The 70,592-nt window shown below is 49.9% G+C and overlaps 4 protein-coding genes across 4 annotated transcripts in view; 3 read left to right on the top strand and 1 right to left on the bottom strand.

Moving 5' to 3' along the window:
• Nucleotides 1-1,999, top strand: part of Scrt2 (scratch family transcriptional repressor 2) — an 11,290-nt gene extending 9,291 nt beyond the window's left edge. Inside the window, exon 2 of the mRNA XM_045157759.1 lies at nucleotides 1,200-1,999. Within this exon, the coding sequence (XP_045013694.1) occupies nucleotides 1,200-1,999 (800 nt within the window). The remainder of the gene's footprint in view (nucleotides 1-1,199) is intronic.
• Nucleotides 2,000-16,340: 14,341 nt separating this feature from the next.
• Nucleotides 16,341-19,961, top strand: Srxn1 (sulfiredoxin 1). Its single transcript, XM_004668049.2, has 2 exons — nucleotides 16,341-16,559; nucleotides 19,375-19,961. The coding sequence occupies exons 1-2, from the start codon at nucleotides 16,341-16,343 to the stop codon at nucleotides 19,576-19,578; spliced, it is 423 nt and encodes a 140-aa protein (XP_004668106.2). The 3' UTR covers nucleotides 19,579-19,961.
• Nucleotides 19,962-35,186: 15,225 nt separating this feature from the next.
• Nucleotides 35,187-35,414, bottom strand: LOC123462954 (ubiquitin-fold modifier 1-like). The gene has a single exon (XM_045157521.1). It carries the CDS (start codon nucleotides 35,412-35,414, stop codon nucleotides 35,187-35,189), a length of 228 nt encoding a protein of 75 aa, XP_045013456.1.
• A 32,204-nt stretch (nucleotides 35,415-67,618) lies between these two features.
• Tcf15 (transcription factor 15) overlaps nucleotides 67,619-70,592 on the top strand; it is a 6,157-nt gene continuing 3,183 nt past the window's right edge. Inside the window, exon 1 of the mRNA XM_004668050.3 lies at nucleotides 67,619-68,140. Within this exon, the coding sequence (XP_004668107.1) occupies nucleotides 67,619-68,140 (522 nt within the window). The remainder of the gene's footprint in view (nucleotides 68,141-70,592) is intronic.

Here is a 70,592-nt window from a genome sequence, read left to right on the forward strand (position 1 = left end):
CGTGTGTGTTCGTTTGTTCTCATTGGGGCTCCGGAAGACATCTAGAGATCCCCATTCCGGAGCAGTATCATATGCCACACACTTGACCCTGTTAAGTCTTCCAGAAAGTAGGGCAGGTGGGTCTAGTTGGACCTTAATTCCTTTATGCAAAGTCTATTCATTGCACAGCTGCTGTGTGTGCCAGCCTGGGCTGGGCACACAGACTCAGCCCTGGGGAGTTCAAAATGTAGTAGGAGAGGCAGACAATTAAATAATCTTCACCGAAGTCACTTTTTCAAGCAAGAAAGAGCATAATTACAATACTAACATTTATATAGCAATTACCATGCACGCTCTCAATTTCCTTACATGTAAAATGGGGGACGATAATAGTACCTACTTCCTGAGACGATTAAATGAGTTAACGCGTGTAAAGTGCCGAAGCACAGCCTGGCATACAGTAAGAGCTGAATACAGTGCTCATCTGCCACCATCACTTCATTTGGTCTTTCCGAAGACCATGGGATGGATGGAGTGTTAAATTGCAAAGGTCAATTCAAAATACAACTTTTTTTGTTTGTTTATTTATTTGAAAGTGACAGACAGATAAAGAGGCAGAGAGAGAGAGAATGAGAATATGGGCACACCAGGGCCTCCAGCCACTGCAAACGACCTACAGATGCGTGCGCCCCCTTGTGCATCTGGCTAACGTGGGTCCTGGGGAATCAAGCCTCGAACCGGGGTCCTTAGGCTTCACAGGCAATCGCTTAAACGCCAAGCCATCTCTCCAGCCCTCAAAATACAACTTTTTAAAGACAGTCTGTTTTAGAGTGGTGAAGTTAGCCTCGAACTTCAAATGAGATCCCCGCCTCCGCCTCCTAAGTTAGTACAAGTGCACCACCTTTAAGTTCCATTCCGCAGATAAGAAAAACGGAGATTCGCACGAGGTCAAGAGTGGGAAGGGTAGAATGTTCTAGGGAGAGAGTGTGACAGGGAGAGAAAGAGAGAGAGAGACTGATTCTGGGTCAGAGGGCCAGAATTTGAATTCTAGCGGCCTCGGCGCTCCAAAGACAGAGGCGGTTTGTATCGGGTGGCCCGCGGAGGGAGGATCCGAACCCAGGGAGCCAGGCTGCAGGAGCCCGGGGATGGGGGGGGTGGGCCGGGGGCGCGCGCGCGTGCTCGCTCAGCAAGCCTCCCCCGCCTGTCGCCCCCCTCCTCAGGTTACGCCCCGCACTGCCTGCCGCCCAGCCGCTACGATGGCGACCAGAAGCCCGGCCTGGAGCTGGCGCCGGCCGAGCCCGCGTACCCGCCCGCGGCGCCGGAGGAGTACAGCGACCCGGAGAGCCCGCAGTCGAGCCTGTCGGCGCGCTACTTCCGCGGCGAGGCGGCCGTGACCGACAGCTACTCCATGGACGCCTTCTTCATCTCGGACGGGCGCTCGCGGCGGCGTCGGGGCGCGGGCGGCGCGGACGCCGCGGGCCCCGGAGACGCCGGCCACGCGGCCGGGGAACGCTCGGGGCGTCCCGGGCCGCCGGCGGGGGGCGGGCACCGGCACGCGTGCGCGGAGTGCGGCAAGACGTACGCCACGTCGTCGAACCTGAGCCGCCACAAGCAGACGCACCGCAGCCTGGACAGCCAGCTGGCGCGCAAGTGCCCGACGTGCGGCAAGGCGTACGTGTCCATGCCCGCGCTCGCCATGCACGTGCTCACGCACAACCTGCGCCACAAGTGCGGCGTGTGCGGCAAGGCCTTCTCGCGGCCCTGGCTGCTGCAGGGCCACATGCGCTCGCACACCGGCGAGAAGCCGTTCGGCTGCGCGCACTGCGGCAAGGCCTTCGCCGACCGCTCCAACCTGCGCGCGCACATGCAGACGCACTCGGCCTTCAAGCACTACCGCTGCCGCCAGTGCGACAAGAGCTTCGCGCTCAAGTCCTACCTCCACAAGCACTGCGAGGCCGCGTGCGTGAAGGGCGCCGAGCCGCCGCCCCCGCCGCCCGCCCCCGCCGGCCCCTCCAGCTGAGCCTCGCTCGCGCCACCGCGGCTTCCTCCAGCCACCGCGCGGCTCCCCCGACCCGTGTCCCCCTGCCATGCCCTCGTGGGGACGCCCTCCCCCCCCCCCCGTCCTGACCCAAAATTTTCTTTCCCAGCCCGCCTCCCCCACCATGCACCCCCACAACCCACACCTCACTTCCTGCACCGTCTCCCCTCACCCCCCACCCGCCCTCCACCCCATCAGCGCATTAAACTCACATGGTCCTCTCCGGCCGCCATTCAGACCTTGACACCCACACACACACACAAACACCCTTTGTCCAGCCTTCAAGGCTCCCAACTCAGGCACCAGGTCCGCACCTCTCTCGGACGCCCAGAGCCGGACATCTCTCTCCCATCCAGACCCCCGGGCTGCTCCCCCAGCTTGAGACCTTTTACTTCTCAGCGAAGTCTCTGACCGGTTCTCTAATGGACACCCCACCACCACCACCACCACACACTCACTCACTCAAATGTGCCCTTGAACACGTCTGCCTCGGTTTCCCTGTCCGCAGGCCATCCCTTGGGCCTCTCTGCTGAGTTTCCCTGTGTGTGGGCCTGCGGGAATCTCACCTTCATTCTTTTGACCCCTCCTCCATGCCTGGACCTTAGGTCCAACTGTTCGCAGTCCTCCTCCTGCCCCCTTCCCGCACCCATTTCCCACCTTGTCTTCTCGGAGCTCATCACCCGTCCCACCCTGCTCTTTCCTCTAGTAGCTCTCATCCTCAGAGTCTTCCTAACTAACCAGGAAAGGCATGAGAGGCAGCGTGCAAGGGTCCTTTCCCCTCAGGTGCCCCCCCCCCTTTCGCCCCAGCAAGCCCAGAGCTGCCGTCTCCCAGATTCTCTGAGCACTTTTCCCCACCCTAGGACTACAGGCTGTCGTCCTCTGCCCTTGCTGGGGCGTGGGCGGGCTGACCCCCGTCCCCTTGTCCAGCTGGGCCCCTCCAGTTATTTATGTGTGTATTTATTTATTTATTTATTTATTTATAATTCTATTTAATCTCTAGGGACAGTCTGGCTTCCCCAGCTGGACTGGGAGGTCAAGGAGTTGGGTCAGCAGAGGGGGCAGAAAGGCCATAGTGGGCTGTCCCCCCCTCCCCCCGCCATCCCCCTCCTGGATCCGGGTAGAAGGCTCATAGGAAGGAGCCTCGAGCAAGGGAGGAGGGAGTCCTGCTGACCCTAAGCTGTCGGGGAAGGGGACGGCACAACGGGAGGTCCTGTCTCGGGGCAGGTCCCCGGCCTCCAGAGCCTGCCCACCCCTGCTCCAGGGAGCCCGGAGAGAGGAGCCTGTTCCTTTGTTTCTTATTTATTCCTCTTCTTGAGGGACCCCAGGTTCCAGGGACCGACTGAGCCCCGGACCCCTCTGGGGCCTCTGGCCTGCTCCTCCGGGAGGAGCGCTCTCTCCCGGCCACGACTATGCAACTCTCCCGGGCAGAGGGGCCGGGGCTGGCAGCCACGTGCCCGTAGGCCACCACTACCTCCTCCACCGCGCTTTCGCATGCCCGGGCGAGGACCGAAGCACACACCTCCGCGCGCATGGGCCCAGGCCCCTCTGCTTTAAGCACACGCCTCTGTCCCCCTCACTCTGCCCACCACCCCCCGCTGGCGGCAGGCGCGAGTCCAGGACTCTCCCACCTCCTCCCCCTCCCCCTGGCCACAAAAGAGGGTGGAGACCGGAGGGAGGTTCCGGGAGCGGGGTGGGGCGGGGGGGGTCCTGCTCTAGGATTTCAGAGGTGGAAACGGAGCTTCGTCCCACCCCAAGCCCACTGGGAAGTGAGGCTGCAGGGATCCGTGGGAGAGAGAGGGGTCAACAGAGGCAATTATGGAGGGTGCTTGACCCTGTAAATAGGAACTTCTGACAGCAATAATTTCCCATGCATGCTAAGCCTTTTGGCCCCTCCTTCCTCCTCCCCCAGAGTCACGTCCCCAACTCCCGCCCCTTCTCCCACCTTCAGCAGTATTACTTGTAACGCAATTCAGGGATATTAAAGGGACTTTGGCCACTCACCAGTGCCTCCAGACCTTGTGATGGGGGAGTCTGTGCTCTTCTGCTTTTCCTTCCACACACCTCTGGACAGGCGGCTGAGTCCTCAGGCGTGCTAGGTGTTCCCAACAGTGACCAGCAGTTGTGGGATCCCTCCTCCAAGCCCCCTCCCCCCCCACACACAAAGCCTCCATTGGAATGTGAGGGGCACAGGCACCTGCTGTCTTCCTCTGTGGTTAACAATGTCCTGGCCTGCAGCTGTATCCCGCATACACACTTTAGGAACTGTACACAAGCAGATGCTTTATGAAATCCCTTCAAGCAGGAAGACGGTTAATGTAAGGAACTGGCTGCTGACAAAAATCTGTCAGGAGGAGTCCTCTTTAGGCCCATCACAAAAAGTCCGGTCCTCGGGACAGCTTCTTACTTACTGTTTCTTCCATTTCTTCCACAATTCAGGGGTAGAGTGGTCAGGAGCCCACATTGAAACTGAGTTGAAAAACACAGCACTAAAGGGCTGGTGAGATGGCTCAGAGGCTTAAGTGCTTACTTACAAAGTCTGCCAGCCCGGGTTCGATTCCCAGTACCCAAGTAAAACCAGATGCACAGGGGCTGGAGAGATGGCTTAGCAGTTAAAGTGTTTGCCTGCAAAGCCAAAGGACCTTGGTTCAGTTCCCCAGGACCCATGTAAGCCAGATGCACAAGGTGGCACATATATCTGTAGTTTGTTTGCAGTGGCTGAAGGCCCTGGCACGCCCATTCCCCCCCCCTCTTTCTCTCTCCCTTTCCCTTTCTTGCTCTCTCAAATAAATAAATTAGTTAAATTGTTTAAAAAACATTAAGAAAATAAACCAGATGCACAAAGTGGCTCATGCATCTGGAGTTCTTTGCAACAGCAAGAGGCCACAGCACAGTATGCTCATTCATATTCTCTCTCCCCCCTTCTTTCTCTCTCTCCCCATCCCAAATCAATAATAATAATAAAGAACACCGAACACTGCACTTTAGGGCTGGCAAGACAAGTCAGTCTATAAAATACTTGCTATGCATGCATGAAAACCTGACTTTGATTCCCAGAACCCATGTTTAAAAGTCTGGTGTGGAGGTTGTATGCATCTGTAATCCCAGAAACTAGGAGACAAAGACCAGAAGATCCCTGGGGCTCACTGGCCAGCCAGTCTAACCCAATTGGGAGTTTCACACCAATGAGAAGCCCTGTCTCAAAACAGGTGGATGGCACCCGAGGATGGTACCTGAGGTTGTTCTTTGACCTCTCCAGGCACACACTCTTAAACACAGAACACAGCTTTTCAAGTTCTACCCAGGACCAGAAGGTCCCAGCCCCTGCTGCTGACTCAGTCGCTATCGCTACATGGTGGTGGCCTGTGCTGTAAAGCTGCTGGAGGATGTAGCCTCTTCACCATCACCCTCTTGATATCAGCAAGAGCCAAGTACTAAGAAAGTGGCCCCTGCCCATGTTTTCCATCCAAATCCCTTGGAAGTGCATTTGCTTGGCACAATTTAATTCACCGTCAGCACTCTTTCTGCCAGGAAGTCTGAGAAAAGTTGTGACTCACCAACCACACACTAGGGCTGACACCCTAGAGGGAGGTGGTAATGGGTGCTCAATAACAATGGTCCAACACCCATGCCATTGCCTTCCTGGCATGATTTAGCAGCTTGAGGGATATCTTGGCCCATCTGAGAGTAGCACTATCACCCAGGAGTTCAGAAGCAGGCATGTGAACCAATTCTGGCTAAAGAGACTTAGAACGGAGAAGGCTCTGGAAGTTTGTGGGGCACTTTGCAGCCTCCCTCATCTTAAAAGAAAGGCCAGCCGCCTTCCTCCTTGAACATGAGCAGGGAAGCATATTGCCCTGTGACCATGAAGGGAGACAGCCTTAAGATGACAGACACATCATAGATGACAAAATGGGAACATGGAAAAGGCCTATGTCCTCAAGGACATCAGGAAGCCACTGTTAAGGCCACTCTGAAACTTCACAGTTGGTGACACTGTGCATTTTATTGTTTCAGTCAGCTGAAACAGGCCTCTTACCTGCAGCCCAGAGCTCCTTGGCTGGTGTATAGATGCAGTCTGCTGGTCCCTATGCCCTAGAGATTACATGATGTCACTGGTTCTCTTACCTACCTTGGGGCTGCTGGAACATCTTCCAACTGTTCCTGCAGTCTCTCACCTGTGTGGTTCAGTTTCCACCCACATGCACGTCATGCCCTGCTCCTCTCTGACCTGCAGGTCTGCATCAGCCTACTGGCCTCCTCAACCTGATCCCTAAGCCCCAGATTCCAGACCAGGTCTGGAGCCAGGACTCAGCTCTCCTCAGTTCCTGTCTCCATGAGTGGATGCACCAGCCATCCAGCCTCACAGACAGTTGCTTCTCCGCTCTGGTTCCATCCATGACCAGGTCCTGTCCCTTCTTCTTCTCCATCATCTCAGTCTCCAGCTTGGCTCACAGGACCATTATCTCCTACTAGAGCAACTAGACTAGCCTCTGATCAACCTCCTGGGATCCATTATGCCTCCTTCTCTTCCCTTCCTCTTTGCACAGCAGCCACAGCAACCTTTCCAAAAATGCTATTTTATGTCTAGCTTCATTTGCTTGGGCTTTACTATAGATTGGGTGGCTAGGAAGTAACAAAAATGTATGTCTGCAGGGTGGAGAGATGGCTTAGTGGTTAAGGCACTTGCCTGTGAAGCCTAAGGACCCATGTTCAACTCTCCAGATCCCACATAAGCCAGATGCACAAAGGTGAGGCAAGCGCAAGATTGCACGTGCCCACTAGGTGGCACAAGTGTCTGGAGTTCAATTGCAGTGGCTGATACCCTGGCATGCCAATTCTCTGTCCCTCGCTCACCCTCTCTAAAATAAAACATTTTAAAAAAGTATGTCTGGGGCTGGGGAAGATAGCTCAGCAGTTAAGAGTGCTTGCTGAGCAAGCTTGAGAGTCTGAAGGACCTATGACTGCCGGAGCTACAGGGTAAGACTGTATGTCCAAAAAATGCCCCTCCTTTTTTTTTTTTTTTTTTTTTTTTTTTTTTTATAATTCTGTCAGTCCTGGAGGTGGAGAAGTCCTCGAATGAAGTACAGCAAGATTCCTGGTCTGACAAGGATCTGCTTCTGGGTTCATAGAGGCCCGGTGTTGCAGTAAGGTTTGCATTGCTGGCAGAAATCACCCGACCAAGAAGACCCTGTGGGGAAAAAAAAATCTATTTTGGCTTACAGACTGTAGGGGAAGCTCCATAATGGCAGGGAGAAGTGATGGCATGAACAGAGGGTGGACAACACCTCCTAACCAACATCAAGTGGACAATAGCAATGGGAGTGTGTGCCAAACACTGGCAAAAGGAAACTGGCTATAATACCCATAAGCCCGCCCCCAACAATACACTGTCCCCAGGAGGTGTTAATTCCCAAATCACCAGCAGCTGGGAACCTAGCATTCAGATTGCCTAACTTTATGGGGGACACCTGAATCAAACCACCACACCAATCTTCTGGCTCAGTCCTCACACAGCGCAGGGGTGAAAACAGCTCTTCAGGACTCTGGGTGAGTGTGCATGCACACACTATGCACATACACAAACCTAGGGCCTCAAGCATACTTAAGTACAAGCTATATCATGAGCTACTTCCCTAGCCCCCAGGGGTCTTCTGTAAGAGCACTAATCCCAGGCTGCCCACATGGCTTAGAGGTTAAGGCACTTGCCTGCAAAGCCAAAGGACCCAGGTTCAATTCCCCAGGACCCACGTAGGCCAGATACACATGCCTCTGGAGTTTGTTTGCAGTGGCTGCGTGTGCATGTGGAGTCAAGAGAAGACTGTCATGTGTCCTCCTCTTATCCCTCATCCTCATGCTTCCTTTAGACAAAGTCTCTCCTCCTGGAGTTTTTCTGTCCATCAGCAATATTCTGATTTATGTCCCACCATGGACTGGGGTTACAGATGCCCACAGCCACACCCAGCTTTTTTAAAATAAATTTATTTTGTTTACTTTTTTATTTATTTGAGAGCAGCAGACAGAGAGAGAGAATAAGAGAGAGAGAGAGAGAGAGAGAGAGAGAGAGAGAATGGGCGCACCAGGGCTTCCAGCCACTGCAACGAACTCCAGATGCATGTGCCCCCTTGTGCATCTGGCTAATGTAGGTCCTGGGGAATCGAGCCTCAAACTGGGGTCCTTAGGCTTCACAGGCAAGCACTTAACCACTAAGCCATCTCTCCAACCCTACACCCAGCTTTTCATGTGGGTACTGGTGAGTTGAACTTGGCAGTCTCCAGCCTGAGAGGCCCTCATGCTTACGTGGTAAACACTCTTCTTAACGGCTGACCCATCTTCCCAGCAGATGAATTTCAAAGGGACACAAAATGGTCCCACTGAAGATAGCATTGTGCTTCTGCCCCTAAATTCACATTCTTCTCACTATGTAGCTTAGACTGCCTCAGGCTTTTGTTTGTTTGTTTGTTTGTTTGTTTGTTTGTTTGTTTGTTTGTTTGTTTTGGGGGGTAGGGTCTTGCTCCAGCCCAGGCTGATCACTATGTAGTCTCAGGGTGGCCTCGAACTCACAGCGATCCCTACCTCTGCCTCCCAAAAGAGTGCTGGGATGAAAGGTGTGCGCCACCATACCCGCTTGCTTCAGTCTTTGGAGTACTGAAATTGCAGGTGTGCACTACGACGCAGGTTATCACATCCTGCTCAAGTGTGAAACATATTCCTTATATCTCAATAGCCCCAAAAGTCCTTGTAGCAGTTACCTTCTCACTGCTGGAACAAACTGCTTGACCGACCAGAAGCAGTTATGGAAAGAAAGGGCGTATTTCAGTTTATGGTCTTCTGGGGGAAATTTCGTCGTGGTGAGGAAAGCATGGCAAAGCAGGCAGCTGGGGCATCACATCTTGTCACAGCAGAAAGAAGGAAGCAAGCTGAGTGAGTTCTGACCATCCAGTGGGCTGGATAATAATCCTCAAGATCCGCCTTCCTCCACATACTTCCTCCAGCAGGGCTCCACTCCCCACAATCTCCCCAAATTGCCACCAACTGGAGACCAAGTACTCAAAACACATGAGACTACAGAGAGCACTATAACGTGCAAACCACCACAGTCCCAACCTGCATACTGTCTACATCAGATCTGGGTGCAATTCGGCCTGACGCAAGTCTCCAGCTACAAGCTCAGGAACTCGAGTAAGTCGTGCTTCTATTGGGGGTTGATCAGATATCCCATTCCAGAAGGAAGACTGGGAACCAAGGGGCAGCAGATTTCTCAGTACAAGCTACAGGACGAAGTGCACAGATGGTAAACGAGAATATTCCTCTAAGGTACAATGCTCTGCCCTCAGGCCCAGAGGGACAGCCGTTCAGGCGCACCCTGTGCACAGGCTTGGGGTTGCAGTTCTGTCCCCACAGATCCACCCAGCAGGCTTTATGCCACCAGAGCTCTGGGGCAGCAGGGCTTGTGGAAAACAAAGGAATATTGCCCACGACTGAAAAAAGGTGAGGGGAGGTGGGGTTAGCCACGCTGACTTCCGAAATGGTTGTCCCCTTGTCTGGAAGACGAGCTCTGGGTCTCACCTAAGCAGAAGTTCTGTTGTACTGCCCTGTAAACCCCAAACCTAGCTGCTTTCTGTTCTTTACCCTCTTCTCTCCCTCCTCCTCCTGTTTGCTAAGCAGTTTTCAAATTGTTACTTAGTTTCCTTTTTTGCTAGAAATATTCCATCTTTGTCCCTTTTCTTTCTACCTGCATTTTACCATAAACAGTCTGAACACCCAAGCTGCAGCTTCAACTCTTTGCTAAGAAATGACCTCAGCTAAGCATCCAAGTTCCTTGCTGACAAGATGTACTGACCACAAAACCTCACTGAACCCAAGAAGCCAAGTTCTTTGCCACTTTATGACAAAAAATGCATCTTCACCATTGTCCAAAACATGTTCCGCATTTCTGCCCAAAGGTTGGGGAGCAATCTGAATGGCTTTTTCTTTCTTTCTTTTTTTTTTCTTAAGAAAATACCTAGTATGGATGCATCATGTGTTGGTACCATCTTTTTCCTTCTCCCTGTCCCCATTCTACAGGGGACCCTCCTTAGTGGGGTTGCTGGTATTTCCCATGGGGTTGTGGGTTATGCATTGTGAGAGCAGCTGTCAATTACTGAGGGGTTGGGCAGTGTCTCTGAGTATGATGTCCCAACCTGTGGCTCTTAAACTCTTTCTGCCCCCTCTTTCACAAAATTCCCTGAGCCTTGGTGGGTGAGTTTTAGGTCTACTTCAGTGATGAACCTCTGGATCTCTGCTTTGATCTGAATGGCTTTTTCTGCCCATATTTTACCATCATTCTGATTGGGACTCCTCAGACATCCTCCAAAAAGATTGAGGTCTCCTCTACAGCGCTCTTTTTTTTTCTTTCTGAGTCCTCACCAGAATTACCTTTTAAAAAATTTTTTTGTTCATTTTTATTTATGTGAGAGCGACACACAGAGAGAGAAAGAGGCAGAGAGAGAGAAAGAGAGAATGGGCGCGCCAGGGCCTCCAGCCACTGCAAATGAACTCCAGACGCATGCGGCCCCATGTGCATCTGGCTAACATGGGTCCTGGAGAATTGACTGCTAAGCCATCTCTCCAGCCCCAGAATTACCTTTAAAGAATGACCCTCAAGGGGCCTTGCCTGTGAAGCCTAAGGACCTGGGTTCGAGGCTCGATTCCCCAGGACCCATGTTAGCCAGATGCACAAGGGGCCGCATGCGTCTGGAGTTCATTTGCAGTGGCTGGAGGCCCTGGCGCGCCCATTCTCTCTTTCTCTCTCTCTGCCTCTTTCTCTCTCTGTGGCTCCCAGCAAAATAAAAATAAAAAACAACAACAAAAAAGAATGACCCTCAAGCCAGGTGCGGTTGCCCATGCCTTTAATCCCAGCACTCAGAGGCAGAGGTCGGAAGATTACCGTGCATTCAAGGCCACCCTGAGACTACATAGTGAATTCCAGGTCAGGCTGAGCTAGAGTGAGACCTTACCTCAAAAAAACAAAAACAACAATAACAAAAATAATGACCCTCAAAGAGGAGGGTATAAGGAGATGGCTCTGTGGATAATGAGTTTATGAGGATCCAAATTCAGATTCCCAGCTCTGATGTACATGCTGGGTGGGTGTGGCAGCCCATTTGCAATCCCAGCACTCAGGAAGTAGAAACAGGATCTCTGGGGCAAGCTGGCTAGCTAGCCTAGCCAAATTGGAGAGCTCTGGGTGTAAGTGAGAGATCCTGTTACAGCAAATAAATTGGCAAGCAATTAAAAAAAAAAAAAAGATACACAACATCAACCTCTGTCCTCCACATGCATGCACAACACACATACATACAAAAAAAAAAAAATGATGGACCAGGTGTGTGGTGGAACATGCCTTTAATCCCAGCACTCAGGAGGCAGAAGTAGGAGTTTGAGGTCAGCCTGGGCTAGAGTGAGACCCTACCTTGAACCTCCCCTACCCACCCCAGAAAAAAAGGTGGAATAGATCTCAGCATCATGGCACACACCTGTAATCCCGGCAGTCAGGAGACGAGAGGATCACACAAGTTCAAGGCCACCCTGGGATACAAAGTGAGTTCCAGACCAGCCAAGTTACAAAGAAAGGCTTTGTCTCAAAACCAGGGCTGAAGAGATGGCTTGGCAATTTAAGGCACTTGCATGCAAAGCTACAGGACGCAGGATTGATTCCCCAGTACCCATGTCAAGCCAGATGTACAAGAGGCACTCGCACCTGGAGTTCATTTGCACTAACTAGAGGCCTCAGCACAGTAAATAAATAAGTAAATAAAATGGGCTGGGGAGATGGCTCCATGGGTAATATGCTTACCAGGCAAGCGTGATTGGCCCCATGATGGTTCAGATCCCCAGGCCCCATGTGAAGGTAGGTGTGGTGGTGTGTACCTACAATTTCAGCACTGAGGAGGCAGAGACAAGAGAATCCCTGGGACTGGCTGGCCAGCACTCTAGCCGAATCAGAGAGTTCCAGGTTTAGTGACAGACTCTGTATCAAAAAAAAAGGGCTGGAGGGATGGCTTAGTGGTTAAGGCATTTGCCTGCAAAGCCAGGTTCGATTCCCTAGGACCCATGTTAGCCAGATGCACAAGGGGGTGCATGCATCTGGAACTCGTTTGAAGTGGCTGGATGCCCTGGCGCACCCATTCTACCTCTATCTCTCTCTTTCTCTCTCTCCCTCCCTCTTTCTCATAAATAAATAATTTTTTTTTTTTAACAAAAAGAGACTTATGCTGGGCATGGTGGAACACGCCTTTAATCCCAGCACTCGGGAGGCAGAGGTAGTGAGATCACCATTAGTTCAAGGCCACCCTGAGAGTACATAGTGAATTTCAGGTCAGAGTGAGACCCTACCTCAAAAAAACTTAAAAAAAACAAAAAAAATCCCCATCCCTGTTGGCAGCCATGTCCCTGTCATCTACTCTACACTGGGTAGAAAAGAATGTACCCTCTTCTTGGAGACTCAGTTCACCTCACGCAGGGGAGCAGCTGCATAGCCCTGGCTTCATGAAGTGAATTCTCTCTGGCAAACAAAAGTCTGGACTAAGCCCAATCCAGCGATCTCACACGTTATCACAGTACTCCGTTGGCTAAGGTGGGAGGTTCTCAAGTTCAAGGCCAGCCCAAGCTACATAATGAGTGGGGGAAATCTTGGGCTAAGACATGGAAAAATGGAGATAGTGTGGAAATGCAGAGGCAGATACAGAAAGACCTGCAAGAGATGTTGTTGGGCTGGAGAGATGGTTCAGCAGTTAAAGGTGCTTGCTTGCAAAACCTGGAAACCTGAGTTTAATTCCTCAATACCCACATAAAACCAGATGCATGAAATGGTGCATGCATTGAGTTTGTTTGCAGCAGCAAGAGGCCCTGGCATGCCCATTCTCTCTCTCAAAATAAATACAAATATAAATTAAGAGATGTTAGGGCTGGCGAGATGGCTCAGTAGTGAAGGCACTTGCCTGCAAAGCCTGACGACCTGAGTTCAATTCCTCAGGACCCACATAACACCAGATGTACAAGGTGTTACATGCGTCTGGAGTTCATTTGCAGTGGCTAGAGGCCCTGGTGTACCCGTTCTCTCTCTATCTGCTTCTATAAGTAAATACATACACACACACACACACATATATATTTAAAAAACAGATGCAGTTAATCTAAGATGTAACTAGGGGCTGGAGAGATGGCTCAGTGGATAAAGGTACTTGCTTAAAAAGCTTGCCAGCCTGGGTTTGATTCCCCAGTACTCATGTAAAGCCAGATGCACAATATGACACATTCATAGGGAGTGTGTTTGCCTGATGTACCCATACTCACTCTCAAATAAATAAATTGTGACTATTTCCTGAGACTTTCCATGATGCAGCACAGTGGTCTAAGAATATTATCTAACATCTTCCAGCAAGCCGGTGAATTCTGTCCATTTTGCAGATTAGAAAAGTGAGGCACTAATGGTGACTGCCCCCAGATCACACACCTCATACCAGACAGGGTGCAGACCCACAGGAGATGGCCCAGTGTCACTGACCCCCTAGCCTTAGTCTGGCTTCTCAATGGCAAAAGCCGAGGCTCAAACGCCAGTTGCCTGTACAGAAGGCTGCCAGAAGAAGAGAGTGCAGGAAGGGACAGGGGTACACTGGTAAGGCCCCTGCTGCATCAATAATAGACTAGCTACTACTGATCTCTGAGACGGGTCCAGAAAGATCCACATGGTCTGTAACACTTCTCCAAATCACCCACCGTGACAATGAAAGACTAGTGTGCTCCTGTCCGCCACAGGCGCTCCAGCAATGGCATGTGGTCTGTGTGAGCAGAGCTCTCCCAGGTCATAATATGTAGGAGACACAGGGCCCCTGGACTGTGAGCTGTCAGTGCTGGGTGCCTGAGCTTCTGCAGAACTTTCCAGCACAGCTACAGCCGACATTGAAGGATACTCACACCCAGGCCTCTGTTAGATCCTTCTCTTGACAACACTCATCTCTCATCCACAAACCTCATTTGCCCCGCATTTGCCCACCCACATAAGCCACGCACAGGAGGCTCAAGAAGGCTGACCCCCAGAAGGTGGCTGACTGTCCCTTTTAAGCCCATTGCAGTCATCCTGATGGATGACAGGATCCACACCCATTCTTTTTTTTTTTTAATTTTTTTGTTATTTTTATTTATTTGAGAGCGACAGAGAGAGAAAGATGCAGATAGAGAGAGGGAGAGAGAATGGGCACACCAGGGTCTCTAGCCACTGCAAACGAACTCCAGACACGTGTGCCCCCTTGTGCATCTCTCCAGCCCAGGACCCAGGTTTGATTCCCCAGGACCCACACAAGACAGATACACAAGGGGGTTCATGTGTCTGGAGTTCATTTGCAGTGGCTAGAGGCCCTGGAGCACTCATTCATTTTCTTTCTCTCTCTGTCTCTTTCTGTCTCTCAAATAAATATTTTTTAAAAGACTGACTGGAGAAAGGATTTAATGTCATCACCACTGGTATAAAGTCTTTCTCTCATTATGGACAAAGGATGGAGTTAGGTAGTCATCTGTAATTATGGAGAGAAGGAAATGGGCGTGCAAAGCTGCCTCAGGACCCCAAGGAAATGTTCAACGGGTACCAAAGATGGAAAAGAAAAATGAGAGGGCAACAGGAGTATGAGGAGTTGGGAAACGAACAGGGGCTTGGGGGTGTGAATCAACTCAACAGTGGCCTGCCACTCAAGCTGGAGGAACGGCAGAGACGATTAGGAAGAAAAGGACTTCAACATGAATGTCACTGTGTTAGACTGGAAAGTCCCTGCATATCTGAACACCTTATGTACAAGGTTCTCTGTCCAACAGAACGACAAGGGTCTGCACCACCCCCAGGCCCACCAGCAGGGGGAGGAACAACCGGGAGCAGGTTACTGGCAAGCTTCCAATATGGACTCCAGCCAGTTTGGCGAGGAAAGTAATTTATTGGTGTCCTGCACTTTGACCCCTCTCAGGTCACCATCAGCAGACGGCTGCATGCCTCTGGGTCCCCAGACACCTGCTCCATTCTAGAACAGGGCAGCCAGGAAAGGCCAAAGACTCAGACCACCTTCACCAGCGAGAGGCAGGAGGCAGGGCTCCTATCTCCAAATGGATAGTGGAGATGCGAGGATGGCTCTTCAGAGCCCCCAACAGGCACAAGCCCCAGTTGTTCAAGCTCACCTCCTCATCAGCGCCCCTTACTGGCATGTCTCCTTCCCCAGCACTTTTCAGGGTCACCTCCTAGTGTCACTGTCACCCAGCAGTGGTCACAACAGTATCTCCCAACCTATGAGCTGTTTTAGAAGCTTGCTGCCATTCCCACCAAGCGATGTCACCTATGTCCCCTTCCCTTGCACCTGGGCAGGCTTGTGTCAACTCCCCAACTAGAATAGGGTAGAAACGATGCCCTGTGACATGCAAACTGGCTTGGGAAAGTATCACGTCCCCAACCGGTTCTCTCAGAGCCCTCAGTTTTGGAAACCAGCCGGCATGCTAGGAAGAAGCTGAGACCACCACAGGGAGAGGCCCCGCGTGGTTGCTCCGGCTGTGCACATGCGGCGTGGTCAGAAGACGGTTCATTTTTAGTTGGCCTACTTAGGGAGGTCCTTCTGAAACCACACCCACTTCCTGGACCGGTGGCAATGATCCTGTGGGACTGTGTGGAACTTCAGGGCAGACCCACATATGGTCAGCAATTCCTGTCGCTGGGCCCAGGGAGTGAGAGTGGATGCAGACTCGAACCCCGGATCAACCCACTCACTAATTCTGCAACTTTGGGCAAGTCACCTAAACTTCCCTGTCCTTCCGTTTCCCCCTCTGCAAACTGAGAGACTGGTTGGGTCCAGCGTTCCCAGCAGCAGGATTGCACCGAGGTTTAATAAAGTCACCGCACACGCTCAGCGTTGCGCCCCGTGCCGCATTCCTACTTGACAGCAAGTGGGCACCGCTTTCCGCACACAGCCACGGGGGTCCCCCAGTTCCCACGGCTGGGTTTTGCCTACTCATCCTCGCTCGGCAGGTCATCTCCACCCCCGCGGGCCTGAGTCACCGCATACCGAGCGTCACCAGCTCCTCCCCGCCCGGCGACCTGCACACTCACCCTGAGTCAGTCTCCGGGCGCTTCCATTCGGCACGCCGATGGAGGGGGCAGCAGGGCGCCCCTAGCGGACGGGGGAGCCACGCGCGCCCGGCGAGCAGATGCGGAGGAGAAGCGCGCCGCCCGCCGCCCCCGCCGGCCTGCGCGGTGGTACAGCCCGGTCCAGGTTAAAGCCGGCGGGCGGCGCTCTGGCTCCCGGCGGGGGCGATGGGGTTACGCGCGGGCGGAGCGCTGGGCCGGGTGGGCGCGGGCCGAGGGGCGCACGAGGGGCCAGGGCCGAGCGGCGGCGGCGGCGGCGCTCAGGGCGGCAGCATTCACTCGGGCTGCATCGACGCGGTGCACAACGTACCAATGAGCGTGCTCATCCGGCCGCTGCCTTCGGTGCTGGACCCGGCCAAGGTGCAGAGTCTCGTAAACACGATCCAGGTGAGCTCCGGGAAGGCGGGCCGACCTGCTGCCGGAGTCGGAGGGGATGGGGTGCGTGCCAGACCGGTTCCAGGGCCTTCCGGAGCTCAGCCTCCGCCGCCGTGTGACCTTGAGCAAGTGGCCCGGCCTCCCTGGGCCTCGGGCTCTTCACTTGAGCGGGCAAGGGGATTGGAATAAACTAGGTCCCGAAAATGGTCATCTGTAATGCGCCATACAGGTGGCCTTTGCACCCCGAGCTGATTTAGGCCTCCTAGCTGTTGTCCCTCCTTTCTAGGTGGGGAAGCTGAGGTACAGGAAGGTTTAAGCAACTTGATCAAGACCAAGCACTTAGAAGGTGGCAGTGAGAATTCACACTCATGCAGCCTGGTCCCACCCGCCAGCTGCAAGGCCAGCACACCAAGATCCTTTCTTTGAACAGGAAGTGGGAGAGGACAAGAGTGAGTGCATCACTGGGGAGGGTCCTGGCAGGAACTGGAGATTGGGGGTCGATGACACTGAACATTTGTGTCAAGTTAGGTCCACATGACTTACTGCCCCTTCTCCCAGACCCTGAAGCTGTGGGTACCCAAGACCCGTTACAGCCCTTGGATGTCTGTCGCCACTTCCTGGAGCTACCGCCAGCTGTGCTCACCTAGGTCTCCACTTCCTGACCACCCTGCTCTGACGCCTGGGTTCTAGCTCTCCTTAGTTGAGGCGCGTCTCTGTGCTCCACTTATGTCCGCTAGAAATTATAGTGTGTGTTATTTATGTCATCGATGTCCGCTGTCTTCATGAGCTCCACAGGAACTGGAACCTTGTCATCTTCTTGACTGCTCTCTCCGCACAGGCATGGGCCCGGCCCTGTGGCACGGGGATCCGTCCTCGAATGCTAGTCTGTACCCTGGGCCTTTTCACACTGTGTGTGTGTGTGTGTGTGTGTGTGTGTGTGTGTGTGTGTGTGGTGTAGGACTAAACCCAGAGCCTTTTGCATGCTAGGCATGAAACTACCACTGAGCTTCACCCCAACCCTTTAATCTCTTTTTTTAAAAATATTTTTTATGTTCATTTTTATTTGAGAGTGACAGAGACAGAGAGAGAAAGAGGCAGAGAGAGAGAGAGAGAGAGAGAGAATGGGCGCGTCAGGGCCTCCAGCCACTGCAAACGAATTCCAGACACGTGCGCCCCCTTGTGCATCTGGCTTAACATAAGCCCTGGGGAATTGAGCCTCGAACCGGGGTTTTTAAGCTTCACAGGCAAGCGCTTAACTGCTAAGCCATCTCTCCAGCCCCCTTTCATCTCTTTATTGCCTCTTAACTCCTTCATCCTCCTGTGTTCCTGTTAAGTGTCTACACCCACTCTACAGGTTTAGGAACCTCCTGTGACTTCACAGCCACTCGGATGCCCACTTATGCAGCTCACAGGGTTTTAATGATTTGTTTGGACGACTGTCTCTTCCGTACTGGAACTATAGGCTCTGTGAGGGCAAAGGCCTGTCCATGTTTTCCAACTTGGACAGTGGATATTTGAATTGTTTGTTGTTTTTTTCTTACCACCACTGTGATACTACCATAAACTTTATGGCTGAAAAACCAGCACATGTGACACATGTATTGTTTGTTTGAGAAGTCCCACATTCCATGCCCCTACCCCCCTTTTGTGAGACAGGGTCTCACTCTATTGCCCAGGCTAGCTTGAAACTCACTATGTAGCCCAGGCTGCCCTCAGACTCACAGTCCTCTACTTCAGCTTCCTAGGTGCTGGGATTACAGATCGGTACCTTCATGCCAACTTCAAAAGTAGTCTTACTGGGGTAAAATAAGAGGCCAACAGGGCTGTTTTCCAGAGACCCCAGGAGAGAATGTACTTCCCTGTTCCTGCAGCCTCATCTCCCCTGGCTCAGGGTCTCTTCCTTATCTTGAAAGCACTGGCATCAGCTGGAGCCCTTGCCACGTCCAGTCACTCTCACCTTTTCTGCCACTTCCTTCCACTTTCCAGGACCCTGGTGCTTACATTCAACCTGCTGGGTATCCCCAATAGTCCCCCTTTAATGCTGTATGGCAGTAGATTCACTGGCCTTAAGGATTAGGAAGTGGGCATCCTTAGGGACCACTCTTCATGTCTCCAGCCTCCTGCCCAGGGCCTGCTGGGCATGACTGCCCCTGGCCATGTCTCCTTTGAAGCCACTGTCCTTCATGCCACCCTGCTGGCTAGGAACAGGAAGCACTCCTGCACACCCCTCTTTGCTCTGCAGAGAGCCACAATTCAAATTGGGAGTTACCAGGTCTTAGAGCCCTGCCTTGTCCCTGCTGGGCGTACTCATTTCTGGGACATCTGGACCCATGCATCTGTGGGGCAGCTACAGAGGCTCCTAGAATGGGTCCCACTCTGCAGTCTTTTTAGCTAGCTCAGCCGACACCCGGCCCAGATTCTCCCTTCTCAGAAGACATCCCTCTCTGTGCCTGGTTGCTCCACGACTTTCAGGAAATTGCTTCCCGTATTCCTTTTCTCTTGCCCTCAACCCACCCTTCACCAGACCCCTCAGATCTGCCTTCCGTGAAGGTGAGGCTGTCCCAGTCTCCTGGCTACATGGTATCCAGTGCAGGCAGGCAGGCGTTCTGTTCAGGAAGGTGTCCATAAATGCTCTGCACCTGTCTCGGGGGAGGCTCCTCATTGGCAGCCTCTGCCACTCTCCTGCTGCAGACACTCTAGGGCTGGTGTGCAAGCTTGCAGAACTTGTGGCTAACTCACAGCCGCCACTCCCTGGGGGCGCTCCACGTGGGTTGGCAAACTTTCAGGCACAATGCCGTGCTAACTCCCCCATGTCCCTCCCTTCCAGGAGGACCCAGACAGCGTGCCCCCCATTGACGTCCTCTGGATCAAAGGGGCCCAGGGCGGAGACTACTTCTACTCCTTTGGGGGTTGCCACCGCCACGCGGCCTACCAGCAGCTGCAACGAGAAACCATCCCTGCCAAGCTAGTCCGGTCCACCCTCTCAGACCTGAGGGTATACCTTGGCGCGTCCACACCGGATTTGCAGTAGCAGCTTCCTGGTCACCTGTTATTCCCCCCACCACTTTTCAGGGCCCAGAAGACACACCTGGCCCCCAGCGGACTGAACAGGACAAAAGGTGTAGCCAGGATGCATTCTCTTTACACCTGGGGATGGGATCTGACTCTTGATACCCCCTGCATTAGCCACCAGGCCCACAACTCATGCTGAACACTATTTAGCACAAGTCTTCCAATGTGTGTGAAAATGGGATCCTGGCCTCGTCACTGAAGGAGGAAATGAGGAAGGTGATGGGTTTGGAGAACCATGTCTTGCACATTCCAAGGTCCCAAGGACAGGCACTTGCTCCTTTTTGGCCTTTAGGCCATCCTATTGCTACACGGGCTAAGTAATAAGAAGAAGCTTAAACAAGAGGCTTATTTCCTGTGTGGCCTGAATTCTGGAAACAGATGGCTAACATGGTACAGCTCCCACCACTCAGCTAACATAGGGCTTCCTCTCTCAGATCCTTTAGACTTTTTTTTTTGAAAAAAAAATGTTTTTAATGTATTTCTTTGCACATGTATGCATTTGTGTGTGTGTGTGCACACGTGTGTGTGTGTGCACGCGTGCCAGAGCCTCTTGCCACTGCAAGCAAGTTCCCGACCCTGTGACTTCTGGCACTTTCTATGGCTGGCCTACTCGGGCGGTTTGGGAACTGAACCCCAGCAGTAGGTTCGCAAGCAAGTGCCTTTAACCACGAAGCCATCTTCCCAGCGCTTCCTTCCTTCCTTGCTTCTTACCTCATGGTCACAAGATGGCTGCTGTATCTCCGGGAGTCACGCCTGAAGAAAGCAGGCGGTGGGTGGAGCTGAGCCATTGGCCCTGTTAACCTCTACTGGACGGGAGAGCCGCTTTGAGAGGGCTGGATTCCATTCTCTGCATGTGTCCAGTTAGGTTTCACGTCTATGCTAGCCACCTTTGCCGCTCAGAGCAGCAAAGGCATTAGGAAACAGAATTGTCTCAGCTGAGCATCAGCGTCATATTCCATCCCCTGGCTAGCAACATCACCAGGAGAAAAGGGAAACTGTAGAAAGCACAATAAGCCATCCTTAAACATAAGCAGCTAAAACATTATTCATTTACTCACAATCCTGTGGACTGGCGCTTTGAGCTGGCATCTGGGCAGCCCTCCTGGTATTGCCTGGGCTCACTCACAGGGTCACAGTTATGCCACCTCAGCTGGGCCTGGCTGGCCTAGAATAGCTTTCCTCACTTAAATGGCAAATGTTAGTGGATACTCTTGGTTATCTTTTTTTTTTTTCTTTTTTTTTTGGTAGGGTCTCACTCTAACCCAGGCTGACCTGGACTTCACTATGTAGTATCAGGGTGATTCTCTTACCTCTGCCTTCTGAATTCTGGGATTAAAGACGTGTGCCACCATGCCCAGCTTATCTTTCTTTAAAAAAGTTTTTTTTTATTCATTTGCAAGCAAAAAGAGGCATGCCAGGGCCCCCAGCCACTGCAAACAAACTCCAGATTCATGTGTCCCCTTGTACATCTGGCTTATGTGGGTACTAGGGAATTGAACCTGGGACTTTAGGCTTTGAAGGCAAATGTCTTAACTACTAAGCCATCTCTCCAACCCCCCTTGGTTATCTTTCCTATGGCTCTTACTAGTTGGCTTGGGCTTCTTATGGTGTCCTAGGGTTTAAAGAGAGTAAGAATAGAAGTTACAGGACTTTTTTTGAACTCTGGGGCTAGGACATCATCACCACTGCTAAGTTCTATACCCAAATTCAAGGGATGAGAACCTGCAGCTTTTAGTGAGAGTAACTGCCAAGACCTCCATCACAAATAAGTTTCAGCGGGCAAATAACACTATTTATTTCATACTCCCAGGCATATGCACTCACACCCACAGGGCCTCATCTTGCTCAGTTTAGGAAAAGGGGCTGGTTGTCTTCAAGGGCCAGGTGGCCCCTCTGGCAAGGGCATCTCTATTTGCACTAGTGGGGTAGGGTGGGCAGGTGGGACATTCCAGAGGGGTTTCTGCAAGCCAAGAGTCCTGGGGGCCAGGCAGAGGCAGAGGCAGGAGCAGTGAAGTGAGCCTTGCTCCTGAGGCCCTCAGGAAGCTCAGACATTTGACATTTTCAAGCCTCAGTTTCCCCAGCTCTATAGCAAGGACAACAGCTTTCCCACCAAGTGTCCCAGGGAAGAAAGTTGAAAAGGGACAAAATCCAATGTGGTGTCTTGCATTGGATCTTGGAAGAAAAACAGGGACATTAGCACATCAGCAGGATTTTTAAAGATGGGATATTAGCTATTTTTAAATTGGTTTAGGCAGTTACACTATTTGGGTGGCCTGGGTGAAGAATGTAGGGGAACTGTTTGTACTATATAACTTTGTAAATCTAAAGTCATTCCAAGATAAGTTTATTTAATTTAAAAAAAAATGCTGTGGATTCTTGCCAGTGTCTCTGGTTCTTGGACCCACTTGCTGGGCTCCACCAACCATTTCAGCAGTTCTGGGCTCTGGGGATGCGCATTTCTAGAAGTTCTGGGGGCAGCTTCAGCTGCTCGGTGAGCATAGTTGGACCCCTTCTTCAGATCTCATCATGGGCCTTTAAAAGTGCTGGGTCCTCCATCTGAGCCAGGAAATCTGGAACCAGCTTGGGCAAGTCTCTAAGCTGCCAAATGGACTGTGCATTCCTAATTTTGTGGCAAGGGTCAGGAAAGAGAAAGAGGTGCTTGGAAAGTGCTGTTCTGTCTGTCTCCAGTAAGGAGTGTGCCCACTGCAATGAGTAGGTGTGGATAGTCACCCCCATCAGGAAGGGGATCCTTCTTTCAGAGAAGGTGGAGCAGGCGGTCTTAGGGAGGAGGAATAAGATCCTGGAGTGGAGGCATGGGCTGATTTGGTTAAGAAGAGGATCTAGGGGTTGGGAGGTGGCTTTGTGGAGAAAATTGGCCTCTGAAGCCTTAGTATGAAAAGCCCTAATGGGCTTCTGTAATCCCAGCCCACTGATAGGACGAGGAGACAGGAGAATTTCCCAGAAGCTCCTGGAACAGCTAGCCTGACAAATGGATCAGGAAAACAAGAGACCCTGCCTCAGAACTGGAGAGATAGCTTAGTGGATAAGGCATTTGCCTGCAAAAGCCAAAGGAACTGGGTTTGATTCCCCAGGACCCATGTCAGCCAGATGCACAAGATGGCACATGTGTCTGGAGTTTTTCTCTGCAGAGGCTGGAGGCCCTGGCACACACATTCTCTTTATCTGCTTCTCTTTCTCTCTGTGTCTCTCAAATAAATAGAAATAAAATATTTTCTTTCTTTTTTTAAATTTTATTTTATTTATTTGAGGGGGGGGGGAGAGAATGGGCACACCAGGGCTTCCAGCCACAGCAAATGAACTCCAGACACATGTGCCATCTTGTGCATCTGGCTCATGTGGGTCCTGGGGAATTGAACCATGGTCCTTTGGCTTTGCAGGCAAATGCCTTAACCACTAAGCCATCTCTCCAGCCCCAGAAATAAAATATTTTTTAAAAAAATTAACAAGAAAAAGATACCCTCACTCAAACAAAGTGAAAGGTAAGGACCAAGTCCCCAAAGTTGTCTGACCTCTTTCTGCACATGCACTGTGGTACTCATATGACCAACCCACCACCACCACACACACAAAACCAGGAGGTGAGAGCCAGGAGTAATGGTCCATGCCTGTAATCTCAGCGCTTAGAAGGCTGAGGCAAAAGGGTTCCAGTTTGAGGCCAGCTTGGGCAAGTTAGTAAAACATCATATCCAAATAGAAAAGGGGGCTGGAGAGATAGCTCAACAGTTAAAGGTGCTTGCTAGCAGAGCCAAAAGTCCCTGGTTCAATTCCCCAGTACCCTTGTAAAGCCAGATGCACAAAGTGGGCACATGCATCTGGAGTGAGTTTGCAGTGGCAAGAGGCCCTTGTGTGTTCATGCTTTCTCCCTCTCCCTCTTCCTCCTCTCCCTGTCTCTCTGTCACACAGACGTGAAAGTAAACAAAAATATTAAGAAATAGAAAGGGGGTGGTAGAGCAATTGCCTACATAGTTGGGGAAAAAGGAGGTTGTGAGGAAGAGAAGCAGAATGGGAGACAGAAAGATGATTTTGAAGGGTGTGACCTGCTGGTGGCTGTCAATGAGGACTGGGCTGCATCTCCTCTGTACCAGCAGGTGGCGCTGCTTACTTGTCTCCAGAGCAGAGCTGCTGATGAGAGAAGGATCTGGGTGGGAGGGCCAGGTTGAGGGAGGGATGACTCGCCAGAAGCCGAGAAGACCTGGCTAGAGTCGAGTTCAGGTTCTGCGTATCCTGTCTTGCTTTCTACTTTGCAGACATCAGGGCCTCTCTGGGCCTGTGTCTGCATCCAGGGAAGCTGGGCTCCTCCACAGGAGGCACCTCCAAGAAGATTCTGGATCTCTCCAAGCTGGGCCATGTACCTCTTCTGGATTCCTATGATCTATCTATCCTCTTCCCTGCTCCAAGAATATAGAGCCAATGAAAATGAGTGCGAAGGGACCTCTGAGATCCCTCAAAGTCCTGGAACCACACACACACATACACACACACACACTCACATACATAGTCCACATTAAAATTAACCATTAACCTGGGTGTGGTGGCACTGCGTGTAATGCCCTGTAATCACTCAGGAGGCTGAGGCAGGAGGATTGCAAGTTTAAGACTAGTCTGGGATACACAGTGAAACTGTCTAAAAAATGCTAAAATGTTTAATCATAAAGGCACTTGCCTGCAAAACCCAAGGACTCATGTTTGACTCTCCAGGTCCCACATAAGCCAGACACACAAAGTGCTACAAGCATGCACATGCACCCAAGATGGCACCCATGTCTGGTGTTCGATTGCAGTGGCTGAGGCCCTGGCACACCAGTTCTCTCTCTCTCTCTCAATTGCTCACTCTCCTCTGATTTAAAAAAAAAGGGGTGGGGCTGGAGAGATGGCTCATCAGTTAAGACACTTGCCTGTGAAGCTTGAGAACCCAGGTTTGAATCCCCAGTACCCACATAAGCCAGATGCATAAGGTGGTAAAAAAGAGATTAAAAAAATACTTCCCTTTTTTTCTTGCACTATTGCTGATTTTCTCTCTCTTATTTGTGAGACAAAACTGCATCCTGCATTGAGTTAAAACAAACAAACAAAAATACTCCAGCCAGGCATGGTGGCACACGCCTTTAATCCCAGCACTCAGGGGCAAAGGTAGGAAGATTGCTGTAAGTTCAAGGCCATCCTGACACTACATAGTGAGTTCCAGGTCAGCCTGGGCTAGTGTAAAACCCTACCTCAAAAACACAAAACAAACAAATAAACAAAAACCAAAAACATGGGCTGGAGAGATGGCTTAGCGGTTAAGCGCTTGCCTGTGAAGCCTAAGGACCCCGGTTCGAGGCTCGGCTCCCCAGGTCCCACGTTAGCCAGATGCACAAGGGGGCGCACGCGTCTGGAGTTCGTTTGCAGAGGCTGGAAGCCCTGGCGCGCCCATTCTCTCATTCTCCCTCTATCTGTCTTTCTCTCTGTGTCTGTCGCTCTCAAAAAAAAAAAAAAAAAAAAAAAAAAAGAATGGGAAAAAATCTTCACCAGCTATATATCTGATAGAGGATTAATATCTAGGATATACAAAGAACTCAAAAAGTTAAATAATAAGGAATCAAACAAGCCAGTCAAAAAATGGGCTATGGAGCATTCTCAGAGGAAGAAATACGAATGGCATATAAGCATCTAAAAAAAAAAAAAAAACAGCAGATAAACTGGGTGTGTTGGCGCATGTCTTTAATCCCAGCATTTGGGAGGCAGTGGTAGGAATATTGCCATGAGTTCAAGGCCACCTGGAGACTACATAGTGAATTCCAGGTCAGCTTGGGCTAGAGTGAGACCCTACCTTGAAAAACAAAATAAATAAATAGATAAATAAAAAATTTAAAATCACCAGATAAATCATTAAATATTTAAAATTAAAATACTGAGAGCTGGAGAGATGGCTTAGTGGTTAAGGTGCTTGCCTGCAAAGCCAAAGAACCCAGGTTCTATTCCCTAGTACCTACATAAGCCAGATGCACAAGGTGGTGCTTGTATCTGGAGTTCGTTTGCAGTGGCTGGAGGCCCTGGCACATCCATTTTTCTTTCTCTTTATCTGCCTCTCTCTCTCTCAAATAAATAAAATATTTTAAAAATACCAAGGACAAGTTGAAGCCCATCCTGAGTCCTCACTCTGGCTGTTGCTTTGCCCTTTGATAATAACCTTTGTGAATTTGTTATGTGCCAGAATTCTGCCTGACATTGTAACAGAGACAGCTCACAGTGTCTTCTTTTCCACACTACTAGTAGGTTGCTCTTCTCCCTTGGCACCTGCCGCTGACTTCTCTGGTAGCTGTGCTCTTCCCTCACCATCCTCACATGCTCGCTGCTCCCTGGACCACCATCTCTTCTTCGCAGGGTCTTCTCCTACCCCACTGTTCCCTAGTTTTATTTTCTTCATGGCCTCCCTCATGCTCGGACGTTCTCTTCTGCACCTGCCTTGCCCAGTGGGACTCAAAGCTCAGCAGGACTTGAACTGCCTTGCTTGTTACCCAGGGCTAAGTGCTGAGATGGGTGCCTGGCACATAGCGGGTGTTCCTTAAACAGCTCTTGAGTGAATAAATTCTGCCATTCTTTTTCATTGCTTCAGGATGTTCCAGGGCACGAAGGTAACATAACTGTATTAGCCATTGTCCCGCTCGGGGGTATTTGGGAGTCACCAGCCATTTGCTACTGTGCAGTCCTCCCAACCCCATGCTGTGCTCTCTGGGCTGCACACCAAGGAACAGAACAGCCTGGTGATATGACTTCTCAAACCTCCAGAGGGGCTGTTCCAAGTGCCGTCTCCAGCAGAGGAGCCTGCCCACGCTCCAGTCCATGCATCTTCACCCTTTGTGGGTCATGAATATGACTGAGAACCAAAGAAAGCTGTAAGCCCTTCCCCTAGAAAAATACACGTTGACATTTGGGGCACTTTCCGGGACTCCCTGAATCTTAGCAGCAGACAGGGACCCTATATCCATCCCTGACATCCTGCGCATGCTCAGAGTGGGGCGCAGAGCTGTGCAGACTCAATGTGACAGTGAATGAAGGACTGAATGGATTCGGGTTGTTTGTTTGTTTGTATAGGATCTCACTCTAGCCCGAGCTGACCTGGAATTCACTACGTAGTCTCTGGGTGGTCTCGAACTCATAGTGATCCTCCTACCTGTGCCTCCCAAGTGTTGGGGTTAAAGGCGTGTGTGCCACACCAAACTTGGCGGATTCTGGTTCTTTAGTGACTAGAGGGCTCTCAACCCTGACCAGCCTCCAGTCAGAAGTGTCTAGATGGCTTCAGCACTGCTACCCTCAACCCAAGGGCACCAAAACCAAGAGTCCCCAGTGGGGTTTTGGGCTCAGGTGTGGCCAGCACCACCTGCCAGCGCAGGTTGGATCTGGCATCCAGGTCAAAGGGGACCTTAGGAGAGGCCATGGCTGCCCTGGACTGGATGTGTGCTGTAAGACTTCATTCTGCCTTCCAAATTACATGCTGGATGTTCCACACCACATCCACTTCCTGTGGCCAGCGGACTCTCCCCTTCCACAGACAGGAAGGGAGGTTGCCAGCATCTCCGGGAGCAGCACCCCCAGCCCCCGCGGCATCCCACGCTAGTCCAGAGAGTTAGATAGGGAAGACATGATCTCCCCAGTTGTGCAGAGGATACCGTGAGTCCGGAAGCCGGCAGCAACCTGCTTTGGTACTCCCGCTGGCTCCGCCCCACATGGGGACTCCAGGGCCCATCAGCACATCCGAGCTGGAGGCCCCTTTCCCCGGCCTGACCCCAGGCCCTGCCTGACAGATGACCTCAGCTGCTGCCAATCCATTGGTTCCAGCTCCGGGGGGGAGCGCAGAACAAAGCGCGCTTTGTGGTCGACTGTCCCCTCGCCAGGCGCGGTCGCCTCCGGGACCCCCCTCCGGAACTCAGGGCGACGCCCCCCGGCCCCCGACAGCCGTGTAATGTCTTCCAGGCGCAGGCTCCGCGCACAGCCACGGGGCCAGCTTGGGGCCTCTTCGGGGTCCCTGCCTAGGCTGTTAGCCAGCATCTGCTTCAGGGGTGTATGCTGGGCAGGTGTGGCCACCTGACAAGCCCAGAGCTCTCTACCCTCGGGGTCACCACTTGGGTGGGAAGCACTGTTACAGTCGGTGATGTTACGGCGCTGTTTCTACAATACCCCTGCACGGTGGTTAACAGCTCAGGACTCTCAAGTCTGCGCCATTGACCAGCTAGTAGCCCTCGGTGAGAGCGTTTCCGCTCAGAACAATGTAAAGACCATCGATGAGCACCTACTGTGTGCATGCGTCGCTCAGCGTGCTAAGGCCCCTACTCCTTCAAGTCTCAGGAGCACCTTGACAGAAAAGGTTTTAAGCCTCGTTTTACAGAAGCGAGAACCCGGCCTCCAGCTGTCCTAGAGACAAATGCACCCCTGTAAGCCTCAGTTTCCTCGTCTAAGGCAAGGGCACAATGGAAAGTCCCCCCAGCTGAGTTATAGATGAGTAGAGAGAAGGTGTCTGGCCGACGTGGGTGTGTCTTGAAGGCACTCTGTTTTTCAGAACTGCCTGTGGGATGTGAGGACTGCAAGAACAGAAGACGGGTCTGCCCTACCCCGGGGACCTGGCCCCAGTGAACGGGCCTGCCACCCCCTTTGGGGCTGCGAGCCAAGGGAAAGCTCGGCCTGGCTCTGGCTGTTGAGAGTAGTGGGAAGGGAGCGAGGGCCAAGAGGAAGGCAGCTTTGACAGCAGAGTCCTAAGTGACTCTCGGCCCTTCCTTCGCACCAGAATGCCAAGTGATCAGAATCCAGACGCTTCTGAAGATGGAGCCCCAGCTCTTTGCCAGTGAACGGGACTCAGTCACTCAGTCGGGAATCCTAAGCTGCGGAGGAGGAGGGTTGGAATGGGAGAGGGGAGGCCACACAGAGGAACCCTAGCTCCTAGGAGCATAAAGAGCAGGGGAGGGGAGAACACAGTTCCGAAAACCCATCAAGAGAAACAATATGGCAGTAACCCATGTCACCCCAGTACTCAGTAAGCTGAGACAAGAGAGTCAGGAGTTCGAGGTTAGTCTGAGCTCTATAGAAATCCTGTCTAAAAATTCAAAGAGAAATATCAAGTGGTACCTCTGTGTGTGTGTGTGTGTGTGTGTGTGTGGCTACATATGTATGTGGGTGCATACTCACTGAGCCGGGTGTCACCTGTGCGCGTGTGGGGGTGCACACTCACTGCCTCAAGTGTCAGCTGTATATATGTGTGTGCGCATGCACACTCTTTGCTCAGTGTGCTAACAACTCCTTCCAGTCCTTTAAGGTAGATGTAGGGTAAATTCCTCAATCCACTTTCTTTTTTCTCAATTTTATTAAACGTTTTCCATGATTATAAAAAATATCCTATGGTAATATCCCTCTGCCCCCCTTTCCCCTTTGAAATTCCCTTCTCCATCACATCCACTCCCCATCTCAATAAGTCTCTCCTCTATTTGGGTGCCATGATCCTTCCCTCCTCTTATGATGGTCTTATGTATGTAGTGTCAGCCATTATGAGGTCATGGATATTGAGGCCAATTTTTTGTCTGGAGGGAGCACGTTGTAAGGAGTCCAACCTTTCCTTTGGCTCTTACATTCTTTCCGCCACCTCTTCTGCATTAGAACCTGAGCCTTGGAAGGTGTGATCGAGATGTTACTTGGTACTCTAGTTACTTCTTTCCAGCACCATGATGCCTTCTGAGTTGTCCCAAGGTCACTGCCATCTGAAAAGAGAAGATTCTCTATGAATCTATGAATATTAAGAGAAGTGCTTACTGGGAAGTTTGACAAGCATAGTATATACACTAATCCAGACATCAGCAGATGTTACAACCCTAGGGCTCATGACTACCCCTGTTTTAAGTTTTCAGTATCAGGGATGTATTCCCTCCCTTGGAGTGGGCCTCCTGTCCAATTGGAGGGCAGTTGGTTTCTACCATGACAGACATGCCACTATTGCACCCGTTGGCTCATTTGGCCTGGTTGGCCAATTATAAGGCTTGCAGTGTCCACTGTTGAGTATCTTCACTGGCGGTGTATCTTTCTCCCATTGAACTGCATGTAGAATGGCTTCCTCCAGCTTTCTGTCAGCTGGTCTACATGGAGGAGGTCATCAGCTCAGTTTCAGCAGGATTTCTCAGTGGTCTTGCAGCCCAAGTATGTGGAGTCTTCAGCAATAGGGTCTTACCATCTATTCCTGGTGGGAAACCAAGGGCCTCGGCAATGGCCTATAATGTTTTGGGGGCATCAGGGACCTCCCTGGCCAACAACTCACTGGAAGGTATCCCATCCCTGGCACTGAAAATTTTCTAGCAATGATCTTCAGCTCCTGGGTATTCCATTGTCCAAAACTGAAGGATTCTGTTTGGTTTATTTATATCCTCTCAGATTTTGATTAGCCCTCCCTCCACCTTTACTTTACTCAATCTCCTCCCCTGACCTCACTTTGGGCCTTTTCACCCCCATTAATCTATTCTTCTACTTACATATGTACAATACCAACCTATTAAGTACCCTCCTCCCCTCCCTTCTCTTCCCTTTGTATCTCATTTTTAGCTTACTGGCATCTAATACTGAGTTTTTTCCTTCTCACACAGAAGCCTAATCATCTGTAGCTAGGATCCACATATGAGAGAGAACATGTGGTGCTTGGCTTTCTGGGCCTGGGTTACCTCACTTAGTATAATCCTTTCCAGATCCATCCATTTTTCTGTAAATTTCATAACTTCATTTTTCTCTACCGCTGTGTAGAACTCCATTGTATAAATGTGCTGTATCTTCATTATCCACTCATCAGTTGAGGGACATCTAGGCTGGTTCCATTTCCCAGCTATTATAAATTGAGCAGCAATACATGGTTGAGCACGCACTTCTAAGTGAATAAGATGAGTCCTTAGGATATATGCCTAGGAGTGCTATAGCTGGGTCATATGGAAGATCAATCTTTAGCTGTTTTAGGAACCTCCACACTGATTTCCACAACGGCCGGACCAGATTGCATTCCCACCAGCAGTGTAGAAGGCTTCCTCTTGTTCCACATCCCCGCCAACATTTGTGATCATTGGTTTTCATGATGGTGGCCAATCCACTTTCCGCTTTTATTCTTAGAGATGGGGTCTGTCACTAAATTTAGGCCTGAACAGGTTGGCCAGACCAGTGGTAGCCTTTCTCGGCCTCCTCAGCATTAGGAGTGCAGGTGCATGACACGACACCCAGCGTTTTTCAAGATTTCAGGATCTGAACTCAGGTCCTCATGCTCTGGGGGCAAGCTCTTTACCCACCAAATGAGGATCTGTTTTTGAACCTGCAGCTCGCCAATTCGTCCCCAGCAATCTGCCCTAATATGGCAGATTTGAAAGTGTTGGAGGATCACATATAGAAAACCATTCTCACCTCCTCAACTCAACACCCCAAATGACCGCCCTCACAGCTTGTTCCATACCATCCAGGCCGGTGACCTCATCGGGCTTCCTGACCTGGGGGGAACTCTGCACTCTGCCTAGAATGCCCTTCCTTGAGATGTCCTGGCTCCTTGGAATCGTTCAGTTCTTAGTTCAGATGCCACCCCCTTAGAGAGACTTCCCTTGCCTCTCCACTTCACCAGCCATCTTCTCCCCCATTTTTTTGAGGGGGAGGGAGGTAGGGTCTCACTCTAGTCCAGGCTGATCTGTAATTCACTATGTAGTCTCAGGCTGGCCTCGAACTCACAGTGATCCTCCTACCTCTGCCTCCCAAGTGCTGAGATTAAAGGCGTGCGCCACCACACCCAGCCCATCTACTCTGTTTTTCCCTTCCTATTTAAATGTAGTTGTTTTGCTCCTTTGCCCATGTCCTTGTTATTGACCTCCTTTTTTCTTCTTTCTGTCCTGCTGCCCTGCCAAGATGAAGCTCTGTGCAAAGAGCCTGGCGAGCACAGCAGCTAAGCATCCGGGGAGAAAAGCGTGTGAGAAAGTGGGCATTTGGATTGTCATTAGAAAGAGGAGTCGGTGTGCCTATGGGCGTGGGGGGGGGGGATCTAAAAGATAAACCTAATGTATGAAGGTCATTCACATGTTCTTAGAGCTCTGTGTCATAGGGTAGAGAGAGCCATCCTGGCAGATGATGCAGAGAAACAGGAGAAGCTCTGCTCAGGACCCTCTGAGATGGGGCCGTGTAGGACTGTTTCCTCCCAAAGACAGGTAACTTACTCATCCACTTGGTCACTGATGCCATTGTCAGCTCTCAGATCCCACCCACCTGGACTTTTTTTTTTTTTTTTTTTTTTTTTTTTTTTGCCAAGGTAGGGTCTCACTCTAGCTCAGGCTGACCTGGAATTCACTGTGTAGTCTCAGGGTGGCCTCGAACTCACAGTGATCCTCCTACCATCACCACACCCGGCTTACCTGGACATTTTTAAACTAGCTAGACAGAGCTTATATGTAACATTGTGTGTATAGGTAACAGTGGGATCATTTTGTACTTTTTAAAAAATGTAGGGGACTGGGGAAATGACTTAGTGGTTATGGCATTTGCCTGCAAAGCCTAAGACCCGGGTTCGATTCCCCAGGACCCACATAAGCCAGATGCACAAGAGGGTACATGTGTCTGGAGTTCATATGCAGTGGCTAGAGGCCCTGGCATGCCCATTCTTCCTTTATCTCTATCTGTCTCTTTCTCTCTCATAAATAAATAAATAAATAAAATGTATATTTTTTAAATGTAGCCAGGTGTGGTGGCGTATGCCTTTAATCCCAGCACTCAGGAGGCAGAGGTAGGAGGATCGCTGTGAGTTCAAGGCCACCCTGAGACTGCATAGTGAATTCCAGGTCAGCCTGAGCTTGAGTGAGAGCCTACCTTTAAAAAAAAAAATTATTCTTTGCAGGTGTGCATGCATATGTGTGTAGTAGGTGTGATGTACTGTGGTGTGTATGTGGAGTATGCAAGTGTGTGTGTGTGTGTGTGTGTGTGTGTGTGTGTGTGCGCACATGCCACAATGCATGTGTGGAGGTCAAGATGTCTGTCTCTTGCTGCAGCAAAGGATGCCGGTCTCAGTGGTCCAGGGGCCTCAGACTCTCCTGGCTCCACCTCTTGCTGTTGTAGGTACTTTGAATCACAGAGGCATCCAGCTTCACACGGGTGCTGGGGAACTGAACTTGGATCAGTGGACTTGGCAAGCAAATGACTTTAGATGCTGAGCCATCTCCCCAGCCCCATTTTGTGCTTTTGTTACAGCATCCATCCAGAGGATGAATGCTTGATGCTTCTTAATTTTGTTTTAAAGACTCTGCCTTCTTAAAATTCATAATAAAAATAATTGTAAGAAGATTCTGTCTTCTATCTGTTTATTCATTGACTCCGAGCTTTACTGTGTGGTGGATAAACTTTGAGGCTTTGTCTATATGCACTATTATTTTTTTTCAGTATTTTTATTTATTTATTTGCAAGAAGAGAGAGACAGACAGCCTCTAGCAGCTGCAAATGAACTCCAGATGCATGTGCCACCTTGTGCATATGGCTTTACATGGGTCTAAGGAAATGAACCCAGATCCTTAGGCTTTGCACACAAGAACCTTAACTGCTAAGCCATCTCTCCAGCCCCTGTACTATTATTTAACATTATTATTTAGTGGGAATCTGACTTTATTGTGTGGTGTGTGTGTGTTTGTAAATGTACTCGTGTGGTGTATATCCATGTTAGTATGTATGTGGGCACAAATGTGTGCACATGTATGTGGAGACTAGAGGTTGACATCAGGTATCCTCAGTTTCTCTCCACCCTGTTATCTTTTTTTTTTTTTTTTACAGATCACATTTAATAATAAAACATCTAATTGCTTAACACATGTTTTTATGATTACAATTTAATTTTCAAAACCAAACATGTAAGTATTAAATATATCACTTTATAGTGAAGGACATTTAAGTGGATTGCACAAACAACAGGCAGACTTGTGTTATAAGAGGAGAAAGAAGACAATTATAATGAAGCCCAGAACTTAAAAGACAATATTCAGACACTTCTGTTTAACTGAGGCCTAATTTTATAAAGAGCCAGGCCACTGAGTACTAGTTTTTTTATAAAAATAATTACCTGTATCAGCTGGTACCTCCTGCTTTGATAATTTGTGATTGATATCTAGCAATTTCCTAAACCATTGATGTAGTTTTCAGATGCTGTGTGTGTTACATTTTCTTATAAATAAACGGAGGCCCTGTAACACTCAAACATGTCAAGGTAAAACTTGGTCCTAGAGCTTTATCCATGAATGTAGTGAGTATCTAGTGAGAACCTGCCTTCCCCTTGCCTCCAGAGCGCACTACTGAAAATGCAGCTGCTCAAGCCCTGGCTCTGAGTCCTGAGCCTTTAATTCATCCTTCATGACAGCAGATATCAAGGTTTTCTCTGTACGGACGAATCTTTCTTTGGACCTTCATCAAGGGTATTTCTGAAGTATTCACATTCATGTAATATAGCCTCCTCTCTGTCATTTGGCACTTAAGTCTATGTCATGTATTTTGTCTTCCCCTTCAGTTTTCTACAACCTATTCTTTTAGGTTTGTCCAGCCTGTGGACTTTCCTGCAGCTCAGTGCTGTTCCTTGTCACTGCTGTCCTTTGCTTTCCTTGACCCAGTCTGGTCATTTGGGCTTTCCCATCTTCCCTCCCCTGGCTCCTTATCCACAAGATGACTGCCCTAAAGGCCAGGTCCTCAGTGCGTTCTGCTCATCAGCGCTTCCAGTCAGGGCTGCTTTGCTCAAAGCCACGCGTACACTTCAGATCTCCTCTGCAACAACGTTCTTTCTGAACACTGTTCAAAAATATCCTCAAAAAATAGTTTCTTGAGGATTTCTGCCATGTAAGTTGGTATTAAAAGAATACATAACTCAATAAAAGCTGTTTCTACTTTTGTCAATTCAATTATAAATACTGAATTTTGCAAGATCACAGTTAAACTATTTGGTGTAAGACATCAATTTATAGATACAATGGATAGATCTAAAAATTCAGTTTTTGGCTTCATGATGAGAAATTAAGATTTATAGGATATATTAAGGTTGAGACTTAAAAAAAACCTAAACAATAAAAAATCTTAATTTTTCATTGGAAATGTCTATTAACTTCATCAGACTATATAGTGATCAAGTTACAAGTAAGATAATATCAAGTCAATTATCATCCATGACCCATAATCCTTTTGTATTTTAACTCAAATACAAGTATGACAGTGAACTTTAATGTTCCAAATATTCTGGCTAAGTCAAGTCAGATAATCCATTTGCCACAAGTAAACTCTCAATTGTGATGAGGTAGCAACCACCAATTGTACCACCTTCTCTGGAGGATGTGCCCTCCATTCATGAGGCTTCCCACTTCATATGAAAAGTATGAACAACAAGGGACAGAAGAGCCACCGTTCATTGTTTCTTTGATTCTTGTTATTTTCATAGTGTCTTAAATACCTGATTTCAATTTTACAGCAACAACAAACATCAACATTTATTCTGGTCGGTAACTCTGCTCCAAGTTGCATGTATTAATGACTTCCAACATGATCTCTAGGAATAATTCATAGTTCTGAACCACGCTTTAGAAAAACATTTCCAGCAGTCTGAGCAAGATTTATTCCTATTCCATCACTGGTAATAATTGCTTTTGTTGCTGCAGGAACTTTAAATTCTTCTGCTGCAAACTTTAAGACTGCTGTGAAAGGTGTACTTTCAGGAACCCTGAGTACTTTGTAGGGCAGCCGCGGGTCCGACGTGAGCGTGACCTTAAATAAGGACACCTTCAACATGGTGGAGTCGCACCAATGCCCCGCAGCCCGGCTGTTATCTTTGTTTTTATGGTTTTTTTTAAAATTTTTATTTATTTATTTTGGTTTTCTTTTTTTTTTTTTTTTTGAGGTAGGGTCTCACTCTAGCCCAGAATGACCTGGAATTCACTATGTATTCTTAGGGTGGCCTCAAACTCACAGTGATCCTCCTACCTCAGCCTCCCGAGTGCTGGGATTAAAGGCGTGCACCACCATACGCAGCCACCCTGGTTTTTGAGACAAAAGTCTCTCATCGAACCCGGAGCTCACCAATTTGTCTAGACTAGCTAGGCAGTGAGCTTCAGGGATCTGCCTGTCTCCACCTCCCCAGTGCTGGGATTACATGTGTGGGCCACTACACCCAGCATTCAATGTGGGTTTCAGGGGAGCTACATTCAGACCTTCATGCTTGCACAGCAAACACTTTAGCCATTGAGCCCTAGGGTCTGACCGTTAAATTTAAATACGAATACTTTGTTTTATTTATTTATTTATTTATTTGCAAGCAAGAGAAGAAAGAGAGAGAGAGAGAAAGGGCACACCAGTGCCTCAAGACACTACAAATGAACTCCAGATGCATGTGCCATTTGGTGCATCTGGCTTTACATGTACTGGGCCATCCAACCCAGGTCATTAGGCTCTACAGACAAGCACCTTAATCATTGGACCATTTCTCCAGCCCCTAAATACATATATTTTAAGTCACTTTTGAAGCATACTTTACATACAATAAAGTGCACCTATTTTAAGTGTTACCATACATTTTGACAGATACATATAGTGTGATCACTACAGCTACAGTCAAAATGTCACCCCCACTAGTTTCCTTGGGCCCCTCTGTGATAAAGCCTACATTGCCATATGCACCCAGCAAACCCTTTTGTCACAGGTCACAAGGGCTAAGGATGTAGCTTGGTGGTAGAGCACTTGCCCAGCATGCATGAGGCCCTAGGTTCAATTTCCAGCATTGTGGCAAATGTTCTGCAGAGTGAGGGAATGTGTAAATCTCCCACCAAACATCAGGAGAAATCAGTATCCTTCTCATAATTAAAAGGTAACTGAAAATGGGAGAGATGGCTTAGTGGTTAAGGCACTTGCCTGTGAAGCCTAAGGACCCAGGTTTGACTCTTTAGATCCTGTGTAAGCCAGGCACACAAAGGTGAGGCAAGTGCAAGGTCCCACATGCCCACTAGGTGGCGCAAGCATCTGGAATGTGATTGCAGTGGCTGAGGCCCTGGCATGCCAACTCACTGTCTCTCCCTCCCTCTCTCTCTCTCTCTCTCTCTCTCTAAAATAAAATAAATAAATAAAGGTAACTGACCACAATGAATACAGTGGAAACAAACCACTAGTATATGGCTCACGGGGCTGGGGGATGGCTCAGTGGTTACAGGTGCTTGCTCCTCGAACCTGCCCACCAGAGTTGATATCTCCAGCATAAATAAAGTGGGACACAAAGTGGCACATGAATCCATAATCCCAGCACACCTAAGGCAATTGAAGTCACAAAGCTTATGGGTAAGCTAGTCTGACATTCCCAGCAGCAAAAGGCAAGAAAGAGGGCTGGAGAGATGGCTTAGCGGTTAAGCGCTTGCCTGTGAAGCCTAAGGACCCCGGTTCGAGGCTCGGTTCCCCAGGTCCCACGTTAGCCAGATGCACAAGAGGGCGCACGCGTTTGGAGTTCGTTTGCAGAGGCTGGAAGCCCTGGCACGCCCATTCTCTCCCTCTATCTGTCTTTCTCTCTGTGTCTGTCATTCTCAAATAAATTAAAATAAAAAATTAAAAAAAAAAAGGCAAGAAAGATCATCTCAAACTAGGTGGAGGGAGAGAACCAGCCCTCCACCATTAGCTTCTGACCTCCACAAGCATTCCATGGCAACATGTGCTCCCCATATATTATATACATACACCCACAAGTTAAAAGAAATGTCTATAGTTTAAATCCTAAGTAGATAAGAATGTCTGTAGAAGCTTTAGGCCCAGGAGGAGCACCATAGGTGTGAGACACTGGCCTCATCACAGACCTTATTGGTCTGTGAGAAGGGCTGAGAGGTCACTGTCACTGTGAAGTTATTGTTATTTAATAATCTGCCACCAGGGACCCACATCATCTTTAAAAACTATGTATTTTGTTGGGGCTGGAGAGATGGCTTAGAGGTTAAGACGTTTGCCTGCAAAGCCAAAGGACCCCGGTTCCATTTTCCAGAACCCACGTAAGCCAGATACACAAAGAGGCACATGCATCTGGAGTTCGTTTGCAGTAGCTGGAGGCCCTGACGTGTGCCCATTCTCTCTCTCTCGTGCTCTCTCTCTCTCTCTCCCCCTCGGCCTCTTTCTGTTTCTCAAATAAATAAACAAAAATTAAAATATTTTTTAAATATATATTTTATTTACTTATTTGAGAAAGAAAGAAAGAAAGAGGCAGATAGAGAGAGAATGGGCATGCCAGGGCCTCCAGCCACTGCAAATGAACTTCAGTGGCATGTGCCACTCTGCACATCAGGCTTTACGTGGGTACTGGGAAATCAAACCTGGGTCCTTCGGCTTTGCAGGCAAGTGCCTTAACCATTAAGCCATCTCTCTATCCCCACATCATCTCTTATCCATGTCCTGCCCTACTTCAGTGACACAAGTTGCACATTAAGGAAGATGGCAGCCACCTTGGTCCCTGTGGTGGTTTAAGTGTCCTCCGTAAACGTAGGTGTTCTGAACGCTAGGTTCCCAGCTGATGGAGATTTGGGAATGAATGCCTCCTGGAGGCAGTGTATTGTTGGGGGTGGGCTTATGGGTGTTATAGCCAGTTTCCCCATGCTAGTGTTTGGCACACTCTTCTGTTCCTGTTGTCCACCTTATGTGGGCCAGGGGATGATGTCCACCCTCTGCTCATGCCATCTTTTCCCCCTGCCATCATGGAGCTGCCCCTCAAGCCTGTAAGCCAAAATAAACCTCTTTTTCCCACAAGCTGATCTTGGTTGGGTGATTTCTACCAGCAACGCGAACCTGACTGCAACAGTCCCCTTCATGCACCGCCATGAATTCATTCACACTAGTGTGTATTAATAACTGCTCTGGGTTGGTGCTGAACCGACAAAAAAAAAAAAAAAAAAAGCTCTGTGTCAGGTTCTGCATGAGTCTTGAGGATGGCATGGTGCCAGGTACACAGCATACCCCCCAGCAAAGATCTACTGAGTGGATTGCTATGAAAAAAAAAAACTGCAAGATATAAACACTCGTGTTCACCTTGCGACACTGAGCTGTTTGCTCTAATACTCTGCCTGGAGCAATCAAGGAAGGCTTCCCAGATAAGAGGGCTCTTGAACAGAAACCTGACAGAATGCCTTCTCCTTCCACTCATCGGACAGGTCGGGAAATGGAGGCACAGGGAAGTAGCATGATTTGCTCAAAGCCATACAAGAAGAATAGGACAATAATGCATGCATAGAGCCAAGGACTAAGGGTCCCAACCCATCATTTCTCCCAAAGGCAAGAAACAGACCAGCGAGCAGGCTGGGGAGGGGCCTCCAGGCCGGAGTCTGGAATCCATTTGCCAGGCCAGCAGTGTTTTCCCAGGGAGAAGTGGGAGGCTCCTGCCTGCCCCCTACCATCTGTTCTTTGTTTATTTATTTATACTTAAATCTCACCCGCCAGCCCTGCTGGGGGCACCAAACATACCAGCATCCCTGTAGAGAGGGGCTGAGGGGACACAGGGACTGTCATCCCTGGGGTCTGAGAGTGCCTCAACCCTACTGCCCTGCAGGACCAAGCAGGAAGATGGGCTCATGTCCCAGCTTGGCTGACCCTGCTGTGAGACCACTCTTCGCCTCTTCTCCTCTGTAAAACGGGCTAATAGAGGCCACGCTGTGGGCTCAGTAGGTCAGAGCCAATACAACACAGTGGACAGTGCCTAGCACAGCCACACTGAACAAACTTGCTGCCCATCGAGTGGCTCTGTGCTCCATTCTTGTCTCTGAACAGGCACCTTGCACACCACTTAGGGTCCTCGAAGCCTGACATCCTGTGCCCTCCCCAGGACCCTCACGCCAGGCGTTGGCCTTGGACTGGTGAAGACCCGCCTTCATTCAAGATTGTCTTCCAGAGCCGGGCGTGGTGGTGCACGCCTTTAATCCCAGCACTCGGGAGGCAGAGGTAGGAGGATCGCTGTGAGTTCGAGGCCACCCTGAGACTACATAGTAAATTCCAGGTCTGCCTGGGCTAGAGTGAGACTCTACCTCAAAAAACAACAACAACAACAACAACAAAAAGATTGTCTTCCAACCATCCTCTTGTCTTCAGGGAAGGCAAAACCACATGGAGCAGTGATGTCACCTCTGGAAGCCTGGCACTGGCTGCCTTCTGCAGTGGCACTGAATGTACACCCCAGGAAGCTGGACCCAGCTGCTCACTAATGGCAATGCACTGGAGCCTGCCAGCTGGGAAGAAGACCCTGGGCCTCTACATACAGCCTTCCTCCTCCTGAGCTGTGAGGCTTCCCTCCTCCTGCCCCCAATCTCCCTCTCCATTTAAGCCTGTCTTCTCTGGGCCCTAGCTTCCCTGCCCCGTTGTCCTCTCCGCGACGATGGCCCTCTCCCGGGGCCCATTCTGCTACTCCAGCTCCGGCTACTCTGCAGAGCCCACGCTCCAAGACCCCTGCCTGTCGTCTGGAAGCCTGGACCTCCTCTCGGGCTGAGCTCCCCTCCCGCACTGGGGCTCCTCTCTGAGCCACCTCCGCTCAGTCCCAGGCCTAGTTCAGTCTTCCCTCTGGGCTCGGGGCCCCACGCACCACAGAGTGCTAGAGATGTGTGCCTTCCGGGTGTCAGGGGCATCGGGACAGACCCTGGGGAAGCCACACGAGCCTATGACTGAACAGAGAGCGAGAACTTCTGACAGGCAGAGCTCAGGACAGGAAATGGACAAGAAATGGACAGGAAACGGCAGTGGGAGTCTTAAGAGGCCTGGAAAGGGATGCAAAGACATTTGCTGGCCACGCCCCACTGTCTGCTGGGTGTCTTGGAGGCTGTGTTCCTTCTCATTATTTCGGGGAAACTGAGGCTCGTGAGACTCTCAGGAGCGCCTGCATGAGTGTAGGACAGAAGCTCACCTCACATCCTAATCGCTCTCTGCCTCACTACCAGGCCTTGCAGGATGAAGTGGCATGAGCCCACTCCAGTCCTGAAAGAGGGGAGACCGGGAACCCCAGCAAGGATGCGAACCCCAGGGGAAGGGAGGGCGGGTGTGTGTGGAGCTCCGTCTTTGCTCTCCTCCCACCCAGTGCCCCCCCACCCCCCCCCCGGCCCCCGCAGAGCCGTCTCATCTGGCTTCCATGTGCTCCTGACGCACCTGAGTACACAGCCCCGCCGATCTGTCTTGGGCTGTCAGAGGATCAATGGGGCTCCCAAGGCAGGCCCAGCAGGATGCTGGAGGGGAGTCCCTAATGAGAGCCAAGAAGGGGAGCAGGCAGGCATGGTGGGGCAGAAGGGAGAAGCCAGACTTGAGCTGGGAGCTGATATTTTGCTAGCAAGGAAGCTCCCAGAAAATAAGTGTCCCCTGGGTGTGTGGAGTGGGGAGCTGTACCCTTCTCCTGTGTGTGGATGGGGGGTGGGTGGGGAAATAGGGGTGTCCAGGTCTGTTTTGCCTCTGACCTTGAGGACATGTCCCTTCTCTCTGGGCCTCAGTTTCCTTCTTGAAAATGAAGGGCTGAGGCTGGAACTCAGGGGTAAAGTACTCGCCTAGCATGCATGAAGGCCTGGGTTTCATTCCCAGGTCCGATGGGCAGGACAGAGGCTGCGCTGTATCCTGGCATTATACCTCAGGGCTTCTTAAGGACTGAAACTGAACAAGAGGCTTCACTTCAGATGCAAATATAAAGTGATTCCAGGGGCTGGAGAAATGGTTTAGCGGTTAAGGCACTTGCCTGCAAAGCCAAAGGTCCTTGGTTTGATTCCCCAGGAGCCATGTAAGCCAGATGCACAAGGTGGCACATGCATCTGGAGTTCGTATGCAGTGGCTGGAGGCCCTGGTGTGCCCATTCTCTCTCTCACTCTCTCTCTATCTCTCAAATAAAAATTAAATTAAAAAATGATTCCAAAACATAAATAAAATAGGACAAAGATACAAAGTCACGTGTGCATTGGGCTCCCTGCTGTGCACCTAACACACTTCAAGAGGAAGAGTGGATATTTTGGGCTCAGCTATGCGGAGAACACTTCTGGAAGGACACAGCAATGTGAGACTGAGGAAGGGAAGGGGGGGGCCCTGGCTAGGCAGAGGAGGGAGGTTTGCCTGACTATAATGCTGTTGGGATATTGCTTGTTCCTCGTGCTTTCCTTGGGCAGATAAAAATTACACACCAGGAATGGAGAGATTAGCAGTTAAGCGCTTGCCTGTGAAGCCTAAGGATCCCGGTTCAAGGTTCAATTCCCCAGGACCCACGTAAGCCAGATGCACAAGGGGGCACAGGTGTCTGGAGTTCACTTGCAGTGGCTGGAGGCCCTGATGTGCCCATTCTCTCTCTCTCTCTCTGCCTCTTTCTCTCTTTCTCTGTCGCTTGTCGCTCTTAAATAAATTTTAAATTTGTTTAAAAAATTACACACCATACCACACATACTCTACATGTGAACACAGGGCAAAAAATACATACATACACACACACACACACACACACACACACACACAAACACACACACATCTCAAAAAAGCAATCTCCCTGCTAGGAAAAGGGTGGGTGGAAAGTATGAAGAAATAGATACTTACACAGTTCCAATGGATCTTTCTACAAGATACTTGTTAGTTCCCAAAAAAAAAAAAAAAATTGACAGCCGGGCATGATGGCGCACGCCTCTAATCTCACCACTCTGGAGGTAAAGATGGGTGGATTGTAGTGAGTTCAAGGCTACCCTGAGACTACAAAGTGAATTCCAGGTCATTCTGGGCTAGAGTGAAACCCTACCTCGAAAAACCAAAAAAAAAGAAAGGCAATTTTCATTGGAGAACAAAACCCTGAAGACACCACCTTTACCACTGCTCAAAGTGAACCATCCTGTACTGGGACAAACTGACATCATGTGTCCCCTCATTGGGCATCATGGACACAGCACCGTCTAAGGGGTTCTTTCCAACGTGTTTGATCTTGAGCCTAATGACTAAGAAATAACAGTAAAGTCAACCAGCCTGTAATGTTCAAAAAATGTTGAGCAGGAGGCAATGCTGTAATCATAGCCCCCAGGAGGCTGAGGTAGGAGGATCGAGAGTCTAAGGCCAGCCTGAGCTACATAGCAAGACAGTGTCTCAAAGCAAAACAAAGATAATAAAACTCAAAGACAAGTGAGGGGCTATTCCAGGGAAAGGAAACTAAAGAGACATTAAAAACTAAATGGAAGGCTAGGGAGATGGCTCAGCAGTAAAGAGCGCTTGCTGCTTAATCATGAGGGCCTACCAGGCCAGAGACTGCCAAATTCAACTTCCCAGAACTCACATAAAAATCTAGGCTTGGCTGGACATGGTGGCACATGCCTTTAATCCCAGCACTTGGGAGGCAAGAGGTAGGAGGATCGCCATGAGTTCAAGGCCACCCTGAGACTATAAAGTTAATTCCAGGTCAGCCTGAACTAGAGTGAGACCCTACCTAGAAAAACTAAACAAAACAAAAAATCTAGCCTTGGCCCGGAGAGATGGCTTAGCAGTTAAGGCACTTGCCTGCAAAGCCTAAGGACTCAGGTTTGACTATCCAGGTCCCACATGGGCCAGATGCAGTGAGGCAAGTATGCAAAGTCATACATGCACACAAGGGGGCACACATGTCTGGAGTTTGACTGCAGAGGCTGGAGTCCCTGGCATGCCAATTCTCTCTCTTTCTCTCATAAAAAGAAAGGCCAGTCAATTGGGCTTGCTGCCAAAAAAAAAAAAAAAAAAAAATTTAAATCTAGGCTTGGTCAGGCACACTTGTAACTCCAGTTCATAGGGGAGGCAGAGACCAGAGAATCATTGGTGCTCACTGACACTGACAGACAGCAGCTCTGGGTGAAGGGAGAGACCCCATCTCAAGGAAACAGGCAGCTGAGAAATAAGAGGACACCTGTCATTCTCCTCTGGCCTCTGTACACGTGCACGTGGGGCACACACCACACATCACACGCTGAGTCCGGACACACACAACTAAATGAAAAACAAAGCAGAACAAATTCTAACCACAAAGTGGATACTGGGTCAGTTAAGCAGTGTGTTTTGTTTGCCAGGAAGCTGTCTGTGGCACAGCTGCCTGGCCCCTGGGACATCAGTGCCCTGGATCTGGTATCTGTACTGTGGGTTTGGATTAATTCAGAGGTGAGGTGAAGAGAAATCGTACCCTCAACTGACGACCATTCCAACTGAAGGGTGTGCAGAGGGCGGGTCCAGCAAGGGCAGTAAGCTGTGCCATCTGAAGGAACCAAGAGAAGGGTACACAGGAATTCTTTGCACAGGTTTTCCAGTCTTTCCATATGTCTGAAATTACTGCAGAAATAAAAGGCCAAGTAGAGATATGTCATTGGTGCAGCTAACGTTTAGTAGGCACAAACCACATCTAAGAGGTATGCGGGGTACTTGGCTCAGGGGATTGAGTCACCTCCTGACCACTACCTTGTGAAGAAGGAGGTATGAACACGCACTCCTTTGGACAGATGAGGACCCCGAGGCACACAGAAGCTACGCGTCTTACCCAGAGTCTCACAGCTGGAAGAAGCAATACCCAGGGACGCTGTCCTCCTCCCCTTCCTCCTTTCTCTCTCCTCTCCTTCCTCCCCCCTCCTCCTCCCTTTTCATCTTGGCTTGTTTTGATTGGTTGATTTGTCAGTTGGGCAATTTTTGGTGGGTTTCTTTTTTGAGATAAGGTCTCAGTATGTAACCCCAGACTAGCCTTGAACTCCCGAACCTCCTGCCTCAGTTTTGGGAGTGCACACTTCCTTAACAACATTTTCTCTCCCTCTCTCTCTCTCTCTCTCTCTCTCTCTCTCTCTGTTTTTAGAGGTAGGATCTTGCCTAGTCCAGGCTGACCTGGAATTCACTATGGAGTCTCAGGGTGGTCTCAAACTCATGGTGTTTCTCCTACCTCTGCCTCCCTAGTGCTGGGACTAAAGGCGTGCACTACCACAGCCAGCTTTTAGCAACATTCTCTAGGTCTGGAAGGGAGAGGTCTAGGAACCGGGGCTGTGTAGTGTGATCTACATGACATGACGTGCTTTCTCAGCGCTGGAGTTGTGCCACCACCATCAGAAGAGCTCCGGATGTCATTCAGCACCTTCCTTTCCCTCACACATCTGTCCAACCACACACATCACATACCCGCTGCCAGCCAGACTCGGCAGCTACAGGGGTGACACAGAGATGGTGGAGGCAGTGAACATGAGCGCGTAGCACAGGGACGTAGGTTACTGTGGAACCAGACCCTTTGGGAAGGACACGGCCATTACCATCTTGAGATCAGACCGGCTGTGATTTCTGATGAGATGCTCGCAAGATGGAACCTATTAACACTCTCTTGTAGAAGGATCTGAAGAGGGCCATCAGTCACTTACGACTGCGTTTCCCTCTGTCCTCCCGGACGGCACATGCTCAACAGGGGAGGCAGAAGATGGAGACTTCAGGATGCAGCTTTTGTGAATCGTCTCTCTTAATGATGCAGCTGTGACAGTCACCATGCTCCTGTAACCCCCTGCGGTAGTGGAAGCCAATGTCCCCCATAAACTCACGCGTTCTAAATGCTTAGAACCCAGCCAATGGCAATTTGGGAGGTAGAGCCTTGCTGGAGGAAGCGTGTGGTCGGGGCAGGCTCAGGAGTGTTATAGCCAGTGCCCAATGGCCAGAACTCAGCTCAGTCACCTGTGGCTGTTTTCCACCTCCTGTGGTAGATGTGATGCCCAGCCTCTGCTCATGCCATGCTTTCCCCTGCCACCATGAAGTGTCCCCTTGAGACTGTAAGCCAAAATAAACCCTTTCCTCCACCAGCTGCTTTTGGTTGGGCGCTTTACCTAGCAGTGAGAAGGTAACACTCCCCTCCCCAGTGCAATGGTTCACCAAGCTAGACTTGGATGGAAGTGTTTCTTTGGCCTATCATTGCCTCTCTTTTGTATGGTAACTAAAAAATTAATCTTAAAGATAGTACTTATGGGCTGGAGAGCTAGCTTAGCAGTTAAGGTGCTTGCCTGCTAAGCCTACGGACCCAGGTTCAATTGCCCAGTACCCACATAAGACAGATGAACTTGGTGGCACATACATCTGGAGTTTGTCTGCAGTGGCTAGAGGCCTGTGCTGATCATCTCTATTTGCCTATCTCTCTCTCTCTTTCTCTCAAATAAATTAATTAATTTAAAAAATACCAACAGGCAAAATAACTTCTAGGCAATTTTGTTGTCTTTTTTTTTTTTTTTTTTTTTTTTTGAGGCAAGGTCTCACTCTAGCCCACGCTGGCCTTGAACTCACAGCAATCTTTCTACCTTAGCCTCCTGAGTGCTGGGATTAAAGACCTTAAAGTCCAGTGCTACCATGCTCAATTTAAAGGCAAAAACATAAAAACAAAAACTGTGGGGCTGAAGAGATGGCTCAGCCTTTCCTCAATTTTAAAAATACTACTGGGCTGGAAGGATGACTTAGCAGTTAAGGTGCTTGCCTACAAAGCCAAAGGACCTAGGTTTGATTCCTCAGGACCCATGTAAGCCAGATGCACAAGGTGGCACATGCATCTGGAGTTTGTTTGCAGTGGCTGGAGGCCCTGTAGCGCCCATTCTCTCTCTCTCTCCCTCCCCCCTCCCTCTTTCTCTCTCTCAAATAAATAAATAAAAATATATTTAAAAAATAACCCAGGTTTGATTCTCCAGTACCCATGTAAAGCCAGATGCACAAGGTGCCCCATGTGTCTGGAGTTCATTTGCAATGGCAGGATGCCTTGTCATGTCCATTCTCTCACTCTCTCTGTCTCTTAAATAAATCATTAAAATATATATGTATATATATATATTTTAATGATTTATTTAATATATATACATATATACATATATATGTATATATATATATATTTTTTAAAATACTATTTATAGGGGTTTGAGAGATGGCTTAGTGGTTAAGGCACTTTCATGTGAAGCCTAAGGACCCATGTTCAACTCTCCAGATCCCACATTAGCCAAATGCACAAAGGTGAGGCAAGCACAAGGTCACACATGCCCACTAGGTGGCGCAAGCGTCTGGCATTCAATTTCAGTGGCTGAGGCCCTGGTGCACCAATTCTCTCTCTCCCTCCCTCTGTCTCTTTCTCTCTCTCTCTAATATATATATGTATGTATGTATAAAATGTAAATGTATATTATATAAAATATTACTCATATAAAAAGGTGACTGGCATTTGTTTGCAGTGGCAAGAGATCATGTCATGAGGAAGATGGAAGAAGAGCACAGATACTCTAAGATACTCTGAGACCTGTACATACCCATGCAACCCATACACACATACATGCACCCACTCACCCTCATGAACACAAATTAATTAAATGAATTAAAATAAAAATATTAGCCGGGCGTGGTGGTGCACGCCTTTAATCCCAGCACTCGGGAAGCAGAGGTAGGAGGATTGCCGTGAGTTCAAGGCCAGCTTGAGATGACAGAGTGAATTCCAGGTCAGCCTGGACCAGAGTGAGACCCTACCTTGAAAAAAATAAATTAAAAAAAAAATACTGCCAGGCATGGTGGCACACACCTTTATTCCATCATTCAGGAAGCAGAGGTCGGAGGATCACCATGAATTCAAAGCCAGCCTGGACTAGAGTGAAACCCTACCTCAAAAGAAACCCCAAAAAACTAAATAAATAAAAATTAAAAATAAAAATAGATAAGCCAGACCCAGCCCTTGACCCCCAGGAACTCAGAGGAGCCCAAAGGAGGGTGTGACTGGAGGAAGGGGATTTGAGGCCAGGTTTTTTGTTTTGTTTTGTTTTTGTATTTTGAAGTAGGATCTCACTGTGGCCCAGGCTGACCTGGAATTCACTATGTAATCTCAGGGTGGTCTTGAACTCATAGTGATCCTCCTACCTCTGCCTCCCGAGTGCTGGGATTAAAGGCGTGCACCACCATGCCTGGCTCAAGGCCAGGTTTTGATGAATGTGAGTCCCTTAGATGGTGAAATGAATGTTTACCACTTAGGCATGAGGGCCTCTAACTGCTGCAAATGAACTCCAGACACATGTGCCACCTTGTACATCCAGTTTTACATGGGTACTGGGGAATCAAACCTGGGTCCTTTGGCTCTGCAGGCAAGCACCTTAACTGCTGAGCCATTTCTTTAGTCCCATATAATTTTTTTTTTTTTTCCTTTTAAACTGGGCATGGTGGCACAAGTTTTAAGGCCTTTAATCACAGTTCTAAGTAAGGAGGCTGAGGTAAAAGGGATCACCACGAGTTCAAGGTCAATTAGAGTGACACCTTGCCTCAAAAAAAAAAAAAAAAAAAAAAGACTGGAGGGATGGCTTAGCAGTTAAGGCATTTGTCTGCAAAGCCAAAGGACCCAGGTTTTTTTTTTTCCTATTTTCATAATGTTTAATATAATCCATAAAACAGTGCTTGTATAAAAAAATCACACAAAATTGCTAGAGAGTATACAATTTCCAAAAATGTCCTGGGTTTTTGTTACATTCAGTTTTCTAAGGGTGCACTCAAATCAATGGTACAATTCAGACATGATATTTCATTATCTTTGGTAAAACTATTCTCATTTTATCTCCTCACAGTAGTTAACTCTGATATCCACTTTGTGCAGGGTCTGCTCTTACTAGGATGTCAGAAAAACATTAAGGCTGGATCTACACAAGGCAAGGATTTGCATACAACAGTAACAGCCTCACCTCTACTGCACAGAGAGAGAGGCCCACCTATACAGCCAGGCCCGGGGAGGACTCAGTGACCTTCAGCCAGGAGTCTCCAGACCCCTTCCCATCAGGCAAGAAACAACCCTGGAGGGGGAAAAGATGGAAACTGAGGCCATCTCCACAGGAATACTGTGGCTGAGGACCCAGGTTTTATTCCCCAGGACCCATGTAAGCCAGATGCACAAGGGGCCAAACGCATCTGGAGTTTGAGTTTGTTTGCAATGGCTGGAGCCCTGGAGGGCCTATTCTCTCTCTCTCCCTCTTTCTCTCTGTCAAACAAATGAATAAACAAAAATAAAATTTAAAAAGAATCCAGGTGTGGTGGTGCATGCCTTTAATCCCAGCACTCAGGAGGCAGAGAGGTAGGGGGATTGCCCTGAGTCTGAGGTCACACTGAGACCATCCAGTCAGCCTGGGCTAGAGTGAAACTCTACCTTGAAAAACCAAAATAAACAAATAAAATTGCCTATAAGTTATTTTACCTGTTGGTTTTTGTTATTGTTGTTTGCTTGCTTGCTTAGTTTTTCAAGGTCTCACTCTAGCCTGGGGTGACCTGGAATCCACTATGTAGTCTCAGGCTGACCTCATGTTCACAACAATCCTCCTACTTCTGCCTCCTGAGTGCTGGGATTAAAGGTGTGCACCATTTAGCCTGCCCAGGAGAGAGAGAGAGAAAACGAGAGAGAGAGAGAGAGAGAGAGAGAGAGAATGGGTACGCCTTTATGCATCTGGGTTTATGTGGGTACAGGTGAATTGAACTCAGGTCATTAGTCTTTATGGGCAATCAATCACCTTAACTGCTAAGCCATCTCTCCAGCCCTACCTTTGGCTTTTTGTTTAAAGAGGTGCCTTCAATCCAGGTTGAGGAAGAGATTCCAATTCAAGGAAATGTACCATTAAGTAACAGAGAACAGGACCAGAAGTTCTCTGGCTTGCACACACATGTGCATGCATCTGCACACACATGTTCATATACCACATATCACACACGTACCAAAACAACTAAAAGCTATGCATTTTATCCTGGAGGTCCGCATTGTGTATTTACTTACTCATTTGGTTTCACTCTTGCTCCTCACTCCCATTGGCTGTTACCTAGGTCCTCCCCCCTTCCCCCCCCCCCACAGTCTCCTGGCCCTGGCCACAATCCTCTTCGGGGGCCCAGGTTTGCTATGTAGCAGTAGACTTACCTGGGTCTTCGGCAGAGGACAGGCCATAGGGGAATACCATCTGCACCAGCACCCTTGGGACCCGCAGGGGAAGTCCACTTATCAGTCCCAGACCCTGTTTAACCCGTATATTAATGCTCCTCTCACTTCTAGAGAAGCTTGCCTTTTCAGACGTTGGTGGGTACTGGGAAGACTCAAAAGTCAAAGTGCTGAGAAGTGACAGCAGCTTGTTCAGCCCTAAGACATCTCTTTCACACCCTCCAAGGTCCAGGGACCATTGCGGAAGAGGTGGCCGGAAGGATGGAAGAGCCAAAAGACTGGAGTTTTCTGTCTTGTTTCATTTTGGTTTGGTTTGGCTTTGGTTTTTTTGAGGTAGGGTCTCGCTCTAGCCCAGGCTGAACTGGAATTCACCATGTAGTCTCAGGGTGGCCTTGAATTCGTGGTGATACTTTCCCCCCCTCCCCCACCCCAGTTCTTTTTTTTATTTGTTTCCCTCTTTTCCTCCTCTGATTTGGGGACTTTGGGGAGGGCTGTGACACCTGCTTTGTATGGGGACTTAGGAAGAACCACTGAGCTAACCCTCTGATTTCTGTGGGGCCCCATACCCAAGTGGGCCCCGGCTCTGGGTGCAGTGGGTGGGGCCCTGCTGATGTGTAGTTGGGATAGACGTGTAACAAGCAGTTCTAGATGGGGTGCCTCCCGGATCTTCTCTGGGGCTGCGTTTTGTGCAGCTAAGCCTGTTGGGTTTAGCTGAGTGAAATATTGTAGAAGAATAAAAGAGATCTTTTTGTTCTTTTATGCTTTAAAAAAAATAATAAAAGCCTTTTGGGCCAAGCGTGGTGGTGCACACCTTTAATTCCAGCACTTGGGAAGCAGAGGCAGGAGGATCAGTGGGTAAGAGCACTTGTCACTCAAGCATGAGGGCCTGAGAGACCCTCTAAATTTGACCCCCAACACACATGAAAAGGTGGGCATGGCCACACACTCCAGTAACCCCAGTCCTGTGGAGAGCTGGGACCAAATAACTGCTGGTCTCCGTCAGCCAGTCTGACTGAAAACAGCCGCTCCACATTAGGTGAGAGACTCTGTCTTAAGGAAACACATGAGTGAACAATAGAGGGAGATGCCCAGTATTCTCCTCTGGCCTCTGCATGTGTGCTTATGAGTTGTTTGCATCTGACATGCACGTGCATACACCACACATACACACGTGTGTATGTGTGCATGAGAAAGAAAGAAGACAAAAGAAAGACAGAAAGGCCCAGAAACTAGCCCAGCATCATTTCGGCCACAGCCACTGGTCTGAGCAGACACAAGCCAGGCCAGACGTGACCCCTACAAACAAGACACGCCTTTTATTGGGGGAATCTTCGCGCATCCCAGCGTGTACCCAACAGTGGGATGTGTTCTCTTGCAGTCCCGCCCCGGCTCTAGCCTGCTGGTCAGCTCCCTCCACGCGGCAGCAAACATCGCGGCTCACAGGTCAACTCATACACATACCAATATAGACAGACGCAGGACCACGCCCAGAGCAGATATTCAAGACAAGGACAGGTACACTTGCAATGTCCCATCTCTGCTCAGAGCCTTTGGTGAGGGCCTACCACCTTGCCACAGCAGCTCCGGAGCCTCACCTGCCTGCCCTCAGACATTCCCACCTTGTTCCCTCTGTGCCCTTCCCCACCCTCGCCCTCCACTCCACTCCTGAGGAATCTCAGCATCTGAGCTATTAATATTCCATCAGCCTGGAATTCCCTTTCCCTTGTGTTCCCGTGGTTCTGCTAGCTCGTACCCCGTATGAGCTTTCTCGTAGCATGTCTTCCCACATGTGCTGCTCCAAGCTGCCCATCTCCTCTCCTGATTATAGGCACAGGCCACAGGAACTCACTTGGACTCATTTGCTACAAATCCTCACAGTAGGAGTCTACGACTGTGTCTCAGATAGTTGTGGAATCCAATCATAGAGACTGTGGCAGTTTGCACTCCACCAGTAATGTCCAGAACTCCAGTAACTTGAGTTGACCCAGCCACACAGTCGGGTTCCTATCCTTTAAGTTCATGTGTACCCCACTCAAGAACCTTCAATGACTTCCTGCTACCTAGTCTGGCTGGATATCATATTGGAACCTGGACCTTTTAATACCAGAATGAAGTATTTCCTCAAATCCCAGGAAAGAAGTTTATGATAGTGCGTCAATGTTACCAATTTTTCCCTCCTTTTCCTTTTTCTCCTCCCCCTGAGAAAGTTTTTGTTTTGTTTTGTTTTTTTTGAGGTAGGATCTCACTCTAACTCAGGCTGACCTAGAATTCACTATGCAGTCTCAGGGTGGCCTTGAACTCACAGTGATCTTCCTACCTCTGCCTCCCGAGTGCTGGGATTAAAGGCGTGCACCACCACGCCCAGCTCCTGAGAAAGTTTTATGTGTTTAGGCTGGGTTCAAACTCAGTTTGTAGCTGAGAATGACCTTAGAACTTCTGATCTTCCTGCCTCCACCTCTAGAGTGCTGGGATTACAGGCATGCACCACCATTCCAGGTTTATGTGGTATCGAAGACTAAACCCAGGGTACCATACATGCTAGGCAGGCACTTTCCCAACTGAGCTATAACCTATAAGCCCCTTGAGCCAGGGTCTCACTCTGTAGCAAGTTCCGGATGTAATAGCTGGAAGAGGCCCAATTTATAGTACAGGAAGGAGCTGGTCAAAGCCTGTGGGGAGCTGGGCATGATTGCTGGGCAGGTGCCCAGAGATCCTGTTTATGGTCCAGTCTGTAGACACAGAAGCAGGAAGGAGGGAAGCCCATGGGGGTGGGGGGGATACCCAGGTTGGCATCTTCAAAGACTTTCCTGTCTCTTCCATCCTCAAAGGACAGCGAGCTGTTTCTTCCATGGAATGTTCTCTAGCCCTGGCCACACGGGACAAACCTGACCTCTCTGTCTGCTCTTTTCTTTTTTTTTAAAAAAGGGGGGCACTGGAGAGATGGCTTAGCAGTTAAGTGCTTGCCTGTGAAGCCTAATGACCCTGGTTCGAGGCTCGATTTCCTCAGGACCCATGTTAGCCAGATGCACAAGGGGGCACACACGTCTGTAGTTCATTGGCAGTGGCTGGAAGCCCTGGCGCACCCATTCTCTCTCTCTCTCCATCTGCCTTTTTCTCTCTCTGTCACTCTCAAATAAATAATAAACAATTTTTTTTAAAGTTTTATTTATTTTTATTTATTTCAGAGAAAGAGGCAAATACATAGAGAGAGGATGGGCGCATCAGGATCTTCACTGTATGCTCTGTACACATGTGCCACCTTGTGCATCTGGCTTACATGGGTCCTAGGGAATTGAACCTGGGTCCATTTGCAGGCAAATGCCTTAACCACTAAGTCATCTCTCCAGCCCTGTTCTGCTCTTTTCTGACCCTCATTCGCTTTCTCACATGGACAGCAGGGAAGGCAGCCAACCTCCCCTGGGTTCCTATAGCTCATTCGTTACTCAGCAAGCCAAGGCGTCTGACAAGAGTGAGTAAGTAAAGATTCCTACCCTGGGGGAAGATTCCACCTCTGATTTTTCTGGGAGGGGGAGGATGGGGCAGAGCAGACAAGAACTGCATACGGCAAGTAAAGTGTGTGCTGTCTCAGGCAGCCTGGTCATGGCATTAAGGACAGATAAGAAAGGTGATATGTGAGCAGGTGACTTGAAAGATGGACTGACCATACCAGACAGCATCTGGATAGAGCATTCCAGACCACAGACCCCTGGCCACAGCAAATGCAAGAACCCAAGGCAAGGTATTTGTTGTTTGAGGAGCAGAGAGGAGGCCAGTGTGGCTGGCAAGAGCCATCCAGCAAAGAAGGCAGGAGACAGGACATAGAAGCTAAGGGGCAGGAGAGGGGCTGATCACACAGGGCCAGGGTACATTATCAGGATCTGGCTGTTTGCTCCAGTGAACTGGGAGCCAAAGGAGGCTCTTGTGTGAGGAAGAGAGTGCCCTGATGTCTGCATTCAGGGGACTTCTGTGTCCCCTGTGTCAACAACTGCGTGGCCAGAGCATGGAACAGTGAGCCCTCTGACGACTGAGCTGCAGGAATCCTACCAGGAGTTCCAGGTGGCAGACCTCAGTGGCTCGTTGTGACACCCATTTCACCAGCTGATGAGTTCAGGTTGGGCATGGCAGGGAAGAGGGCCTGTCTTAACCCCATGATATCCTTGGACCTCAAAGACTGAGGAGGGCTGGAGAGATGGCTTAGCGGTTAAGCGCTTGCCTGTGAAGCCTAAGGACCCCGGTTCGAGGCTCGGTTCCCCAGGTCCCACGTTAGCCAGATGCACAAGGGGGCGCACGCGTCTGGAGTTCGTTTGCAGAGGCTGGAAGCCCTGGCGCGCCCATTCTCTCTCTCTCCCTCTATCTGTCTTTCTCTCTGTGTCTGTCGCTCTCAGATAAATAAATTAAAAAAAAAAAAAAAAAGACGAGGAAGAGCGCTGGAGAGATGGTTGAGCAGCTAAGGCACTTGACCACAATGCCAAAGGACCTAGGTTCAATTTCCCAGGACCCATGAAAACCAGAAACACAGGTGTGCATGCATCTGGAGTTCATTTGCAGACACTAGAGGCCCTAGCACGTCCATTCTCTCCCTCCCTCTCCTCTCTCTCTCTCTCTCTCTTTCACACATACATACATACATGAAAAGAAAATGTTTTTTTGTTTGTTTGTTTTTTTAAAGACTGAGGGTGAGCCAGTCGTGGGTGCACGCTTTAATCCCAGCTCTTGGGCAGCAGAGGCAGGAGGATCGCTGTGAGTCTGAGGCCACCCTGAGACTACAGAGTGAATTCCAGGTCAGCCTGGGCTAGAGCAAGACCCAACCTCAAAAAACAAAACAAAACAAAAGACTGGGGGTGAATCAATGGAAAGCTGAAGGCTGCTGTGCAGGCTGATGCTGGACTCAGAACTGGCTCTGCTCACAGAGGCCCAGAGCCCAATAGACAAGCCACATTTATATCCCAGCAGGTGGGCAGCCAGCCTGGTGAAGCAGGGCAGGCTTCCTGGAGGAGGTGAGCACAAGGTAAGTCTTGAATGAAGGTGTCCCGGGACTAGGAGAATAGGCTTCCAAGCGTTGGGACGGGGAGAGAGAACATCTGTAGGGTGGATTCTGACACCTGCTGACTGGGTTAGAATTCTGCATTGCCTTTTACGAAGGGTAACTTGGGGTAGACCACCTCACTCTCTGAGCCACCATTGATACACATGTGCAACAGGGTGACCATCGCATTGACTTCGAGGCAGGCAATGCCACATGAGATGCCTGCTAGGTCGAAGGAGCCTATCAACTGTGCGCGGGGCAAGAAATGAGACAGAAACTCACCTGGTCTCACCATGGCAAGAGGGCCAGTGGACTGACCAGAACCTGACCCCTCCCTGTGTCCTCAGCCACCATTGCTCTGGAGCAGGTGGAGAAGGGCTGCCTTGTGCCTCATACTTGCCTCCATCTTGCCTACCTGGTCCCCCTGGGAACGCTACGTGGTCTGGAAGTGGAACCTCAAAGATGCTCTAATAAGATGCCTGCCAGCCCACCCCACCCCCACCCTGGACTCCAGAGCTCTTCAGCAGGAATTCCTCCGTCCAGCATGGAGTTCCGGTGGATTTTTATGGGCCAGCCACATGCAGACAAACGGAGAAGAAAAACATCCCTCTGGAGCCCAGCTTGCCTCTCAAAACCCAACTTCCGCTCAGCCAGAAGGATGTGAGGCTGTTTTAACCCTCTGTAGGAGGGGACCTCAAAGACAACTGGAGAACCTCCCTGCCTGGCGCTGCCTTGCAGCAGGGTCCTCGGCTTCCCTACAAGTCCTCGGTAAGGTGAACTGACACAGTCGTGAGCGCCACTGGAAAGGGTTAGGGAAGCAGCAGTAAGTCTGTAAGATTGTTTATAAGATCACTGTGTGTGTGTGTGTGTGTGTGTGTGTGTGTGTGTGTGTGTGTGTGTGTGTGTGTACAGGTACATGTAGAAGCCAAAGGACCATCTCAAGTGTCCTTCCTCAGGACCTCCAGCCCTGAGATTTATTTATTTATTTATTTATTTATTTATTTATTTATTTATTTATTTTTTGGAGGTAGGGTCTCACTCTAGCCCAGGCTGACCTGGAATTCACGATGTAGTCTCAGGGTGGCCCCTTGAACTCACGGCGAGCCTCCTACCTCTGCCTCCCAAAAGTGCTGGGATTAAAGGCGTGCACCACCATGCCAGGCCTTCCGCCTCTTTTTGTCAGGGTCTCTTACTGGCCTGGTGCTTATCAACTAGGCTGGACTAGCCAGCCAGCAAGTTCCAGGGAGCCTCCTGTCTCCACCTCCCCACAGCTGGGATGACAGACATGTGCACTCCAGCATGTTATGTGGGGAATGAGGATTGAGCTCAGGTTCCCAAGTACTTTACCAACTGAGCTACCTCGATCGTGACCTTGCAGGCTGAGCTGCCTGTCCTGTGAAATGGGCTTCATGCCAGGGCGGCTCTGTGCCATCAAGTGGGTGGAATACTCACGGACAGCAGGCATGCACACAGCTACCCCGCCATCCTCAACAATGAACAGCCATCATTGCTGCTGCCAACCCTCTCTCTTCCCTCCACAACCCTGACAGAGCGGCCCGGGCACTCCTTTGCCTGCCTTGTGCCTTACTTTTCCCTCTTACCAACCAGGTCTTCAAGACCCGAAAATGTCAAATTCCAGCCAGTCTCCGTGACTCCTGGATTCCATGTGGTGGAATAGCCCCCTGGCTGACATTCACTGTACGTCCCACATCAACACTATCAGAGCTTGCGTGGGTGTCAGAGGGTGGGGGTCCCCTGAGCATATATTCCCAGCTGACGCCAAATAAACCTGCACACCTCCTCCTGTTCTCCTCTCATCCTGGAGTCAACACTGTCCTTGAGATCTACCATGTGCCGCATTTCTCATTGTGACAAGCTTTTTGGTGGTGACTTCAAAGTTCAAAGCAACACCATCTGTGGCACAGAATGCTGTCTAATGTCCCTAAGCCACAGCTGCGCTGTGCCCGACAGAAAAGACATGGGTGTAGTAGATTAGCTTCGTTCAGGTATGAGTCGTGGCTGGGGTGAGGGCCAACTGAATGACACAGTAGTGTCTAGGACATCGAGTGTCCCTCAGTAGAAGGCCACATATAGCCAAGGAAGTGCCTTGTTTATTGATGAAAATGTGACCAGAGAAGCCCACGGGACCCTGACCTTGCATCTTCCCTAAAGCGATGGTTCTGGACTTGCTAGTTGGGCATTTTCAGTGACTTTGTAAAAATTGACTGCTCTGGCCTAGAGGGATGGCTCAGCAGTTAAGGCATTTGCCTGCAAAGCCAAAGGACCCAGCTTCTATTCCCCAGGACCCACGTTAGCCAGATGCACAAAGGGGCACATGTGTCTGGAGTTTTTTTGCAGTGGCTAGAGGCCCCGGCACACCCATTCTTTCTCTCTCTCTTTCCCCCTTTCTCTGTCAAATAAATAAATAAATAAATAAATAGAAATAAAATATTTTAAATATATATTTTTAAAAAATTAACTGCTCTGGCAGGCTCAGACTATTTGCAGGTATTGCCATGATCTATAGTTATAAGTACAATCACAAACTGGCAAATGTGCCACAAGCTGGTGTCCTGAGAGCGTCATTTTCTTATCACACAGAATCTATATTCAGGACTCTGAACAGGCATTACAGCAAAGGCTGCTGTGTGATTTCTGAGGCAGCCTCGAAAGTGGGGAAGAAGATGCAGTCACCGGGCATGGCACCTCAAGACATCAAACTCATTCCCTGGCAACTCAGAGCTCCAGGTAAGCGGGACTCAGAGAGCAAGAAAGAGCCACATCACCTTCTATGACAGTTATGAAGGTCACATAAGGTCACTTCTGCCAAATTCAGTTGATCAGAGCTGCCACAGGCCTGCTCAAGACTCATGGAAAGGGGGCAGACAGCCCTGATATTTTATTCTATTATTGTCTTTCATTTCATTTCATGGAACGGTGTTTTACTATATATGCCAGGCTGCCCTCTAATTTATAATCCTCCTGCCCAGCCTCCCAAGTGCTGAAATTATATGTATGTGCCACCATGCCTGGCTCAGACCCCAGATCTTTTTTATTTGTTTGTTTTTTGTTTTTTGAGGTAGGGTCTCTCACTCTAGCTCAGGCTGACCTGGAATTCACTATGCAGTCTCAGGGTGGCCTTGAACTCATGGCGATCCTCCTACCTCTGCCTCCCTAGTACTGGGATTAAAGGTGTGCGCTGCCACGCTCTGCTAAAACCCCAGATCTTGAAGGGCAGGGTCAAGTGTCATGTTTGGAAGCCATTACAGTTGTTAACAGACAAAAATAAATAAATACGTGAATAAATCGAGAGGTTTAGGCTCACGTCTTGCCTGTATCTCTCTCCCACATGGGATCCTAAACAAGCATCCTTATTCCTCACAGCTCCAATTTCCTGCTCTGTAGCAGGATGGCAAACAGAGCACCCAGCTTTGAGGATGGTGAGGGTGAACTGAGATGCTAGGCATAAAGCAGTTTGTCCAGTGCCTGGCACACAGTCTGCTGTGTGTGGTAATGGCACTGGCATTGTTCCTTATGACACTTGAGACACAGACAGTGGCTTGTTTGGGGCTCCATGCAACAGAAACCTAGCATAATGGCGTCTTCACCAAATAGGAGTTTTTCACTTCAAGTGGTTTGAGACCCACCAATATGTCTGTAAAAAAAGTCATGCAGGGACTGAAGAGATGGCTCAGCAGTTAAGGTGCTTGCCTGCAATTGAACCCAGGTTCAATTCCCCAGTATCCATACAAAGGCGAATACACAATGTGGCACATGCATCTGGAGTTCATTTGCATCCATTCTCTCTGTCTGTCTCTCTCTCTGCTTGAAAATAAATTTTTTAAAAAAGGAGTCATGCAGGGTGTGGTGGCGCACGCCCTTAATCCCAGCACTCAGGAGGCAGTGGTAAGAGGATCACCGTGAGTTTGAGGCCACCCTGAGACTACATAGTGAATTCCAGGTCAGCCTGGACCAGAGTAAGACCCTACCTTGGGGGGTGGGGGGAGTCATCAGGGAACCAACTACTCTTTCTCCTCTGCCATTTTTAGCAGGTGACTTTTGTCCTCATGTCCCTATGTGGGCTGCTTCAGTTCCAGGAATTCACCTCCATTCCAGGAAGAAAGAAGGCAAAAAGCAAAGCCTCTCAGGAAACCATCCTTACATGTGGGATCCAAGATTCCTGGGATTCTGTGCCTTCATCTCATTGGACACAGTGAGCCCCAGGGCCACCCCCAGCAGAGTCAGACCTGAATGATTTGGGGACAGGTTAATCTTCATTGTCAATGTGACTGGATCAAGAATCACCTAGCAGACAAATCCCTGGGTATGTCTGTGAGGGATTCTCTAGATCACGTTCAGTGAGGTGGAAAGACCGCCTTGATTGTGGGCAGTGCCATTCCATGGGCCGGGGTCCCAGACTGAATAAAATGGAGAAATTTCCCTGAGCAGCAACCCTCACCTCCCTCTCTCTACTCCTCACTGTGGACTGAATGAGACCCGCTGCTTCCTGCTCCTGCTGCAAGACTTCCCCTCCACAGTGGGCTATAACCTCACACTGAAAGCTGAAATAAGTCCTTCCTCCCTGAAGTTGCTTCTTGTCAGGTATTTTGTAGCAGCAACAAGGAAAGAAATTCCCATTTCCTCCACACAGGCCCAAACTGCTAGTCTCCAGGAAGGCACCCATCCACGGTGGGATCAGCCTCCTCTCTTTTACTGTGCAATTCCACTCTGGCCCCAAGCTTGCATATTTACATGACACAATCAGTCACTAACAGCTGACCAAGCCCACTCTCCCTGGAGCCGAGTTTCATGAGCATCTAACCTTGAATTAATCTTGCAGCATAGTCTTCTTTTCTTATCTCCATAGTGAACAACTTACCTAAGATAATTCTATTTATTTATTTGTGTGTGTGTGTGTGTGTGTGTGAGAGAGAGAGAGAGAGAGAGAGAGAGAGAGAGAAGATACGCCATGGTACAATATAAAGGTCGGAGGACAGAGCTGGAGAGATGGCTCAGCAGTTAAGACACTTGCCTGCAGAGCCAAAATGATCCAAGTTTGAGTCCTCAGTACCCACATAAGGCCAGATGCACAAAGTGATGCTTGCAAATAAATAAATAAATATTATTATATAAATAATTTTTTCAAAGGTCAGAGGGCAGCCTTGACGTGTCTGTGCATCATTCTCTGTGAGACAGTTTCTTTCTGCTGCCAATGAACTTGGGCCCACAACCTTCAGATTCTCCCATTGTTGTAGGTGCTTTGAGATCAGAGATGCACACACCATTTTCCAGCTTTACATGGGTGCTGTGGAATCAAACCTGGGATGGGAGGCTTTGCAACCTCTGGGCCACCTTCTCATCCCCAAATTTATCTAAGATAATTATTGTCCACACCTAAGTGTATGGCCTTGGGCAAATTGCATAACCTTTTAGTTCCTAATTCTACTCATCTGTAAAATGGGAATATTAGTAGCATTTAGCTTAGGAGGCTGCTCTGAGGATTAAAGGAGGAAATGCATATAGATGCTTAGAAGAGTGACTGGCATGCAGTAGGCTCATGTGTGTTTGTACGCGTGCACCTGCTCATGTGTGCAGGTAGACATGTATGTGCAGGTGTGTGTATGTATGTTTGCATGTACATAGAGGCCAGAGGACAGCCTCTGGTGTCATTCCTCACGTGTCATCCATCTTTTACCTTTATAAAAAAATTTATTTTTATCTATTTATTTGGGAGAGAGATACAAAAATAGGCAGGTAGAGAGAGAGAGAGAGAGAGAGAGAGAGAGAGAGAGAGAATGAGCACCCCAGGGCCTCCAGTCACTGAAAATGAACTCCAGATGCATGCGCCCCCTTGTGCATCTGGCTTACACGGGTCCTTGGAGAGTCAAACCTGGGTCCTTTGGCTTTGCAGACAAGTGTCTTAACCACTAAGCCACCTCTCCAGCCTTTTCTTTTTAAGTTTAACTTTATTTATTAACCTTTCACCTTTTTTTGAGACAAGGTGTTTCATTGGCCAGAAGGTCACCAAATAAACTAGACAAGCTAGCCATTGAGACCCAGAGATCCACCCATCTCTGCCTCCCCAGGGCTAGGATTATAAGTACCCACCACCATATCTAGCCTTTTTTCACGTGGGTTCTGGGAGTTGAACTCAGGTCCTTTTGCTTTCACAGCAAGCATTTTACTAACAGAGCTACATCCCCAGCCCTAGTACAATTTTAATACTATTTCAATATGCATTTCACTTTCCATGAGAGAAGCACCAGGAAGCACATTCTTTTCCAACATGTTATATTCCCAGCAGTATTTTAATGTCCCTTAGAGACTGGAGCTTGGGCTGTATGCCTGTGTGTCCCCCTATTAACCTTCCTTTGCCTGGAAACCAGAACCCACTAACTACTCCTGCCTCATTCCCACCACTCATGCTCTTAAAAAAGAGACCAGGGGCCAGGTATGGTGGTACACGCCTTTAATCCCAGCACTTGAGAGGCAGAGGTAAGTGGATCGCCATGAGTTCGAGGCTACCCTGCAACTACGTAGGACAGCCTGGACTAGAGGGAGACCCTACCTCAGAAAAACAAACAGGGAGAGAGAGAGACCAGGGGCTGGAGAGATGGCTTAGCAGTTAAGGTGCTTGCCTGCAAAGCTTAAGGCCCCATATTCCACTTGCCAGATCCCACATAATCCAGACACACAAGGTGACACAAGGTTGCACATGCACACAAGGTGGCACACATATCTGGAATCCAGCTGCAGTGGCTGGAGGCCCTGGAATGCCAGTCTCTCTCTCTCTCTCTCTCTCTCTCTCTCTCATAAAAAAAAAAAATCCAAAAATAAGAGACAAGGCTTGTATTCCCAGCTACTCAGAAATCTACAGCTGGAGGCTCAAAAGTTCAAGGCCTGTCTGGGCTCCAGAAAGAGCTAAAGGCCAGCCTGGACTAGAGTGGAGACTGCCTCAAATAAAAGCAAAAGGCTAATTTCCAAATACCTTGAGTGTAAGAAATGCATTTTCACCCTGCTGAGCTATCACAGGCATGTGATTAACATGCCTGTAAGTTGTCAGGACAAAGCACGCCTTCTACAAATACTGATGGCATCATTAGTCTTTTCTCCAGGCAGGTGGAGGTAGAGGACTCTGGCTCAAATGCCCCTGAACACACACGAGTGTGTGCACACACACCACCACAATGCCAGGCACTCACTTTCACAAAATCCCTGTCATTAACAACACAAAGGGAAGAAGATTTATATTAGCCCAAAGTTTCAGAGGGGTCAATCCATCAAGGCAGAGAGGGCTTCGTGGAGCAGAACAACTCACCTCATGGTAGCCAGGGAGCAGAGAGAAGGAGAGGGAAAGGGAGAGGGAGAAAAGGGGTAGAGAATGTCTTCTGCTTTCTCCCTTTCCCATTTTACTCCATCTAGGCTTCCGGCAATGAAACTGAGCCATCTTCATTCAAGGTGACTCTCTCCCCTTAGTTCCTCTGTTCAGGAAAGGCCCCACAGACACCCCCAGAGGTGTGCTTTACTTAGTTTGTATTTTTGTTTTTCATGGTAGGGTCTCACTCTAGCCCAGGCTAACCTAGAATTCACTATGTAGTCCCAGGGTGGTATGCACCACCATGCCTGGCTTGTGTTTTACTTTTCTCCAGTCAAGTTGACAGTCAAGATTAATCATCACAGCAACCATCTAGGCTGAGGCTTGTAGCCTCTTTATTCATTAGTTCATTCATTCACTCATATGGTCATGTGTTCATTATTGTCCACAGTGTTCCTGGCTCCCGTCTCAAATGCTGGCATGTGTTCCCTGCCTTCTGCAACACACCACCTATGGAGGGAGGCAAACACATGAACAGTTCAAGACCGGAGAGACAGCCAAGCATAGAGAGGCAGAGGTAGGAGTATTGCCATGAGTTTGAGGCCACCCTGAGACTAGTGAATTCCAGGTCAGCCTAAGCTAGAGTGAGACCCTACCTCAAAAACCAAGGGGGAAGCCAGGCGTGGTGGTGCATGCCTTTAATCCCAGCACTCAGGAGGCAGAGGTAGGAGGATTGCCATGAGTTTGAGGCCACCCTGAGACTACATAGTGAGTTCCAGGTCAGCCTGGGCTAGAGTGAGACCCTATCTTCAAAAACCAAAAACAAAAACAAAAAAAACCAAAAAAAACAGAAAAAGAAAAAGAAAAAACCCAAGGGGGTGGGGGAGAGAAAAGACCAGCTGAGCATGGTAGCACACACCTTCTTTAATCCCAGCACTTGGGAGGAAGAGGTAGGAGGATCACCAAGAGTTTGAGGCTACCCTGAGACTACATAGTTAATTTTAGGTCAGCCTGAACCAGAGTGAGATCCTACCTTAAAAAAAAAAAAAAAGAGAGAATTCATAGTCACCCATTTCTCTGTCATCAGGAAGTCAGCTAATTCAAAGAGTCAGGGTGATATGGGCAAAGTGGTCCCCATGCTCTGCTGATAGGTGTGTGGACTGAGGCAGACATCGTGTGGTATAGTAGATGTCCCCAAGACCCTTTGTGCCCTGGCCATCCTGCCCTGGCGCGTATATGTATAGTCACTGAGTCCATGTACCAGAAGTTCACTTCACCTTGCTTCAGGAGGGCACCCCAGAGGAAGTCAGGGTCCATTACCATGGATGGAGGACAAGATGTGTGCCAGGAAGCGGAGAAATGGACACACGTCAGACTCCACACACACAGCAGTGGCAAAGAAATAGAACTGAACAAAGGAGATCATAAGAAGCAGGTCTGTAGAAACTATCATTTGTACTTTGAGCCACTCACACAAAACAACACCCCATATATCTCACGGGGTCACACACTGTTGTGGTTACCTTCGAGTTGCTGGGACTAAACTCTTGACCAAGAGCAGCTGATGGGAGATTTATTTCAGCTTACAGTCTAAGGGGAAGCCTCGTGAGGGCAGGGCAAAAGCATGGCACAGGCAGAGGCTGGACATCATGCCTTGTAACAGCAGGTGGAAGATAGCAGCAAGAAAGCAAGACAAGTTCTAGCAAAGGGGAGCTGGCTATAACACCCCTAAGCCCACCCCCAATAAGACACCTCCTCCAGCAAGACTCCACCTCCCAAACTGCCACCAGCTGCACCCAAGCGTTCAGAACACGAGTGTATGGGAGACATCTGACTCAAACCACCACGCACACTTATCCAAAACACTCATTAAAAATATTACAGGGGGGGCTGGAGAGATGGCTGAGCGGTTAAGCGCTTGCCTGTGAAGACTAAGGACCCCGGTTCGAGGCTCGGTTCCCCAGGTCCCACATAAGCCAGATGCACAAGGGGGCGCACGCATCTGGAGTTCGTTTGCAGAGGCTGGAAGCCCTGGCACGCCCATTCTCTCTCTCTTCCTCTATCTGTCTTTCTCTCTGTGTCTGTCACTCTCAAATAAATAAATTTTTAAAAAAATATTACAGGGGGGCTGGAGAGATGGCTTAGCAGTTAAGCGCTTGCCTGTGAAGCCTAAGGACCCCAGTTCAAGGCTCAATTCCCCAAGACCCACATTAGCCAGGATGCACAAGGGGGTGTACACGTCTGGAGTTCATTTGCAGTGGCTGGAGGCCCTGGTGCACCCCTTCTCTCTCTCCCTCTTTCTCTGTCAAATAAATAAATAAATAAGAATAAAAACATTTTTTAAAAAATTACAGGGTAGCCGGGCATGGTGGCTCATGCCTTTAATCCCAGCACTTGCGAGGCAGAGGTAGGAGGATCACTGTGATTTCGAGGCCAACCTGAGAGTACATAGTGAATTCCAGATCAGCCTGAGCTAGAGTGAGACCCTACCTTGAAAAACAAACAAATAATAAAAAATTTTTAAAAATTACAGGGTGGCTGGGGGCAGGATCAAGATGAATAAAGAAAGATACAAGGTGATGTAGGGCACACCATGGGACTGTCACAGGATGGGGGAGGCGCCTCAAAGCAGGCCACACTGTGAAACTACATTGAACCAGGGCAGAGGGCTAAGCTTGTGAGGATGGCTGGGCAAAGGCCCAGAGGTTTCAGAGGTGGCTCCTCTCAGTAAGCATAAGGGTTTCTTGCCATGACCAGATTGAACATGGATGGGAAGGGAGGGGCCATCTGCTACTTTCTTGGCCTTAGACCTTCCTCCTTCTTACTCAGCAACCTCCTCTCAGCCCTCACAGCAGCTGGGCTGTCCTCAGGTGCCTCAGGGGAAGGAGCAGGGCTGTGGAATTAGACCGGCCTGAACTCTTGCTCTGGCTCGCTGTGTGACCACAGGCATGTTGCCTTCTTTCCTCACTGAACACGTTGGTTTCCCCATCTGTAAAATAGGAAGAATTGTAATTCCTACTTCAGAAGGGTGTAATGGGCAGAAAGTACAACATAGCCAAAGGCCCTGTCCCACAGCGCTTGTAATCCAGTCCAATGGACACAGATGGCAGACCAAAAAAAGAAAAAAAAAAAAAAAAGGATGTGTTCACAGCTGCATTCCTGGTACCCAAAGCTGGTCCTAGCACATCGCGGGTGTTCAGTTAGTCTTTGTAGAATGAATTAACCAACGAGCAAGCAAACTGCAGTGACAGACGCCATGGGCAGCAAGAACTCAGAGTAAGCAGGGAAGGAGAGCTGCTGACAGGTGACAAGGACAGTTATTCCTCTAGCTTTGCCAGTCAAGGAAGTCCTCGCAGAGATGGGTTTTGAGTGGGCACTCAAATGAAGTGAGGGGACCAGCTATTGGAATGTCCGGGGATAGTGGCACCTGCAGAAGTAGGCTCCGGGCATAGAGAGAAGGCCAGTGTGGCCAGGGCAGAGGGATGGACAAGAAGGAGAGAAGCTGAGGCTGTCACATAGCTGGACTGAAAATGTGGCTCACTCGTGGCCACAAGTCCTGGAGCAGTGGACACCGCTCCATCCTTCCTTCCCCAAGCCGCGCACAGTAGCAGGTACTGAGCTCCTGCCAGACCCTTATCTCTTGGCATATACTCCTGGCTCTGTCACCAGCCCTGGGAACGGGGGATAGTCTTAGCGCTGCTTTTCACAACAGAAACATGAGACCCTCAGAGGCAGCTGGAAGTTGGAACGGGAGCCGGGCGTCTCTGATGCCAGACTCTGGCTGGCTCCTGCATTGTGCAGGAATTCTTTGTTTACAGCCCTCTTTCCTCTCTGCTACAGCAGCCACTTGGTCTCATTCATGCTTTTTATTTTACTCCCAGGATCCCCTGTGTCAAAACCTGCCCAAGGAGCAAATGAATGAATGAGCCTATGGGGGTCAAGTCCTCCCAGCCTTCCAGGAATCTCCAGTTGGGAGGGGGTTGCATTGAGGAATTTTAAGCCTCCCGAGGGTTGGGGTGGGGGGGAGAAAGGGAAAAAGTGAAAGTGAAGGGAACTCAGAGCCCCCGTGAGGAGGCGCAGACAGGGAAGGAAATATCCCGGTCAGTAATAATTCATCGGCTCAGGAAGCAGCAGCGGCCTGGGGCTCCGTGTGAGGCTGGCTCTGCAAGGGAGGGTCACTGAGCCGACTTCTTCTCCTGCTTGCCTGGCCGGGTCACGGTCAAATGGTGTGGGGGTGGGGGAGCCAGGTGTGGGAACAGACTCTCCCACAGACCTTGTATTCTGAAGACTTATGGGTTTCCTCTCGTAGCAGCAGCCAAGGGAAACCCCTCCGGTTAGATCAGGGGGGGTTGGGGAAGCACAGTGTGGTGGAGTTGAAAGGCAACTGTAAGAAAACAGTGAAGCACTTCCAGGCCTTCCAACTGCGCTCCCTGGGCTCTTAGTTTCAAAGGCAAGTGGATGCTGACTTGGCTTGGGAAGCCCGTATGAGTGACATGGGGACCCCAGTGGCTATCATCAGCTCAGTTATTCTCCCCGGGGCCTCTATGGAAGAGGACGCCCAGACTGCACAGTCTGAGGTTTCTGGAAGAAAGTGGAGTGCTGACAGAAGGTGATTCAGCCTCAGTGGATTTTCCAGAGCAGTGAAGCCAGACGGGCTGGTACCCCGCGCCCCTCCCCCCTCACCACCTGTAATCCTGAAGGGCCAGCTCACTTATCTGTAAGTCAGGGACACTGTCTTCCAACTTCAGCTGAGCACAGTACTTACTGTCTGTCTGTCTGTCAGTTCCACCAGGACCAGAGGTATCTAAGGGCCGAATTTATTTCTTATCTGTCTCTTCCAACCTAAAACCATTCCTGACACATCGTATGTTTGGTGAGTGAATAAATGGAACTTAGTGTTTGTTTTGCCTTTTTAAAAAAAAATAAAAAGGGTGTTATCAGGAGGTTGGCACCGTTTCACACCGTTTCATCTTTTTTTTTTTTTTTTTGAAAGATGACAGCATTTCTCCAAGAGCTCCCCATGGACACCAGCATCACCATCAGCATTACCACATTAAAAACAAACAACAAAATCGTCAACAAAGTAGCACATGCGTCTGGAGTTCTTTTTCGGCGGCTGGAAGCCCTGGAACGCGACTCACTCTCTCTCTCTCTCTCTCTCTCTCTCTCTCTCATAAATAAAATTAAAAATAAAAAGTGCAAACCACTAAATCTGAACCGGGCCTGAGAAGTCTGCAAAGCTGTGGAACCAAAGTCCCTGCCGGGGATTTTTAAACACAGCAAAGTTTGGGGGTCACCGAATTAAAATTTGAGGGTGGAAAGACTCCACTACCACTTTCTGCACGAGGAAACGAGCCGAGCTAAAATAGCCCTGCCCGCAGCCTCCCAGCGGGTCTAGGCTGAGGACAGAGAGGCCGGATCTGAGCTCCTCTCCACCCATCCAGACCTCCATCATCCTCCCAGGCAGACCAGCCCAGACCGAGAGAGCCTTTCCGGCCGGCCACGAGCTCCCGGGGCCACTTTCAACCTGGGGGAACCGGGACAACCAGCGCATCACCATTGGCTGGGGTGAAGCGGGAGGCTCCCTATTGGCCCAGCGGAGCCCGCCCCCCGCCCCCTCCGGCCAGGGCCGGCTCGTGATTGGCCCCTCCCCGGGCTATAAGGCGGCGGCCGGCTGGGCCGTGGGAGCGCGCGGGAGCGCACGGAGGGGCGCGGCGGCCGCGGGCACCGGGCACAGGGAGTACCGCGCGCCCATGGCGTTCGCGCTGCTGCGCCCGGTCGGCGCGCACGTGCTGTACCCGGACGTGCGGCTGCTGAGCGAGGACGAGGAGAACCGCAGCGAGAGCGACGCGTCGGATCAGTCGTTCGGCTGCTGCGAAGGCCTGGAGGCGGCTCGGCGCGGCCCGGGCCCCGGGGGAGGGCGACGGGCCGGCGGTGGCGCGGGTCCCGTGGTGGTGGTGAGACAGCGACAGGCGGCCAACGCGCGGGAGCGGGACCGCACGCAGAGCGTGAACACGGCCTTCACCGCCCTGCGCACGCTCATCCCCACCGAGCCCGTGGACCGCAAGCTGTCCAAGATCGAGACGCTGCGCCTGGCGTCCAGCTACATCGCGCACCTCGCCAACGTGCTGCTGCTGGGCGACTCGGCCGACGACGGGCAGCCGTGCTTTCGCGCGGCCGGCGGAGCCAAGAGCGGCGTCCCCGCCGCCGCCGCTGACGGTGGCCGCCAGCCGCGCTCCATCTGCACCTTCTGTCTCAGCAACCAGCGCAAAGGGGTGAGTGCGCCCGGATAGCAGCGTTGGCCAGGACTCGGTCCTCCCGGGAAGCCCAGTGAAGTGACAGGGAGGCGACGTGAAACCAAGTGGCAGATGTGGTGTGCGGCGCTTTAATGCCGCTCAAACAGAAAGGGTGTCGGGAAGCCCAGAACTCCTGTCTGAGTTGCGCATTGAAGGCGACCCGCTGCAACTGCAGGTGTACCCAGCCAGACCTCTTGCTTTTTGGGAAGAGGGAAGACCTCCCTGTATGCCTGATGCTAGCTAGCTCTTTTTTTTTTTTTTTTTTAAACCTTTCCTAGAGCGCTGTCCGGCAATGGCAGGTTTTCCCCTCAGCCTATCACTAGGGAGGAGTTGAAGTCACCTGTCCACATTTACAGGATACAGGCTCCGGGTTCACTGGGTATACGTGGCCCTGAGTCAAAAGCCCAGCTGAGAAGTAATGGGTACACATACCTCCACCCCATACCCCGAGACACCCAGCTTACTAGCAGCCTGAAAAAGAAAGGGTACCTGAGAGTGCAAAGCCCCCAAAGAGATGTGAGGTTAGAGAGGGCATTGTTGGCTGAGCTGGACAGAGCTACAGTTAAGCACCCTCCGTGTGTCCTCAGTAAGGGTGTGGGTCTGGGCACGGGCTAGGAGTAGCCCACATGCCAGGGCCCTCAGGAGTCTTGCTGCGTGGAGGAAGCCTGCCTGTGTGACAGCTGGATTTCAGCAGCTACTATTTACATCTAAGAAGCTGAGGCTTAGAGAGCCCTTTGTGCTTTTGGAGGTCAATGAAAGAGCGTGGGGATTGTAATCAGGCCCCCTACCTGCAGGCTTTGGTTCTTATGAACTTCCAAGTCCCTCGCTCCATCCTCTGCTGGGGTGACCTCGTGCCCTAGCCTCAGACTCCCAGGCTGGCTTCTGTTCTCTTGGCTGCCTCAGTTTCCCCGGATCAGTCCTTTTTAAAAAAAAAATATTTGTTAGAGGGGGAAGAGAATGGGCACACCAGGGCCTCTAGCCATTGCAAACCAACTCCAGACACATGCACCACCATGTTCAGCTGGCTTATGTCTGTTCTGAGGAATCGAACCTGGGTCCCTAAGCTTTGCAGGCAAAGGCCTTAACCACTAAGTCATCTCTCCAGCCCTGGATCCATCTTCTTAATCTCTGACTGGTACCCTCAGCTGTGGGTCTCATCATTGTCTCGGGCTGGGATTGGGAAGCCAGAGCTGGGCCAGGTGTGCAGCCAGGGTGGAAGAGCTGGGCCCACCGTGGTCCTCCCTGATTGCCTGCCACCCATGCATCCAGCTCAGTAACCTTTTACTACCTAGCAGCACTTTTTGCTTGCTCTAAAAATAAACCCAGAGAAGCAAGCGTGGTCCTCACCCACAGGTCAGCTACTCCCAGCATAATGTTAAGGCCAGTGCGAGGAGATGAAGAGAAAGGCCACTGTGGCTTAGTGGAGGGGACACTTAGGGACTGAGAGCCCAGAAGAAGGCCAGCCCCAGGGGGAGGGCTTCTGTGTTAAATCCTGAAGGATTCCTGGGAACAGAGGCAGGCAGGTCTTCAACGAAGGTGTGCAAAAGGGTGTTCTCGAGCAGGCACGGCAGGGACTGGGGTGGGAAACTCTGGCCTCAACAAGGAAGTGGGAAGAAACTAAAGGTTGGTGGGAACATGGAAGGGGGACAGAGAGGTTGACCCACACCAGGGACAAGAGTCTCCCTGAGTGCTGACCTAGGCCGAGCATCCTTCCTGGGTTATTATTTAGGTCCCTCATCAGGCAGAGAAGGAGCCCTGTGACAGTCCCCTACCTGCTTAGACAGACTGCCACTTGTCAAAAATGCACAGCAGTTAAGCATCAGGATTTGAACTCGGGCCTTCCTAACTGGGAAATGGGAAAAGGTGGCAGTAGAAGGGCCCCATTCCTGCAAGTGTAGGAAGGGTGAGCATCTGTCACTTGCCCACTGCCAGATCAGGCAGGACAGGCTTCCCCTGGTAGATCTGGGGCCTGTCCCACAGCTCACAGGCCCTCTCCTGGGCCTGCTTGCTTCCCTGGGATCTGTTTGTGGGACCAAGAACCCAGCCAAATTTGGTTGTAGAAGCTATGCTCGATTGCGCAGGCTCCTCTGGGAATAGGCAAGAGGGGCGATCCTGGCCAGTGCTGGCCCCTCCAACACTCAGCTAGAAGATACTGGATGCCTAGTGGGAGTCTCTGCTCACTCCTGAGCTCTGAGGCCAAGACGCATCAAGATCGCAGACCCCATCCTTCTCCCCAAGCCCCCACCTCCCTCCTACCCTAACTTGTCTAGGTTTGGGTTCACCAAGAAACAGTCCCTATAGCTCCTTCTGCTCAAGGAAGATTCAGGATGGTAATCTGTGGTAGAACAGGAAAGTGAGCAATGGAAAGGGGGTTCTGGTCTATGCCTTGTTTTCTCTTCTGTTACCTAGAAATGAAACTAGGCCAGATCCT

The sequence above is a fragment of the Jaculus jaculus genome, chromosome 8 (genome assembly GCF_020740685.1).
Source record: "Jaculus jaculus isolate mJacJac1 chromosome 8, mJacJac1.mat.Y.cur, whole genome shotgun sequence".
NCBI classification, from domain to species: Eukaryota; Metazoa; Chordata; class Mammalia; order Rodentia; family Dipodidae; genus Jaculus; species Jaculus jaculus.

What these genes read in the sequence shown, in the direction of transcription:
- LOC123462954 (XM_045157521.1), bottom strand. Translation starts at nt 35,414, where the DNA reads ATGTTGAAGGTGTCCTTATTTAAGGTCACGCTCACGTCGGACCCGCGG.
- Srxn1 (XM_004668049.2), top strand. Translation starts at nt 16,341, where the DNA reads ATGGGGTTACGCGCGGGCGGAGCGCTGGGCCGGGTGGGCGCGGGCCGA. An exon ending in GTCTCGTAAACACGATCCAG is followed by an intron (nt 16,560 to 19,374) that starts GTGAGCTCCGGG and finishes CCTCCCTTCCAG; the next exon opens with GAGGACCCAGACAGCGTGCC.